At 34.0% G+C, this 72,089-nt stretch overlaps 4 protein-coding genes and 1 non-coding gene across 8 annotated transcripts; all 5 read left to right on the top strand.

Moving 5' to 3' along the window:
* Positions 1-31,589: 31,589 nt before the first annotated feature.
* On the top strand, positions 31,590-31,696 carry LOC131178992 (small nucleolar RNA R71). Its single transcript, XR_009147999.1, has one exon. It is a non-coding gene; the product is annotated as a small nucleolar RNA R71 (small nucleolar RNA).
* A 2,898-nt stretch (positions 31,697-34,594) lies between these two features.
* On the top strand, positions 34,595-36,179 carry LOC131178296 (uncharacterized). The gene is made up of 3 exons (XM_058143237.1): positions 34,595-34,616; positions 35,608-35,804; positions 35,892-36,179. The coding sequence occupies exons 1-3, from the start codon at positions 34,595-34,597 to the stop codon at positions 36,177-36,179; spliced, it is 507 nt and encodes a 168-aa protein (XP_057999220.1).
* Positions 36,180-41,447: 5,268 nt separating this feature from the next.
* LOC131178295 (putative disease resistance protein RGA4) lies at positions 41,448-43,358 on the top strand. The gene is made up of 2 exons (XM_058143236.1): positions 41,448-41,664; positions 42,298-43,358. The coding sequence occupies exons 1-2, from the start codon at positions 41,448-41,450 to the stop codon at positions 43,356-43,358; spliced, it is 1,278 nt and encodes a 425-aa protein (XP_057999219.1).
* A 17,448-nt stretch (positions 43,359-60,806) lies between these two features.
* LOC110654879 (putative disease resistance protein RGA3) lies at positions 60,807-65,090 on the top strand. Of its 3 annotated transcripts, none has more exons than XM_058143828.1 (3): positions 60,807-63,504; positions 64,125-64,202; positions 64,833-65,090. In XM_058143828.1, exons 1-2 carry the CDS (start codon positions 61,062-61,064, stop codon positions 64,154-64,156), a joined length of 2,475 nt encoding a protein of 824 aa, XP_057999811.1. In that variant the 5' UTR covers positions 60,807-61,061; the 3' UTR covers positions 64,157-64,202; positions 64,833-65,090. The 3 variants fall into 3 exon arrangements, with proteins under 3 accessions (XP_057999811.1, XP_057999809.1, XP_057999810.1); XM_058143826.1 differs by having other exon boundaries at positions 64,119-64,202; positions 64,833-65,088; XM_058143827.1 differs by lacking the exon at positions 64,833-65,090 and having other exon boundaries at positions 64,119-64,410.
* A 1,386-nt stretch (positions 65,091-66,476) lies between these two features.
* On the top strand, positions 66,477-70,739 carry LOC110651913 (putative disease resistance protein RGA3). Of its 2 annotated transcripts, none has more exons than XM_058143825.1 (2): positions 66,477-69,290; positions 70,085-70,739. In XM_058143825.1, exon 1 carries the CDS (start codon positions 66,729-66,731, stop codon positions 69,288-69,290), a length of 2,562 nt encoding a protein of 853 aa, XP_057999808.1. In that variant the 5' UTR covers positions 66,477-66,728; the 3' UTR covers positions 70,085-70,739. The 2 variants fall into 2 exon arrangements, with proteins under 2 accessions (XP_057999808.1, XP_057999807.1); XM_058143824.1 differs by having other exon boundaries at positions 69,631-70,739.
* Positions 70,740-72,089: the final 1,350 nt, after the last annotated feature.

The raw sequence follows: 72,089 nt of genomic DNA, 5'->3' as shown, positions 1-72,089 counted from the left end.
AATCCGGGTGACCTGCATTCTGCCTGGGCAAAATGACCAAATGACCTGAAATTGACCTAAAATTGACCTGAAATTTTACCAGTAAATAGCTGAGACATATATCTACAATTTTCATGAAGAAACCTAACCCAAATTTTAACCATAACATGTTCAAAAGGTGACCTGCAATCACTGCCCCAAACATTGTAGATTTGGTCAGTCCAGAAAAATCTGGAAAGTTGGCAATCCGGCCGTTATGGTGTTTAGGCCATAACTTGAGCTACAAAACTCCAAATGGAGTGATTCAAAAAAAGAAATGTAACTAGACATAATAAGGAACAACTTTCATTGACAACCTTGCCAAATTTCCACTGTAAAAATGACTAATTGAACAGTAAACACAAAGCTTGAAATCTGAAAATTTTGAACAATTAACATTAAGCTTAGAAATGGTATTGGCAACCAATACCAACAATTTTAGAATGCAAAATATGGTATGTTGGGAGTATTAGAACCAATGTACCTATTGCCTATGCAAAAGTCAACATTTTAGTTGACTAATGAAATGAATAGTAATACCTAAACTTAAATTTCTAGAATTGTACAATTTAAAAGTGTAACATGCCCTAGTACACCTAGCAAGATTGGTTTGGATAAGTTGGCATGCCAATAGGGTTCTGTTAGCAGTACTGCATATGGCTTCATGCCATTCTGTGTTTTATGGCCTCACGTGCCATTCTATGATAAAATAGCCTTTGGCTATGTTAATTGAGTCATTATACTTGAATTTTATCCTTGATGATTATTACAGCTTATTAGCTATTTTGTTGCACACCATGAGACACAATGTGACCGATGGTGTGATAGTCTAAGGTACTTAGTACCCAGTGCCAGTTTACCCATTTATCCAGTCCAGTCGACTGGTATGGGTTACTCGGGCAATGATAATGAATCTTACAAAAATTTTAATCGAATAATACTGCAATAAATGCCAAAAATTAAGTCTACCTAAAATGTAAATATACATTCTGCATATTTATGTTATTTTAGTTATTTTATTTTATATTGTCACCACTAAGCAGAATTGCTTAGCGCGTCGCTTTTGCCACGCGCAGGTACTGGAGACATAGTTGGGGAGTCCAGCAGACCTCATACTGGGTGAGCTTTCAGATCTGCACACAAAGTCCAGAGTCACCTCACGTTTGCAGTGCATTTGGTAGGACATTAGGCCACTTTTGGAATTTTGGTATTTTGGTATTTTGTATTTTGTAAACTTTTGTAATGTATATTATAAACTCATGTAATTATGTTTTTGATGTAATTATCTATGAACTATGTTCAGTAATAAATGTGAGTATTTCTCATTGAATTGAGTGTGATATAAAATGAATTGGATTTTGAGATACTGAAGTGATTTGAGAAATTGTTGAAAATATGTTAGTGGTTGACTGAGATTGAAACTATGATTATATTGGAAGTGTTTTTAACAGATTCAAAAGAACTGTTTTTCCAATTTACAGCCAGCACTCTGCCGGATTTTCTATTAAATTTGCAAAAAATTCAGATTAATCAAAAATTGTGAATAAATGAATTAAAAAGGGTAAATTGTAATGAAAATGTGAATTGGTGCTTCGGCACACTGTGTGGCATATCTTGCTCAGCTACACTATAGACGGGTAAGGGGTGTCACAGGATTAATTATGAGATATGGTATAAAACACTGTAAATTGTGTGTTTCAGTTGAAAAAGAGACTGGAAAGGGATCTTCGAAGGAAAAACAAGAATTGAAGCAAATAAGATGTTTGTGCACAACTAGTTTTTAATTGATTTTGTTCTGAATATTTCATATGATTAAATGACGTTATTTTCCTTTATTATGTTTATCAAGTATTGGATTTAATCCAATGATTATTGAAATTGTTATAGTATGTATGAATTTAGCTTTCTAAAATGGTATTTCAACAATTATTAAGCATTGTTGTTTTGGAAAAATTATGATAAAATATGTTTTGAATTGTGATGAGCATAAAAATTATTGGATATTGGAATTGACATTGAATTGAATTGTGTTGTGATATATGCTCACAAAAAGGACAAAGAGATTTATGATATTGTTTTATATCTCACTATAGATGCTTGACTAAGTTATTACCCGTCTCTCTCATTTGTTGAGGAGACAATGGAGTTAGCTTTGTTTTGATTACCATGGTACGTGCACAGGCTTAGATTCTCCTCTTATTAGAGGTTAGATCTAAGTTTTTTTTCATGGCCTTTCGGAAGTTTCATTATTGTGGTGTGTATTGTGCACGATGATTTGACCTCTCCGACCATAGGGAGTTAGAATCACTCCGGAGATGGCCCTTTCGGATTAGTCTTGCATAGTTAGTGAGATAAAGAATGGTTTTTGAATAGTAAAGAAATTCGATTTCAAATGGGATTTATGCATAATTGATTTTATTGGAATTAATCTTTATTTCCATAATTGCTGGAATTACTTTAAATGTCCAGTTGTGATTTGATAAATTAAATTTCTTGCTCAAAGTCATTTTATACAAATGATTTATATTATTGGCAATAAATATTTTGATTTTTGGAATTTGATGAGTATCCAGATTTCCAAATTATTTGTTGTAATTTTGCTAAGGTATATTGTACTATATTTTAAGTTATAGTTGTGTACCACTGAGTTCACCACTCAGCGATAGCTTTGTATGCTGTCGCAGGTGAAAGTAAGGATAGAGTAACTGAGTGAGAATTCCTGTAGCTGCGCCTTGAAGACACATTCAGATCAGCTCCAAGTATATCATAGGTATACCCATGTACATAGGTTTGATGTATGCATGTAATAATATGTATGTAAATTATTTGAGCAGTTATATAAAAACTCTTGTAAAATATTTTGGTATGTAATTAAATGCAAATCATTGTAATATAAATTTAAGATTTCATTTACCTGTATAGTTTTGTAATATTAATTTTTGAGTCTTGTAATCAATGAAATGTTTCTTTTATGATGAGGTTGGTTTGAAAATGAATTGATTTGATTATTGAGATTGAATTGTGAGATGAAATGAAGTTTATTGGAGTTGTATTTGAGAAAACATATAGGGAGTGTTTTCCTTTTCAGGTTTGAAGAACTATTTTCTCAAAATACAACCGGCACTCTGCAAAAATTTTGAAAAAATCTTTGTTAACACCAGATTTTAATCGATGATTTTATCCATGACCAAAATTTCACTTAAAGGCTTTTTAAGAAATATTCAATGTTCCCACCACTATTTAATTTCTTGAAAATTGTTTTAAAATCCCTTGTAGTATATTTAATGGGTTATCGGTAGGCGAAGTACGATAATTCATTAGGTGTACTATGGGATCATGTTACATCTTACGGAGGAGTAGGGTATGACAGTTGGAACATCTTGACTTTCACGTGGATTTCTAACTACAGACGGATTTGATCCTTCAGTCCCTACCAGAGTCATTTGGGAATTTTGTGACAAATTTCTATATGACTAAGCAAGAATGCACTCTGGCTGGGTTGTTTAACATGCTGGTTATTGCCCAAAAGAATATGCTGGGCAATAAAGGAAAAGAGGTGGCTTTGATTGCATCTTTTTCTGCTGGAAAGACCAAAAAGAAGAAGGGCAATAGGAATAAGAAACCTCAAATTCCTGGACCTTTCAAGAAGATAACCAAACAGAAGGGTAAGACCAAAGCTGAAAAAGGCAAGGGAAAGTGTTTCCACTGCCAGAAGGATGGGCACTGGAAAAGGAACTGCCAAGAATATCTTATTTCTCTGAAGGACAAGAAGGATAGACCTTCAGAAGGTATGTCTGTGTCTTGTTATTTAGATTATGATAATACTCACAGTTCATCTACAGCTTGGGTTTTAGATACTGGTGCTAGTTCTCACATTACTTATGATATGCAGGAACTAGCAAATAGTAGCAGCTTGCAGTTACGAGATATTAGACTCCGGGTTGGCAATGGCTTAACTGTTGACGCTTTAGCCATAGGATCTAAATCTTTATACATGTGTGGACATGTTTTGTATTTAAATAATGTTTTGCATGTACCTGATGCTTTTAAGAACATCATTTCTATATCTAGTTTGACTAGAAATGGTTATGAATTTTAATTCACAAATGATATTTGCAATATTTATTTTGGAAATAAATATGTTGGCTAGGGCTATATGCATGATGGACTTTATTATTTAGATAATAATGTTAAATACAAATATGATGCAAGCAATCTAAATGAATGTAATGCCATGATGAAAATTAACTCAAGTTCAAAATATATTTGGCACTTAAGATTAGGTCATGTTGCAGAAGATAGGATTGCAAAGCTAGAGAAAATGGGGATTTTATCCTCATTGGGTTCTGAACCTACTCCAACTTGTGAATCCTGCCTTCAAGGCAAAATGACTAGATCACCTTTTGTTGGACAAGGGCTAAGAGCTGAAAATATTTTAGAATTATATATAGTGATGTATGTGGTCCATTTAAAGAAATAGCTAGAGGTGGTTTTCATTATTTTATTACCTTTACTGATGATAAATCAAGGTTTGGGTATTTGTATTTGATAAAATACAAACATGAATCCTTTAAAAAGTTCAAAGAATTTAAATGTGAAGTAGAAAATCAAACAGGAAAAAGTATTAAAACTCTTCAATCAGATCGTGGAGGTGAATACTTAAGTACTGAGTTTGATGAATACTTGAAAGAGTATGGCATTGTCTCCCAACTGACTCCTCCAGGAACGCCACAATTGAATGGTGTATATGAAAGGAGAAATCGTACCCTATTAGATATGGTACGCAATATGATGAGCTATACTGATATGCCAATCTCCTTTTGGGGATTTGCATTAGAATCAGCTTTACATATTCTGAATAGGATCCCATCAAAGTTAGTTTCTTCCACACCTTATGAGATATGGCATGGAAGAAAACCAAGTCTTAAGCATGTTAAGATTTGGGGTTGTCTAGCTTACATTAAAAAGCTGATGTAACACCCCAATTTGCATAACCTGATATATTTTACTGTTCCGGTGATCGGTGTCGGTTTGGACAATTAAGGGGATTAGAACCACAGTTAAGACACCTAAATAAGCTCTGAATGCAAATAATTAGTGATTGTTAGATAGTTAAGTATAAATAAGAAAAACAGAACACAAAAGGTTAAATGAGCCGAGAGTCACAGCGATGGGTGACCTTCCCGGGAAGTGACTGCGAGGTCAGTCTTAACCCGAATTCTGAATCAAAAAATGTGACACCACAGTCCTTAGGACTATTGCGAACCTAGTGGAAAAGAGAAAATCACAGAAAAGAATTGTTAAGCATATCAAATAATTAGGTCAGAGATCTGGAAGAAATATTGAATAACTAACAAACCGGGTCAGATTGGTGAGGGGCAAATTGGTCAATTCACCCCTAGAGTTGACTCCTGACCTAACTGTCCAATAAAATCAGAGAAATGAAAATTTCAGAATATAGAATTAAATTAAAGAACTATGAAAAAATAAAGGAAAAAGGAAAAAGAAAAAGGAAAGGATTTATGACCTCATTGTGGTAACATCATACATGATGTCAAAAATCAATTTAATTTCTTTAATTTTTTACTAAGTCAAAAAGCTAGATAATTATGCAAAATCAAATGAAAAAAAAAAGAGAAAAAATGTGTCTTCCTCACCCATTTGCCGTCCCTCATCCATCTCTCTCATCTCTCTTATATTTTCACCATGGAAGCTTGATTTTCAAGCTCTCTAAACCCCCAAATTAGCCATAAATCCCCCAAGATCTCCATTAAAACCTTGTTATTACAAGTAGACAAAACGATTGAAGAAGAAAAAGAAAGGAGAAATTGAAAGAATTGGTGAATTATAAATCAAAGAATTGAGGTTAGTGTTCTTTCTTCACTCTCTCTTTGAATTTATGTTAAGTAGCTAAGTTACACTTGGAATTAACAAATAATTGAAACAAATCAAGTGTGTGGGATTCTTTTGAATTTTGGCCAGCATATAGGAGGAGTGAAATTTCTTGAATTTGATGAAATTGAAGGCTTAAGTGAGTTGAATTAAGTATATAGATTAAAAATATACACTTTGATTTCATTAAAGTGAATAAAAATTAGAATTAGGGTTCTTAAGTATTGAAATTGAGAGAAAAATTGTAAGAAATGGTTAATTGGTGCAATTGACCGTAATTGAAGGGAGAAATGGTCAATTGGGACCATTTGTGATATATTTGAATTGGTAGAAACCAAGTGCAATTCGGATTGGTTAGGATCACTATTTTGGCAGCTTGACCTAGGTCTCTTTCAGGGACTAAAACTGAAAATTTACTAACTCAATTGGTGCGAGGCCAATTGAGAATGAAAATAGACACATAATGGCACATTTTTCATTTAGGAACCATGCCCAGAAAATGACATTAACATAGTGAACAATTAGGTCAAACCCGGGTGTAGTGCACTGCCACTGTACCAAAATGACCAAATAAACAGTGTTTGTTCATTTGGCCATAACTTGAGCTATATAGGTCCAAATGACCTAATATTTGTGGCATTGGAAAGGTATGACATAGCACTACAACTTTCATGAAGAATACCAACCCAAATTCTACCCATAACCCAGTCATTTTGCCACCTAAAGTCAGTGATCCAAAACTGCCAAAACCAAATGGGGTGCCCAGAAATCTGGGTTAGACCAATCCGATCAGCCATGTTCAAATGGCTATAACTTGGGCTACAAAACTTCAAATGGAGTGATTCAAAAAGGGAATTAAATATAAGACAATAAGGAACAACTTTTATGAAGAACACTTTGCCAAATTCCCACAGCAACATGACCAATGGAACAGTGCAAAGTAGGACATCAAAACTGAAAATTTGAAATTGTGCTTAGGAGACTTAAAATTTGAAGAAACAATCAAAATCAACAAATTAAGCAACCAAAATGTGGTATGTGGGTGAAATTGAAATTCTCATACCTATTAAGCATAAGAAAGTCAATAATTTGACTTGAATAGTGTCATGAATAGTAAACCCGAAATGAAAAATTCAAATAACGTTAAATTAAGCATATTAGAGCTAGACATAAGTAATTGTCAATTTATTATTGAATTTGTTATACGTTATGATACTGAAACATTGTAAAATTGTGTGTTTCAGTTGAAAAGAATACCAGAAAAGAACCCGAGACATCGAGTCAAGGCCTAGAGGCGACTCGCACAAGGTTTGTGCACAACATAAAATTTTTCTGTAAATTCTCTTGACAATTTGTTTTGATGAATAAATTGTGATTTTTTTTTATTCCAAATTTGTGAATGAAATGAATATTATACTTTTGACTTAAATTGTTGGAAATTTAATTGTATGTGTTTGAATTTGTCAATAAATGTTTAGTAAAATATTAAGATAGTTTTGAAATCACAGTGTCATGACCATATATCTGAATGCCTCACTAGCATGACTAGTGGGAGGAATTAGTTTTGAATTTTGATTCCCTCTTTGGCTGAAGTGTTGAGGTGTGCCCTAGTAGAGAAAGAAATTGAATGGGTACCCATAGATTGAGCTAGCTAGCCTTGAGATTCCTCATAAGCCTCTGGCTATTGAGATGAACATTGTACTAATGGCATGATATAACTGTGTGTTTTTATGAAATTGTTTTGTGACTTCCGAAATGAGAAGGTTTGACTAAAAGTATAAATTGTGTTTTGTATCTGCTTTTCCTTTTCAGTACCATAATTGAATAAATGTGATTTGATTTGCACATAAAATTGTATTTTTGTTATATTGTGCACCACTGAGTCATTGTACTTAGCGATAGCTTTTCATTGCTGTCGCAGATAGAGGAACTAGTAGAGCAGCGGAGTGAGCTGCTGAGGATTTCAGAGCTACTTCTGGACCTTTTGTCGGGTATAAATTTTATACCCTGATTGTACATGTTTATTTTGATGTAATTAACTGAATGTACATTTATAAATTGGTCATGAGCAGTTGTACAGATTTTGTAATATTATTATTTTGGATTTTCAGATGTAATTTCTGGACTGATGAATGTAACTTAATTTTTCTTTAATGCAATGTGTATGAAACTAATTATCTATATTTTTGGAAATATTTGAATTGAAATTCTTGAGTTGTGAAATTTTGATTTGAATTTTGGGAGTTGAGCTAATTTGTGTTGATTTGGGTTGAAATGGTTGTTGTGATTTGATGAAGTGTTATATTGGAAGTGTTTTCTACAGGTAAAATTTTTTGGTTTTCTCAAATACAGCCGGCACTCTGCTGAAATTTTTTCAAAATTTACGAAAAAATAAAAATTGATAAAAATTTTAAATAGTTTTTAAACTTCAATTAAATGTTTTTAATACCTGCTAGAAAAGTTCACCACTATCAAAAAGTATGAAAATTGTTTTAAAATCCCTTGTAGTATATTTAATGGGTTATCGGTAGACGGAGTCGATAATTCATTAAGTATACTACGGGATCATGTTATGCCTTACAGAGGGGTAAGGTATGACAGCTGAACACTTATAAATTGGAAACCAGATCAGAAAAAGGTCGATTTCTTGGATATCTAAAGGAAAGTTTTGGATATTATTTTTATTTGCCTACATCACAAAAGGTTGTGGTAAGCAGAAATGCCTTATTTCTTGAATAACAGTTTATTTAAGAAGGTGGCAAAGGAAGGCAAATAGAGTTAGAATTGGAAAATTCTGACCAACCAACAGATCAAATGGATATAGATCCATCTAGTCAACCTATACCTATTGATGAAACATCTATAGTAATTTCTCGTAGATTAAACAGGATATCTCACCCACCTGTGAGATATGGTTTTCTTCATGAAGATAAACAAGAGTTGTTTACTCATGAAGAAGTAGATCATAGAGATGATCCTCTTACCTGTGAAGAAGCTATATCAAATATAGATTCTTCAAAATGGATTGAAGCTATGAAATCCGAAATTGATTCCATGCATAAGAACCAAGTTTGGGACCTTGTTGACCCACCTGAAGGTATTTTACCTATAGGAAATAAATGGGTTTTCAAGAAAAAAAATTGGTTCTGATGGAAAGGTAGAGACCTATAAAGTAAGGCTAGTAGCAAAAGGGTTTCGCCAAAGGCAAGGAATCGACTATGAGGAGACTTTCTCGCCTGTTGCCATGCTTAAATCAATTAGGATTGTATTAGTAATAGCTGCATACTATAATTATGAGATTTAGCAGATGGATATCAAAATAGCTTTTCTCAATGGATACATTGATGAAAACATTTTCATGGAATAACCTAGGGGTTTTGAATCCCAATATGGTTCCAAGGTATGCAAGCTAAAGTGATCCATTTATGGGTTAAAACAAGTTTCGAGGAGTTGGAACATCCATTTTGATGAAGCCATTAACTTATTTATTTTTATCAAAAATGTGGATGAGCCATGTGTATATAAGAAGGTTAGTGATGGTGCTATCACTTTCCTTGTCTTATATGTGGATGATATTCTGTTGATAGGTAATGACATAGGTATGTTGATAATTGTAAAAGTATGGTTGTCAAATTAATTCTCCATGAAAGACTTAGGGGAGGTAGCCTATATTCTTGGAATTCGCATCTATAGAGATAGAGTGAAAAGAATAATTAGTTTATCCCAAAGTCTACACTTGGAAAAGGTGTTAAAGAGGTTTAACATGCTTGATTCCAAGAGAGAATTGTTACCAGTGAGACATGGTATCCATCTTTCTAAAGAGATGTCTCCAAATATACTTGAAGAAAGAGATAAAATAGCCAGGATTCCATATGCTTCAGCTATTGAAAGTTTAATGTATGCAATGATGTGTACTAGGCCGGATATCGCATATGCTGTTAGTTTGACTAGCAGGTTTCAATCCAATTCAAGTTTGGAATACTGGATAGCTGTCAAGAATATCCTTAAGTACTTGAGAAGAACTAAGGATTTATTCTTGATTTATGGAGGTGGTGACTTGCAATTGGATGGTTATACTGATTCTGATTTCCAGTCAGATATCGATGATAGAAAGTCTACCTCTGGGATTGTGTTCATTTGTAATGGAGGTGCAGTTAGTTGGAAGAGTTTCAAACAGAGTACGACTACTGATTCCACTACAGAGGCTGAGTATATTGCTGCATCAGATGCTACAAAAGAGGCTGTTTGGATAAAGAAGTTCGTGATAGAATTTGCAGTAGTTCCTTCCATTGAGTCAATAGTTCCTCTCTACTGTGATAACAATGGACTAATCATACAGGCTAAGGAACCCCAGTCTCACCAGAAATCCAAACACATAGAAAGGTGCTACCACATTATCAGAGAGATAGTTGGGCAAGGCGATGTAGCCATGCAGAAAATAGCATCAGCTGAAAATCCAGTTGATCCATTCACTAAGCCTATGTCACAAGCTCAGTTAGACCGACATCTTGAGAAGATGGGTCTAAGATATTATAATGAATGGCTCTAGTGCTAGTGGGAGATTGTTAGTAGTATGCCCTAGAGCATATCATTTAGTATGTATCTTGTACATATTTTATTAATAAAAGGCAATTTCACTTTTCCATTTACATAATATATTTATGTGTAATAGAAAAGGTCCATTGATATTTTGTTAGAAATTCTATTCTTAAGTTGTTAAGAATATGAGTGACAGTATTTCTAGCACAAAGTATCATAAATTGGTTCACAATCGAGGATACTTCATAAAGGACATGACTTATCCAGAAAGATTGTAATCATGTTTGTTCCCAAGGTATTTATATGAGATATAAATAAGATGGAGTGGTGAGTCTCATGCCACATAACAAACATGATAGGCACTTATACATGATAAGTAGGCCGAACCAGTGACGCTTATGACAAGCACATAGAGTTTACTCTTGTCAATGCATTGTCATATATCATATCAGTGCATATAATCTTTAGACCTGAGATAACACAGTTATCTTGTATATAGGTGGTTTGAGTTTGATACTGCTTTCATACTTGTACTGTGTATGGGTATATGGGCATGTGTTGGCTCCTACTAGTTATATATGGAAATAGGTGTTGATCAAGATGGAATCTGTTACCCTAAGAAAATAGGGATAAAATCCTATGTTTATTTAATTGTTCTTGATGTTTCAAGTTCCAGGCTAGGACAGACAGATTTAGTCAGAAAAGAGTTTCTAACAAAAAAATCTAATTAATCAAGAACTGGAATTAAAAGAGAACATAATGTTCATAGCAAATGGGGTTTGACATTAACCATGACTCCAGCTCGAATTGGGATTTTGTAATGGAGAGATTCTAGTGCATGGTAACATATGATTAAATATTCATTTAAGGTATTCCTCGTTACTAATTGGGTGGCCATGGCACGCTATGTTAGGTGTCAATCATGGTCTATGAGATGCCTAAAATGATTTAGAGAAATCATTTATGGCAAGACAGAGTTCTGATGATATCAAGAGTTAATATCATATCTCATTGCCAGTTAGTGATGAGCCTAGTGAGTCACACACATACACAAGTTAATCACTAAGTAAAATGTAATTTAATTGATTAATTAAAGAGTTTAATTGATTAATTAAATAGGTTTGGTTTACAATAAGATTGCAAAGTCCCTAGCATGGCTTAAAACTAAATCTAGGTTATTGGATGTATAGTAAAAGCTAAATTTATATTTAAAGTGTTTAAGTATGAATTTAATTATGAGAAATTAATTAATGGAGATTAATTAATTAATTTATATTTGATATAAATTGATTAGAAGAGGAGAAATAATGATTTTGGGTTGAGAACTCAAAATCAAAACATAAGGGTAATTTGGTCATTTCACATGGTGACATGTGGCACCATGAGATGGTGACACATGGCACCATATAAGCTTGCCATTTGTCTTCCTATCATGTAAGATAATCAAAGTCAAGATTAAGTCTAGCTTTGACACTTGGCTTAATGAGATTAAGTCAATCAAAAGTAAGATGCAATATGATGGTGACATGTGGCAAAGGGTTAACGAGATTTTAACCTAAGTATAAAAGGAAAAGAAAGTTTCTTCTTCCTTCTCTAAAAGTGGCAGCAGCCCATTCTCTCCCTCTCTTCTTGCTTTCTCATCAATTCAAAGAGAATCACTCAATTCCCTTTGAATTAAAATTGCTAGGAATTGTTTCTAGTGTGCTATACACACATATAACCTCTCTAAAAGCAAAACCCCAAATTATAATTGGTTGGCAAAGGCTTGAGAAGCAAAATTAGGGGCTGCCATTGGTGATCTTGGTGTGGACAAGCTAGAGAAACAACACTTGGGGTCCTAGGAGCTTCCTAAAGGTGTCAATTGCATCCATAGTGCATCAAAGAGGTTAGTGCCCAAATTCCTCTTTCAAATTAGGATTTAATTGAATTAATTTGTTAATTCACAATCTTAAATGGCAAATGAAGATCCTAATACATATTAAAAGTGTTTTAATATGCAATTGAGCATTGAAATTAATTAGGCACATAAGAGATGTGGCATGATGCATAAAACCCTAGAAGAAAAATTTTGAAATTCAATGCTCTAATGCACCAATTACTATGCTTTCGTTCCTTCAGTCATGACCCAAATTATGGGCCGAACCGATACTAGGACTTTGGTCAGCATAAGGCCTCCAAAGCCTGTAGTAAGCCTAATTATCTTTCAACCCAAACATAAACCCATATTTGGCATAATTTCAAGGAAATAACCTGACAGAGTTCGACCATAATATGGACCATCCAATGGGGAGTTTTTGACTCACCCTACCTGTAAACACAAAATCCAATCCATTGGGGAGCTCAGCTCACCCTCACAATCTTCCATATATCAAAATAATATCAAATGGGAGCTCAGCTGCCTCAACCAAGCCATATACCCAGTCCATTCAACACTACATGCATTATAAGAAGTTTACAAATTTTCAAAAGAAAAGAGACATAATCTTTTACAGCCCAAACCAAATTAAATAACCCTTACACATGCTGAATTCTAAAACTTCCCTTGATTACATAAATTTTACAAAATGAACATTAGTGGACCTGTGAGGAAGGGAACAGGTCAATTACAACAAAGCTCTCTTGTATCTTGGAAAAATAGTGAACAGGAGTAAGCATTTGACTCAGAGAGTAAATATTCATTTTACTTATAATTTCTATAACTATCTAATTCTAATGCTTCCTTAGAAATGAAATGTGTCATCTTCATACAAGTCAAACAAATCATATTAAATCACATCAAAGATAATCTGGAGCATTCACGCACCCGTGTCAAATCCATACTCACACATACATATATGGGGAGCTGATCTCCCTACCTAGTTCTCTTAAACTAAGGCCTGCTAGCGAGATCAGCTTGAGCCAGACTTTCGCTTAATAATCTATATGCGGGGGCCAGCGAGATCAACTCAAAGCCGTGCCTACACCGACTTATCCATAATAAGGATCGGGTCCCAACGAGTCAAGCTCCAGCCGTGTTTATCCATCCTACCCATATCCATATACTCCACATACACACCAACTCACACACACAGCTCCAGATTATCAAAACACAGCAGCCAAAGTAATATCATCAAGTATAAATGCAAAATAGGGAATGTCTAACATTTAACAACATAAATATAAGTATAAGTGATGCATGAGCATGCCAGAAATATAATAATATTGAAATTGTAAATAAAATAAATATCTACTCACTGAGAGAATGACCTGACTATAGCTAGTCCAACTGGATAAAAGAAGATTGGTCGGCACCGTTCACCTATATATATACATTAATCTCTATCAATTAACTGACATAATTAACTAATTAATTTATTCTATAAAAGTAAGAATAAATCCTAAGGTATTGCCGAAATTTCGACAGAGTTTCCCTTGTAACTAGATCTAACCCCCTGCATAAAAATTCAACAAAACGTAACACACAGGGCCTCAGGCCCACAATAGTAACAACATTATACGGCCTTTCTTGGGTCCACAGGCCCACAATAGTAACAACATTATACGGCCTTTCTTGGGTCCACCAAACTAGACAATACTCAAGTGACTATATAAAATAATTATTTAAAAATTTTGGGTTTTACATTAACACTTCCTCTGCTTATCAAATTTCCATTTATAGGAACTAAACATCCAAACCGAAATGAAAAAACCCATAGAGATCTAACCCTAGAAAACCCCAAAAAAGGAATGAAATAACAAAATTAGTAGTTGTATAATTGATAGATTGAGGATCACCAAGAGGATTATAATAGCTTGAATCGAAAGCAGAGGTATAAGCACCAAGAGGAAGCCGTAAAGTAGAAAGTTTTAGATTGAGATCGATGGTGGAGCTTGCATTTTGTGGTGGTGGCACTGTATCGATGGATGGAATAGTTGGGGTGTTGTGGGTCAGACTGAAGAGAGACATTGTGAGGGATAAGGATAATGGGTTAGTTGAGAACATGTTAATGGAAATTTCTCCAAAAATTTATCAATAGTTATTGAGATTTCCCTTATTTCAAACTCTAACCTTGCTGGTTGAGAGGAAAAGGGGCGGCGCTGTAGCAGTGATTGTGGGTATGTGGGTTTATTGGGGAAGCAGAATATAAATGAAATGGGTTTGTTGCCAAATGATTGAGAAAGAGATAGTGTGGGTTAGTGTCTATAACAAGGGATTCGAGGGCAGATGGTAGCAGTGGAATGGCAGCTGTGAAATGGTAAGGGTATATGCAGCGTAGTGCTATGAGGTCTTTAGTCTTTGATTGCAAGGAATGACATTGAAGCTAAGTTTGCCATGGCTTGTATTTACGGTGTTCAAGTGATAATAAAAAAGAAAATGGAGATGGCAGAGGCATGAAGGAGCTGATTCTACTTATGGTGTGTTGGGTTGTGTCTTCATGAGCATAGAGTTGCATTTATGGTTGAAGATTAGTCATATGTGAATTTTTATTATTTGAAAAAGCCATGCTGGAAAAGCCGTGTATGTATTTAATCGGAGTTCACACCAAATTCTGGCGAGGATGATTTTCTCTGCAATAAAAGTTAAGTTCAATGATTTTATTTTAATAAATTAAAGTTTAAAGACGAAAATGAAAGTACCCCCTAAATTTAGGGACGGTTTGTGCAATTAAGCCACTATATTTATATACAAGTCAATAAAGAAGATTCTCTTATAACTACTTTGCCAACTAAGCTAACTAATTATGTTGAAATAGGCGAGAGTACCATTTTAAGTGCTGCACACCGTTTTGCTTGTTTTCTTCCCACCAATGCTCTGCATTTCATTAGCATTAGGGGTAAGCACTTTCAAACTGAATAAATCAAACCAAATCACCTTAAATCGGTAACTCGGTTTGGTTCGGTTTTGTATTTTAAGAATTTTAATTATTTCGAATAGGTTTGATTTTGGAGAGAAAAAAATCGATTGAACCGAACCGAACCGAACCAAACTGAATTACTTTATTAATTTTTAAATTGATTTATTTTTATAGAAAATTTATGAATTATATGTAATTATATATATATATATATATATATATATATATATATATATATATATTGTTTAATTTCATTGATTAATGGTTATTAGGTTCAAACCAAGGTCAAAATCAGATCAAATAACTTGAAAATCAAGTTTAAATTAAAAAATCCATCCAAACTCAAAAACTAATCGGTTCAAATCAAACCAAATAGAAATATAGCGGTTCAATTCGGTTTGATTTTTTATTTTTTTCGATTCGGTTTGGTTTCTAAAATATAATAATTCAGTTTTGATGATTCGGTTTGGTTTGAACTGAATACTCAGTCTAACTAGCATGCTCCACAACATTTCATTAACCAAGTTGCACACCGTTTTACATAATTTAATATAACATATACACACATTAAATTTTGAATACTACTAAAATTCATGTGGTTCGAACTCCAATATTAACTTTTTTTAAATAAGAAAAGGAAGATATTTCATTAGATGAGAAGGATCACAAGGCTTACAAGCCTATAAACAATAAGCGATGCTACATAACTCCAATTCAAGCTCATAAAACAAAGGGTCTAAAGCCCTATTATCATAAAGCCTTAGGGCTAATTGCGTACTGATCCAAAATCATCTATATAATATATATATATATATATATATAAACCTGCCCGCATTTCAACTTGTATTTTTTATTAATTAATTATATAATTTCATTAAATTATGATTAAGTTATTAATTTATTAATTATGTATATATAAGTTACAAATTATTTAATTATTACACTTTAATACTATAATAAGTACCTATTATTATTATTATTATTATAAATACCTGAAAACTTAATTTAATTAGAGACATAAAAACTAAGAGTTAATTAGACTGATTTATTAATTATACCTAACAAACATATACACTAATTTTATATATGTTTCATTTTTGCTTCCTGATTAAAAAAATGGTCTAAATTTTTGTAAAACAAATTTAAGAGGAGATAAAATTTTAAATCTATCATATTTATACCAAGTTTTAATCACTAAATATAATTATCATTTATTATTATGTTTCCTAATTTTTAATTTGAAAACGTCAATGGCAATAAAATCAAGACCCACGTTTACTCTAAAAGAAAATGAAATATTTTTAAACACATTTACTACATAAATTTAGTATTTAATTACTAATGATTTGTCAACCCAAGATGTTTAATTTCAAAATTCAAGAAATGTTATCACGATTATCCAATTATTGTCATAACTGAAAGTTTAATTTCCTTTAAAATGTCTGCTCTAAATTAAAACCAAGCATATTTGAATTTTTGTGAGAAATTAATAATTAAATATTCTTTTAAACATGTCTAAATATTAAAAGTAATATCTATTCATTCATTTTTAAATTTAAAAAAAAAAAGAGAAAAGTCAATATTAAGTTTTTCTGTATTTTTTAAATTGCTATAATATAAAATTACTAAAGATAATTATTACACATTATCATATTTTCTAATTTTTAATTTAAAAATATCAATAGCAGTAAAATGAAGAATTATGTTTATTTTAAAGGAAAAGCAATACTTGAAAGTTTTCTCTCTCCCTTTAATACATTTAATAAATTTTAATTTACATTAATATTATTTTATTTTTATTATTTTAAAATGATTTAATAATAATAATAATAATAATAATTATTATTATTATTATTATTATTATTATTATTATTATATACAAAGAATAACTTATGGCCATTAAAAAAAAACTTATAGTTATTAAGGTCATCAATTTGAGAGCAACCGCTAACTCATTTGGTCAAAGTTTATTACTGATGCTTTAGAGTTTTAATATTTTAAAATGCAAAGTTAAAATTCTTTTAATTAAAAAGTAATGTTTTTTAATTAATAATAGTTTAATGACCTTATTAAATCTGATAAGAATTTTCTTTGTTTCTTTTGCTATACCTAACCATCAAAAAATCATTAGTATACTTAACAAAGTTCCACGTCAACTGCCATATCATCATTGGAGGAGCCACATTAGAAATCCCAAATTTGGATTAATTGCCAAAAAAATATGAAGTTTGCTAATTTTTGCAATTAAGCCCTGAAGCTTGCATAATTGCCAATTAAACTCTTACATTTTATTGATGTCTCAATTGATTTGATTGTCAATAAACCATTAGTATACTTCAACAAACTAGAAATTGCAAGCCAAATTTTGTTTTGTACATACAATTACCCTATCCTATTCGAATCAACCTACACACTCAAGCCAACATTAATAAAGTTTATTCATTGTTACTATACATATATATTACAACATGATACAACCCTAGAAACAAATAAAAATAAAACAAAATTACATTCTTCCTCCTCTGCACAATCAACTCTTTTTTCAAATAAATTATTTCGTTCTTAAATTTTTTTTTGTCTTTGTTAACACTTCAACTCTACTCTGCAAATCATTAATTAGTATATCATTTTGATCACACTTTTCATTGAGTTGAATCCATTTCTTAGTGATTTTGTTGTTATTCTCCTCAAAATATGTAACTTTCTTCTAAAGAACATTTTTTTATCAAAACAAATGTGTAAGTAGCTCATTCTCCCGGCCATTGCAAAGTGGATCAAACCACTGAGAAAAAAGAACAGTCATTCTCCTAAATCAATTGCCTATTAATATTAGTTATCAACAAACTTACAAAGTATAGCTCCTAACTAAAATAGTCAAAATAAAAGCCATAACAATTACCTCCAAAGCACTATATACTAACCGGTTATTGACGATTGGGTCAATTTGAGACATCAATCAAACATGAGAGTTTAGTAGAAAATTATGCAAACTTTAGAGTTTAATTACAAAAATGGATAAACTTCATTTTTTTTTTGGCAATTAACACTAATTTAGGGTTTTTGATGTGGTTTCTCCAGTAATGATATGGTAGCTGACGTGAAATTCTCATTAAGTATACTAACTATTTATTGGCAATTGGATCAATTTGAAACATCAATTAAATGAAAGGGTTTAATTGACAATTATATAAACTCTAGGATTTAATTGCAAAATTTGGCAAATTTCAAGTTTTTTTGGTAATTAACCCAAAATAAAATTACATGAGACACCTAAAAAATTAATATATTTTGAGACTTAAGACCTCAATTTATTTATTTATTTATTTATTTATTTATTTATTATTATTATTATTATTATTATTATAGTAACGAAATAAGGGATCTAAATTTCATATAATTCATAAAAGTTAGACCACAATATTAAATTGTTATTTGAATATAAATATAGTTAAGCTAAAATTTAATTGAGTTATATAAATATTTTCTTATCAATACATTATTATTTTCTAATTATATTATTTACCTAATAAAGTCAGGTTTAGTCTCTACCCCTATTAAAAAATAAAACTGATTATGATTAATTACCTTATCTTGTTCTTAAATATGAAAAGGTTTTCATTTATTCATTCAAATGTGATTTGTACTTTAAATTTATTATGTACATAAAAGTTTTTATTATTAATTAACTTGTCTTGTTCTTTAAATATGCAGATTTTTTTTTTTAGTTTTTAGTTTTTAGTTCTTAACTATAGTAACAAGTGCAAATTAATAATATATATATATATATATATATATATATATATGTGTGTGTGTGTGTGTGTGTGTGTGTGTGTGTGTGTGTGTGTGTGTGTGTGGTTAAAAATGTTAATTAAGTTGAATTCAAAGTGAATACTTGTTGGCTCCATCCTCTTTGCTTTCAAAATCGAAAACACGAAAGCAATTCTTTTTCTCACCATATCTTGTCTTTTTTTTTTCAATTTTTTAAAATTTTTTAATTGAGGTTCTTACAGAGGTCTTCAACAAGTTAACAACTCACATGGACAATGTACCAATTCCTTGATCATTGCTTTCTGTCAACTGAAAATTAAGAGAACCCATTTTCCCCAATCACCATTTCATTTCTCCTCTTCTCTACCCAAACACAATGGCAGACTCTTTTCTCTTCAGCATCGCAGAAAGTGTTCTGGAGAAGTTGGGCTCTCTTGCTCTTCAAGAATTTTTCCTCGCTTGGGGACTCGAAAGTGAACTTGAAAAAATTATGAAGATCTTGGGTGCCATCCAAGCCGTGCTTTTCGATGCCGAACAGAAGGGTCACACAATAAACGGATAGAGGTTTGGCTGGGAATGCTCAAAGATGTCCTTTATGATGCAGAAGATGTGGTGGATGAGTTTGAATGTGAAGCCTTGTGAAGAAAAGTGGTCAAGTCTGGGAACACCACCAGAAAGGTACGACGATTCTTTTCTAGCTCTAATCCACTTGCATTCCGCTTTAGAATGGGACATAAACTAAAGCAGATTAGAGAGGGTTGATGAAATCGTAGCTCTTAGGTCTAAGTTTGGCCTTACTGAGAGGATTTTTGATAGGCATGTCATTAATAGGGAGAGGGAGATGACCCACTCCTTTATAGATGCTTCTAATGTCATTGGGAGGGAACAAGCTAGAGATAATGTCATTTTAACATTGTTGCAATCTGTTGATGGTGAAAATGTCTCCATTTTTCCAATCGTTGGAATAAGAGGTGTTGGGAAGACTACACTTGCTAAATTGGTTTATAATGATCAAAGGATAGCTACTTATTTTGAGTTGAAGTTATGGGTTTGTGTTTCAAATGTTTTTGAATTAGATAAGGTGATTATTAAAATTCTTGATTCTGCATCTCCTGGTCAAAGACATATGGATATGGGTATAGACCAATTACAAAGAACCTTGCGAGAGGCTTTGAATGGAAGGAAATTTTACTCATCCTAGATGATATGTGGAGCGAGAACCCTAGAAAATGGGGTGAACTGAAAACTTTGTTAATGGGAGGTGCTAACGAAAGTAAAATTGTAGTCACCACTCATAGCCAACGTGTTGCTGAAATTATGGGCATAGTCTCTGCTCACAATTTGAGTCTTCTTTCACACCAGGATTGTTTGTCTTTGTTTTTTAAATGTGCATTTAAAGGACAAGAAGAAAAACAAAATCCAAACTTGAAAAGAATTGGGGAAGAGATTGTGAGAAAATGCAAAGGAGTTCCTTTGGCAGTGATAACTTTAGGATCTCTGCAACTCTCAAAGTCATATAGCACTTGCCTATAACCAAAATGGCACTCTTCCCTCCCACTCACCATGGCAACAAATCAATCTTCAACCATAACCTTCCCACTACATATTTTGAAAATTTTCCTCCAGAGTTGAATGCTGAAACCTTGTGGAAATCCTTCTCTAAGTTTGGAGATATTATCAAGATTTTTGTGCCACAGAAGCTGAGTTGGATGGGCAAGCTATTTGGGTTCGCTCGTGTTCGTACAATGGCATCTCTTCAAACTCTTCTAGCTGACATTAACAAGATTTGGTTTAGTAGTTATAAGCTTCGAGCTTTCGAATCTCATTACAATAGAAGATACCTTCAAAAAATAAGCTAGCAGTTTGGGTATAGGAAAAATAGGGAACGTGAGCGAACCAGGGACTGCAGGCACAACAGAGCATCTTCCTATAGCATCCACTTTAGATCACCAATTTCCTCTGCCGGAGGGAAGGGTTTCTCACAAAATATTCAAATGTGTATTAGTGATCATACTGAGTAGAACAAGAATAGAGTTATCAAGGATTTTGATATCTGCTCAAGGAGGACTCACTCCGTGGAACAAAAGGATTTCATTTTAGGGGGTAGTGTTGAATTATTTATTTTTTATCTGGATGCGGATTAGCATTAATCAATTGTTAGGCTCATTGACAGATTAAATAATGATATCAAATAATAAGTTTAGTAATTGGCAATATCCAAATGGATTGGGTCATGTGCTTGGGCAAGTCTGTAATGGGTCAGGCTGTCCATAAGCCCACTAAGGAAGAGGCCCTCGTGTTCTTACAATGGCATCTCTTCAAACTCTTCTGGCTGACATTAACAAGATTTGGTTTGGTAGTTATAAGCTTCGAGCTTTCGAATCTTGTTTGCCTAGTTTTACAACCCCGCAAGTGCACTGATCGCTAACAAGTAATAAAGTGATAAGTAGAGTATCGTTCCCACGAGGACCTTTGTTTAGCAAGTACCAATCTACACAGTAATTTTGACTGTCTAGGCTATCGAATATTTAGGAAATGAAGTTTGTTAACTTTAAACACTAGAATAGTAAACTTAAAATAAAGTAATCTATTTTTGGAACAATCCTTGGGTTAAGATTTCACACTTGAATCTTATTAGGGATGTTATCTCGTTTATTTACTGAATTGAGGTTCATTTTCTTTGATGGAAATTAGCCCTAAGTTATCCTAAATCCTCTCTCAAGGCATCTAGGGTGTATTTTAATTAATTCAAACCCTACTTTCGTGGTGATCAAATTAATTAAAATCCTTTAAGACCTTTGACTAATTTTTAGGTTCCACAAAGGTATCAGCCTATGTCTAGGTCAGAATTCCTAGATTTAAGATCTTGATTTTCTAATGTTAATCTTCACCTTTCAGTCCTTCAATCAACATCTACAATCATGTCTAAGTGGGTACCATCACATAGCATGCATTAGGATCACAAGAAATTAAATCAAGAAACGAATCTCAAATCCAGTAAATAAAACTTAATGTTCATCCATAATAATAATTATAAGCATTACTCTCCTAAATCCAGAATAAGTAAACTACTCACTCATGGTGAGTTCAGTAAACATTATGATAAAAAGTAAAGACAGTAAAAAGAAAATCATGTAAAGAAATAAAGCAATAGGAATCTGTCTAGGGGGATGAAACGAAGAAACCGAAGATAGTTTGTAGCTTTGATTTTGTGAAACTTCAGCTGGAGAACTTCTTTTGGTACTGATGCAGAACCCGATAGCAAAGAAATTTCTTGATAGTCTCCCCTGATGCATTTTTTTCTAACCCCTCTTTTGACGTTTTCTTTTCTATTTATATTGGTTGCTCTAGGGTTAGGTTGCTCTGAGTCCAAAGGGCCTTAGGAGTCTAGTTTTTATCCGAAAACAGGAAGGAAATTTGAGTTATAAAACTGGCTGCAGCATAGTACATGGCCCGTGTGTCACTACACGGGTCCCGCAAAGTAGGGCCGTGTAACTTGCTGGAGGAGAATCGCGTGGTCATGTTTTGGCATAAAAAGTTACACAGGTCTGTCCCAACTACACTGGCCTGATTACACGGGCCGTGTACTGTTGTTCCCATAAGTTTTTTCAAACTTGCGCTCGGTAGAGACTTACACGGGTTCTTGCAGATTACATGGGTCTGATTACACGACCCGTGTACTTGTGTTTCTCATCGATTCTCTTGGCTTTCTTCTGGCAGAGATTTACACGGGTCTGGGGCTTGGTTTACACGACCTGTGTACTTTGTATCAGCAGCAATTCTCTGTCTCTTGACTCCTCCAAGCTTTTCTTGCACTCCTATACTTCTGTAGCTTCACCCAAACACCTGAAATGATGCAGAAAACATGGAATTAAGGACTTTACAATAGAAATTACAAAAACTAATGAAATCAACTATTATGCATGAAAATACTTGCCTAAATGCTATGAAATAGAATGTAAATGTGCTTAAAAACATCTATACAATTTAAGTGTATCAAATATCCCCAAATGTGCTTAAAAACATCTATACAATTCAAGTGTATCAAATACCCCCAAACTCAAACTTTTGCTTGTCCTCAAGCAAAGCAAAACTTTGTTTTAAAACACATTTCCATGGATACGTAGAAATACAACAATCAATTTAATAAGCATAGAATTGAACTCCTCCAACCTTCATACCAATTTCCCTCTTTCAAGGCATAAGGGTTCTAATAGCTGTCTGTTTGGAACTTCACCTCATTTCATAGTGTTTCGACTAATTATTCCTCTATATAAGACCATTAATAAGCTACAAACAACCTGTTTTATTGGGATAGAATTAAGAAACACTAACTCCCCCAAATCTACCTCTTTCGTGAGTAATTGAGATGAAGTATTTCAATTCCAACTCTATAGGCATATCTCAATTTTCTATCTCCACTAATGTAGCATGTGCTTTTTCAAAAGATCAAAAGGTCTTTAAAAGCGTTGTAATGGGGCTAGAGGGATAAACTTGGTTGCCAATGAAAAGGTTTTTAGGGAATGCAATTATGAGGATAGCATGTATGCATAAAATCCAAGTATACTGAGTTCGTTTCTACATATTTTGTGTGGAGAAAAAAGACTTTTGGCTTTTTATATTGCCAAGCATGCTTCCATGATACTTATCTTGGGACTTCTTTTCTTTTTCCTTTTTGTCCTCTCCCGCAAACTCATTACTTTTGCTGGGTTGGAAAATCAAATTTTTCTTTGATTTCAATTACACTCACATTCTTCTTTGAGTTCCACATCCTCTCTTCATTTTCTTTATGCATTTTGCTTCCTCAAAAGGGTATGGTAGGTGTTTAGGTTAGGGGCTAGATAAATAACATGGGTAAGCAATAAATTTTAAGGGATGAACATAGGCTTCAAGTTGGCTACAAGGGATATACATTTTAATCAGGGGTGGCTAAGGCTTAGTGAGGTTGTATCAAAGAATGCCTTAATTATTTCTTCATCAAGCATATGCTAGGATTTCGCCTTAATAGGTCTAAGAGATATGTTCTAGAGCTAGTGAGGCAATTTTTAAGTTTGCTTGTGTTTCAAAAATTATTCTCCTAATTTTATAAGTTCAATGTGATAAATTAATAGTTATGAAGAAGTTTAACTAGTCTAGTTTCATAAAATAGATTAGTTTCTTCACAAACAACATGTTAGAATCCCTTTTTACCTATCTAGATACGTTCATTCCTCTATCCCGTGGAGTCCAATTATTAGCTTACTAAAAATTTTGTTATAGTGCTAAGTTTCACAATTTACAATCCAAAAATTTTCAAAAATTCTCGAAAATTTTGATACACAAGAATAATGTAGCTGAATTTAAATAATGCAATGATGTGCATGTAATGATATGCAAGTGCAAATGCATCCCCCCCCCCCCCCCCCAAACTCAAACCAGACATTATCCTCAATGTCAATATAATGTGCAAAATTAGAGCAAACATACAAAAATTTTAAGGAAGCATATTATTTATTAAGCATGGAAAATTTTGAACATAAAGCAAATAAAAGAGACCTATGGTTGCAAGTTAGGACTAGGGCATTTAAGATATTATAATAAAGATCCTATCCTATAGTCCTATCTCTAAAAGGCCTCTGATGATGATGATGGTGATGCTGGTGATCCTTGCTTCTCTTCCTCCTCATCTAACTTGTCCATTAGCATGTCCAGCTTGTTGTGTGCTTCTTGGAGGCTGTCTTCGATAGCTCGCATCCTGCCGTATATTGTGGTCTCCATGCATTGTAGGTATGCGAGGATCGAATCTATAGGTGGTGGTTTGTATGGGAGGCACTCGAACGGGGGACTCTTCGAACATCCGCCCTTGCCCTTCTTCTTGAGGCTGTGAAGTTTCGCCAGGTCCCTCCCTTGCCTCGTCTCTCCGAGGGATGGTGTTTCCTTCGGCATCCACCAAGTAGCATATTTTGCCCACCTTCTTACATATTCCCATGGATATGCAGATAGTTTGATCAATTCTCAACGTTCCAGTAACAAAGCGCAATCTGTGATGTCTTGGAACGAAGCTGAAGTGGAGGGCAATGGTGGTAACAAGGCCACTAAGTACAATTTGCCTGGTAGACTGTTGGCAGAGCCGTCAGAGATGGTTGCACAGAAAAAGCCAGTGCTGTAGCGCTGTCCAGTTACCATGCACCATAGGAAAAATAGCTCGCTGGCATTGACAACACTGAGGTTATCGCCACGGCCCATGATGGTGTGGGAGGCGAACCGGTGCATATATCGCAGTGCTGGACTAGTAATGCCCATTGATTTGGATTTGCTAGAGTTGTAGGGCTCTGTGTTCAGTGCAATGGAATCCCAAAAGTTGATGTTGTTGTACAGCATGCGTTTCCTTGAAATCTCTTGGTGGCCGGCACTGTCAAAGCCGAAGATGGCATTGAACTCGTCCATGTTCATTACTCGGTCGACACCAAGGAGGCGAAACTCAATCCTGCCCCTGTCCTCCCTGTTGGTGGGCCATAAGTTGGCCTTGAAGCTACCCAAAAATTCCAGCGTTGTGTCTTTGTAGGCCAAAAATTGGAGTTGGGTGAACCTTGTCTACCTAATGCTGTCAAGTAGCCCATTGATTTCCTCTTGCAACTCAATTTGCTCCAAAAGCAGAAAATCCATGTATTTGTTGGAGGATATTTTTCGGGCATGAAGTTGGGTGCACATTGCTTTGTGGGCATCATCTTGAAATCCCTAAGGAATAGAGATTTCGGATTATGGAGCGGGTTGTGGCTGTGGTTACAGTAGAGGGGGGGCTTGTTGAGATGGTTGGGGAGTGGCTACCCTTGTTCTTGGGCATTGGGTTGGAGGCTAGGGTGGAGAAAGTGAGGATTCTCCTCTTTGCCTTGAAGAAGAGCCTGTCCTTCTTACAGATCTCTTCGCAGGAGCCATGGATGTGTTTTTGGGAAGGAGAAAAGTAGGATTTTGGTGAAGGGAGATGAGATTTGAGAGGTTTTTATAGGCTAGGAAGGGAGTAGATGAAGGGTTTTGTGTTTATGAAGGGTTTTAATGCTAGGGGTGCATTTAAAGAGCCGTTAGGACTCTTCATTTTGTGCTTTTCACGCCCTAGGAGTCGCAGCTATGACGAAATACACGGGTCGTGTATCACTACACGGGTCACGACATGTAAGGCCGTGTAAATTTCTGCCCTCAATTTTCAAAATCTGTCGTAATACACGGCCTGTGTAAATGAGCTCTGGGACCCATGTAACTTTCTGTCTCTCATGTTGCTTTACTGGATATGTTACATGGCCCGTGTAAAATTCAAGGAGGGTTATGTACTTCCTGTCTCTAAGTTATTCTGCTAGAGACATTACATGGTCCGTGTAAATTAGGATGTGGACCCGTGTAACTTTCTATCTCCCGAAGAGTTGAAATTGCATGAAATTTATGGACTTCTAGAAAGTTACACGAGGCGTGTAAAACCAGTACATGACCCGTGTAATTTGCTGATTTTTCAAATCTTTGGAAAATGAAAAATTTTATCATCATAACACATGAAATGGATGCAAAGATTAAAAATAGAGTTACTTCCCCGGTTTTGTTCAATTTTCCCTTTTGTGGTTTTGACTTGGTGATTCCCTTCCTCTCTTGATCTCTATTCCCCTTTTCAAAAATCCTACAAAATGAAATGCTAATGAGAACGAAACAAAAATTCAATATTAAAGAAAAAAGAAAAGAAGAAAAGTTCAGAAAAATTTTGGGTTGCCTCCCAAAAAGCGCTCGTTTATCGTCTTTAGCTAGACTTTGCTTGTTTATGGTCTGTCAGTAGGAGGATTGAGAGTGTAATTAACTCCTGTTTCTATGGGTTCTCCTTGAAAGTAAGGCTTCAGCCTCTGCCCATTGACCTTGAATGCGCTTGAGGTTTCGCTCCATACCTCTACTATTCCATGTGGGAAGACTTGGGTGACGTTGAAAGGTCCGGACCATCTTGATTTCAGCTTCCCTGAAAAGAGTTTCAATCGAGAGTTGAATAAGAGGACAAGATCTCCTTCTTTTATCTCTTTCCTTGCTATGCGCTTGTCATCCCATCTTTTAGTTTTATCCTTGAAGATTTTGGCATTTTCGTATGCATCCTGTCGGATTTCTTCCAACTCATTCAGTTGTAAGATCCTTTTCTCACCAGCAGCTTTGAGGTCGAAGCTAAGATCTGAATTGCCCAGTAAGCTTTATGCTCAAGTTCAACAGGGAGATGATATGATTTTCTATAAACCAGACAGAAGGGTGTTGTGCCAATTGGGGTTTTATATGCAGTGCGATATGCCCAAAGTGCATCGTTTAACTTCAAGCACCTGTCCTTTCTGGATCTGTTTACAGTTTTCTCTAGAATATGCTTCAGTTCCCTATTTGAGATTTCTACTTGACCGCTGGTTTGAGGATGATAAGGTGTGGCCATTTGTGAGTCACTCCATACTTTTTCAGTAGTGTTTCGAATTGTTGGTTACAGAAGTGACTTCCTCCATCACTGATTATTGCTCGTACTGTGCCAAATCTTGCGAAAATATTTTTCTTAAGGAACCTTGTGACTACTCTAGCATCGTTGGTTGGTGTCGCAATTGCTTCTACCCATTTTGATACATAATCAACTCCAACCAGAATATACTTGTTTCCACGGGAAGAGGGAAATGGGCCCATGAAGTCTATTCCCCATACATCGAACAATTCTATCTCAAGTATACCATGCAGTGGCATTTCATTCCTTCTTGAACTGTTACCTGTTCTTTGGCATTGATCACAACCTAGCACAAAGGATCTTACATCCTTAAACAGATGTGGCCAGTAAAACCCTGTTTGCAAAATTTTTACTGCGATTTTTGTGGTGCCGAAATGTCCTCCATATAGTGATCAATGGCAGTGATAAATGACACTTTCCATATCTTCCTCTGGTATGCATCTTCTTATCAGCCCATCATTACATCTCTTGTCCCATAAGTAATATCTTACATCATGTAGGAATTTCTTCCTTTGTTGATAAATCATGTTTGGAGGCAGTATCCTGCATACAAGAAAATTAAGAAAATTAGAGTACCATGGAGCTTTGGAGAATGCAAGTAATTGCTCATCAGGAAATGAATCATCAATTGAAAAATCTTCAAAGTCCTCCATGTACTCCAACTTTAGTCTGGAAAGATGGTCAGCTACTACATTTTCGGATCCCTTTTTGTCCTTTATTTCAAGGTCAAATTCTTGTAAGAGTAGGATCCATCGAATCAGCCTTGGTTTTCCTTCCTTCTTGTTCAAAAGGTATCGGATTGCAGCATAATCTGTAAATACAATGACTTTTGACCCAATGAGGTAAGATATGAACTTGTCCATTGCAAATACCACTGCTAGGAATTCCTTTTTTGTGGTGGCATAATTGATTTGCACATCATCTAATGTCTTGCTAGCATAATAAATAGCATGGAGTTTTTTATCCTTTCTTTGCCCGAGCACTGCTCTAACTGCAAAGTCGCTCGCGTCGCACATAACCTCGAATGGTAGCTCCCAATTCGGTGGCTACATTATTGGTGCTGATATCAGGGCTTCTTTGATCCTGTTAAAGGAAACAAGGCAATTTTCATCAAAATCAAAGGGAACATCTTGACTTAACAAGTTAGTAAGTGGCTTAGCTATTCTAGAAAAGTCCTTGATAAATCTTTTGTAGAATCCTGCATGTCCCAAAAAGCTTCACACTCCCTTGACTGATGTTGGTGGTGGTATGTTTTCAATGATCTCGATTTTTGCCTTATCTACTTCAATTGCTCTCTCTGATATCAAATGTCCCAGAACTATGCCTTCCCTTACCATGAAGTGGCATTTTTCCCAATTTAGGACCAGGTTTGATTCTTCACATCTTTACAACACCTTAGATAAATTAGCTAGGCAATCATCAAAAGTAGTTTCATAGACGGAAAAATCATCCATAAAAACTTCCATGATATCTTCAATATAATCAGAAAAGATAGCCATTATGCATCTTTGAAAGGTAGCAGGGGCATTACAAAGACCAAAAGGCATTCTCCTATATGCAAATGTTCCATAGGGGCAAGTGAATGTTGTCTTTTCTTGGTCTTCTGGGTGAATAGGAATTTGAAAGAATCCCGAATACCCATCTAGGTAACAGAAATAAGAGTGTTTCACTAATCTTTCTAACATTTGGTCAATGAAGAGGAGAGGGAAATGATCTTTTCTAGTAGCACCGTTTAATTTCTTATGGTCTATGCACATTCGCCAACCAATAACTACTCTAGTAGGGATTAGTTCATTGCTTGCATTTTGGATAACAGTTGTCCCACCTTTCTTAGAAACTACATGTACTGGACTAACCCATTTACTATCAAAGATTGGGTATATGATACCTGCATCTAATAGTTTTAAAATTTCTTTCTTGACTACTTCTTTCATGTTTGGGTTAAGTCTTCTTTGGTGTTCGATTGTGGGTTTACTATTTTCTTCCATGGGTATCCTATGCATGCAAATCGAAGGGTTGATTCCCTTCAGGTCTTCTATCTTATACCCTATGGCTTTGCTATGGATCCTATGTTCTCTTAGCAATTTTTCCTCTTCTAATTTAGACAGGCTAGCATTGATTATAACAGGATATTTAGAATTTGAGTCCAGAAATGCATACCTTAGCGAGGAGGGGAGAGGTTTAAGCTCTACCTGTTTAGCGTTTTCCTGGAGCTTACCTTCGGTTTGTTCCTCCTTCAAATCCTCCATCACGGAAGCGTTAGCTAATGGTAGGGGTGGATGAGCCGCTAACTGTTGTGCACAGGCTGCTATTTCTATATTTTCATCATCTACTGTGTGGCTGTGCATAATACATGCTTCAAGAGGATCTTTAGGATGTGTCTCATGAAATTCCTTTTCAACATGTTCGTCAATTGTGTCAACTTTAAAGCATTCATTAGGTTCAAATTTGCGTTTTATTATGTCAAACAAGTTGAACTCCACTTCTTCTTCTCCTACTTTGAGAGTTAGTCACCCATTTTTGACATCTATGATGGCTCTGGTAGTTACCAAGAATGGTCTTCCCAAGATGATAGGAATTTTAACATCTTCTTCCATCTCGAGGACAACAAAATCCACTGGAATGAAGAATTTGCCCACTTTGATCGGAATGTTCTCTAGTATTCCTACAGAATATTTAACAGATCGATCAGCCAATTGCAATGAGATTGTTGTTGGTTTCAGTTCCCCAATCTCCACCTTTTTGCATATTGATAGAGGCATTAGACTGACGCTTGCTCCAAGATCACAGATCTATTTTCTTGTTACCAATGAGGCAAGGTATGGAGAAGCTTCCTGGATCTTTCAACTTTGGAGGCAGTTTGTTTTGCAGTATGGCACTGCATTCCTCTGTTAGAGCTACTGTTCCATAGTCTTTTAGCTTTCTCTTCTTTGACAGAATTTCCTTAAGAAATTTGGCATAGGATGGCATCTGAGAAAGTGCTTCAGTGAAGGGGATGTTGATGTAAAGCTTTTGTAAGACTTCCAAAAACTTTCTAAACTGCTTGTCCAATTTGGCTTTTTAAAATCTCTGAGGAAAAGGTAGGGGAGGCTGGTATGGTTCTGGTAATTTCTTTATCTTCCTTGCTTCCTCTTCCTGATTTTTCTTAGCTTCTTCCTCCTTTTTCTCTGCTTGGTCTTTAGATTTTTCTATAGTTTCCTCTGTTGGTTTTATCTCTGGTTGTACTAGAGTTCTCCCACTCCTCAGTGTAACTGCCTTACAGTGCTCCCTTATTCATTTCTGGTTGGCTAGGTAGTTTGCCAGCAGCCTTACTTGAAGAGCTTGCTTGCTGAGCAATCTGATTCTCTAGCATCTTGTTGTGAGTAGCAAATTGGTCCACTCTGGAAGTCAGGTGTTTAATCAATTCAGTTTGTTGTTGATGAGCTGCTAGGAACCCTTCCATCATGGTTTCCATAGCCATTTTTGGTTCAGGTTATTGAGGTTGGGGAGGTAGTGATGACTGTGCAAAGTTTTATCCTCTGTTCTGAAATCCAGGGGGTGCTGGTGGTTTGTAACCTTGTTGCTTGTTTATTGGCTAGTTCTGCTGATTGGACCAAGAGAAATTTGGATGGTTCCTCCATCTAGGGTTGTAAGTATTTGAATATGGATTGTTTGACTGCCTCTGGTTGAAGTTTCCTCCGTTATTCATATAGTTCATCTGTTCTGAGGAGGGTTCATTGAAATTCTTATATTCTGAACTCACGTATCCTCCTTTATAGCTGTCTTCAGGTTGACTATTTGTACCTACTGTGTTAGCTTGCATCTTTTTGAGTTTCCTTGTGAGCTGATCAAATTGAGCATTTATCATGCTTAGGGTGTCTACTTCTAGTACCCCTGCAGTTTTCCTTGCATTTCCTCTTTCATTTGACCACTCATAGTTATGGTATGCCACCCTTTTTAGAAGTTCAAGTGCTTGTGGCACTATTTTCTCCATTAGATCACCTTTTGCAGCTGAATCAACTGTGCTCCTTGTAGAGGGTAGTAACCCATTATAGAAGTTTTGCACTAATAGCCAATCTTCTATACCATGGTGTGGACATTCTTTTTGTAGGTCTTTATATCTTTCCCATGCGTCATAGAGTGATTCTCCCTCCTTTTGTCTGAAGGTGTTGAGCTCAAGCCTTACTTTTGCAGTCTTTGCAGGTGGAAAATACCTTGCTAGAAAAGCTTGAGAGAGATTCTCCCAAGTAGTGAATGTTCCAGCTGGTTGAGAAAGTAACCACTTCCTTGCTCTATCCCGAAGGGAGAATGGGAATGCTCTGAGTCTTATTACTTGATCAGACACTCCATTCATCTTGAATGTATCACGTAGGGCAAGAAAGCATTGGAGGTGATAGTGTGGGTCTTCTGTAGGTGAACCTGCAAACTAGGTTTATTGAATCATTTGGAGCCTTGTTGGTTTTAATTCAAAGTTGTTGGCTTCCACTGTGGGTCTAGTGACACTAGGCTAAAATCCTTGGACAGATGGAGCTCTGTAATCTCTCAAGAGTCTCGGTCTGTCATTATTATCGCCCATGGTTGGAATTTCAGGATCTCCTTGACCGTGCTCTTGATGTTTCCTTTCACTCCTGATGGCTTTCAGAGTTCTGTCTATATCCTGATCACAGTCCAATATTTCTTCTTCTGGCCTTGTTCTGGTCATATACCAGATTAAGCACCTGAGAGAAAAGAAGAGAAATATAACCAGTAAAATAAAATTATATAATAAATATAATTGCCTAAATCAGCTAAATTGCCTATCGCTTGATATTACTAATGCCAAAGAGTCCCCAGCAACGGCGCTAAAAACTTGTTTGCCAAGTTTTACAACCCCGCAAGTGCACGGATCGCTAACAAGTAATAAAGTGAAAAGTAGACTATCGTTCTCACTAGCACCTTTGTTTAGCAAGTACCAATCTACATAGTAATTTTAACTGTCTAGGCTATCGAATATTTAGGGAATGAAGTTCGTTAACTTTAAACACTAGAATAGTAAACTTAAAATGAAGTAATCTATTTTTGGAATAATCCTAGAGTTAAGATTTCACACTTGAATCTTATTAGGGATGTTATCTCGTTTATTTACTGAATTGAGGTTCGTTTTCTTTGATGGAAATTAGCCCTAAGTTATCCTAAATCCTCTCTCAATGCATCTAGGGTGTATTTTAATTAATTCAAACCCTACTTTCATGGTGATCAAATTAATTAAAATCCTTTAAGACCTTTGACCAATTTTTAGGTTCCATAAAGGTATCAGCTTATGTCTAGGTCAGAATTCCTAGGTTCAAGATCTTGATTTTCTAATGTTAATCTTCACCTTTCAGTCCTTCAATCAACATCTACAATCATGTCTAAGTGGGTACCATCACATAGCATGCATTAGGATCACAAGAAATTAAATCAAGAAACGAATCTCAAATCCAGTAAATAAAACTTAATGTTCATCCATAATAATAATTACAAGCATTACTCTCCTAAATCCAGAATAAGGAAACTACTCACTCATAGTGAGTCCAGCAAACATCATGATAAAAAGTAAATATAGTAAAAAGAAAACCATGTAAAGAAATAAAGCAATAGGAATCTGTCTAGGGGGATGAAACGAAGAACCGGAAGATAGTTTGCAGCATTGATCTTGTGGAACTTCAGCTGGAGAACTTCTTTTGGTACTGATGCGGAACCCAACAGCAGCAGCCTTCAGTAGTCTCCCAGCGACAGTCGTCTTTTTTTTCCAACCCCTCTTTTGACGTTTTCTTTTCTATTTATATTGGTTGCTCTGAGTCTAAAGGGTCTTAGGAGTCTCGTTTTTATCCCAAAACAGGAGGGAAATTTGAGTTATAAAACTAGCTGCAACATAGTACACGGCCCGTGTGTCACTACACGGGTCCCGCAAAGTAGGGCCGTGTAACTTGCTGGAGGAGAATCGCGTGGTCTTGTTTTGGCACAGAAAGTTACACGGGTCTGTGCCAACTACACGGGCCTAATTACACGGGCCGTGTACTGTTGTTCCCATAAGTTTCTTCAAACTTGTGCTCGGCAGAAACTTACACGGGTCCCTGCAGATTACACGGGTCTGATTACACCACCCGTGTACTTGTGTTTCTCATCAATTCTCTTGGCTTTCTTCTGGCAGAGATTTACATGGGTTTGGGGCTTGGTTTACACGACCCGTGTACTTTGTATCAGCAGCAATTCTCTATCTCTTGACTCCTCCAAGCTTTTCTTGCACTCCTATACTTCTGTAGCTTCACCCAAACACCTGAAATGATGCAGAAAATATGGAATTAAGGGCTTTACAATAGAAATTATAAAAACTAATGAAATCAACTATTATGCATGAAAATACTTGCCTAAATGCTATGAAATAGAATGTAAATGTGCTTAAAAACATCTATACAATTCAAGTGTATCAAATCTCATTATAATAGAAGATACCTTCAAAAAATAAGCTACTAGTTTGGGCATAGGAAAAATAGGGAACATGAGTGAACCAGGGACTGCAGGCACAAAAGAGCATCTTCCTATAGCATCCACTTTAGATCACCAATTTCCTCTGCCGGAGAGAAGGGTTTCTCACAAAATATTCAAATGTGTATTAGTGATCATACTGAGCAGAACAAGAATAGAGTTATCAAGGATTTTGATATCTGCCCAGGGAGGTCTCACTCCATGGAACAAAAGGATTTCATTTTAGGGGGTAGTGTTGAATTATTTATTTTTTATCTGGATGTGGATTAGCATTAATCAATTGTTAGGCTCATTGACAGATTAAATAATGATATCAAATAATAAGTTTAGTAATTGGCAATATCTAAATGGATTGGGTCATGTGCTTGGGCAAGCCTGTAATGGGTCAGGCTGTCCATAAGCCCACTAAGGAAGAGGCCCCAACTCTTATATATATATATATATATATATATATATATATATATATATATATATATATATATATATATCAGATATAATTCATATAGAATTTGAAGGCTGTGGATATTGAGAGTTGTGAACCTACCCTTTCGCTTCCGTTCTTCATTGTTCATAGAAAATCATGGATACAAGCGTATTTCCAGGTACACAGATTCTCTAATCATATAATCTATAACGATTTAATTTATATATATATATATGTATTTCTAACAATTGGTATCAGAGCCATGGTTAGGGATTTTTTTTATTAATTTCGTTGCCGTATGTTTGTATATTAATCTCGGTAAATAAATATTAAATTTAATTTCATGATATATATATATATATATATATATATATATATATATATATATATTTAAAAAAAAAAAAAACATATGACTATATGTTGGCTTTCGAAATAATACATAATATACTCGTATAGTGATTATAATTGAATTTCGTAGCCTATATGAAACCTGCGTACTGTCACATGCAATTAATTTAACAAAAGCAAGAGCATAAAATATTTATAATTTTGTTTGGTTATGTATTTATTAATTATGGTAATATTATGTGCTTATTAATAGTTGTTATTTTTGTTGAACTAATTACGTTCAGGCATATTGAAAACATATTCGTGAGTAGTAACATTATTACTATGCTCATAATATAGTGTTCATGAAAATTCTGTTTATGTTAAACACTTTTATGATTATGAACTCACCTATCGTGGGACTAGTCATAAAATTATTTTGTTAGTTTGTTTAAAAATTTATCCCATGGACTTCAAGAGCTATTTGGATTATATTAATAGTGGATATACCCATCGGTATAACATTATTAATATAATATATTATTATTGATTGTAATATTATTTGTTAATTATCTTTAATATTTTTTAATACCCTATCGGTATAAAAGTGTTAAAGATGTTGGTTTATATATATATATATATATATATATATATATATATATATATATTTGATGAGTTCAATGAGTTTTCTTGATTTTATTGTAATCCGGGACCCTTAGGCGGGATTATAATAAATAACAATTTTGTTCATAATTACATTCTTAGCTGGATCTAAAAGGAAACTTTAGTTTTGTGATTATGTTATATACATAATTCAAGTTTCCTCTATTGTTTGATTCTAGCTGCTGTTTCTATGCAATTATCTGCTGTGAAAACTCTGAATGGCTCCAATTTTGATGACTGGAAAGAGTCTCTGAGCATGTACCTAGCAATAGCCAAACTGGATTTAGTCTTAAGGGTTGATGCACCTGCTGAACTTACTGATGAATCCACTATTGCTGAGAAGACTTATCATGAAAAGTGGCAAAATTCTAATAGGGTCTGCTTAATGGTGATGAATTATATTATAGATAAGTCCATAAGATAAGGTATTCCTGATAAGGAGACTGCTAAGAAATTTCTGCAGGCTGTTGCTGAAAAGTTTAAAAAGTTTAACAAGGCTCAAAGGAGTCATCATCTTTCTTTGCTGGAGCACACCCAATATGATGGTGTTAATGGAGTACGAGAACACATCATGACACTTATAAGTTATTTCAACAAGCTCAAGTCTTTTGATCTTGATTTGGGAGAAAGTTTTCGGGTCTGGAGCATTCTTGAATCTCTTCCACCCCAATTTAAAATTCTCAAGAATTCTTACAACTCCCAACAAGGGGAGTGGATAGTTGATCAGTTGATAGCCATCGTGTGCCAATAAGAGGAATCTATGAGGAAAGGGAATACTCCTTCTGTTAATTATGTTTTTAAAGAGTCTAGTAGCGAGACTAATGAGAAATTTCAGAAGGATAAGAAACCTAAAGCTAAATTTGAAAACAAGAATGGTGGTAAGCATTATCATAATTTAATAGTTAAGAAGAAGCCCTTCAAAGGCAATTGCAACTATTGCAAGAAGCTTGGCCATAAGTTAGAGGACTGTTTTAAGCTTAAGAAGAAGCATGAAAAGGAAGGGGTTAAAAAACATGAGGAAGCCAAGTGAAAAGGAGAATACTATTTTAGGAGTAAATTGAGTTGCAGTAGTAAAACTCATAGAGACTGTTTCTTTGAATTTATCTTCTAGATATGTGTTGGAATTAAATGATACTATTTATATTCCTTCATCAAGGAGAAATTTAATTTCCAGTTCTATTTTAGATAAGTGTGGTTATGTGTTTCTTCAGGGCAATGGAAAAACTGTTATCTATTTTAAATCTGATATTGTTGGTTCCACTGTTTTATGCAATGGTTTATACATGTTGGATTTAAATTCAGTTCCTTTTCAATCTGTTGATGTTCCTACCAATGTTGTTATTAGGCACAAATGTCAAAGAGTTAATGAGAACTCTTCAATGTTATGGCACAAACGTTTGGGTCACATTTCTAGGGAAAGATTAGAAAGGATGGTTAAACAGAGTGTTTTGCATAGTCTGGATTTCTCTAACTTTAATACATGTGTTGATTGCATTAAGAGAAAATTTCTTTCTAGAACTAGAAACAAAGGGGCAATTAAGAGTGAAGATGTGTTGAATTTGATTCATATAGATATCTGTGGACCCATTTCTCCTATTGCTATGGGAGGTTTTAAATACTAAATCACTTTTATTAATGACTATTCTAGATATGGTTGGATTGATCTTCTTTATGAAAAGTCTAGTTCCTTGGATGCCTTTAAAGTATTTAAGGCTGTTGTTGAACTGAAAACTAGGAAGAAGATTAAATGTGTAAGGTCAGTTAGGGGTGGTGAGTATTATGGTAGGTATACTGAGACTGCTAGAAATCCTGGTCCTTTTGCTTTATATTTACAATAATGTGGGATTGAGGCACAGTACACCATGCTTGGGACTCCACAACAAAATGGAGTTGCAGAGAGGCAAAATCGTACTTTGATGGACATATTGAGATATATGTTTAGTCATTCTTCTTTACCAGAATTTTTATGGGGTGATGTTTTGAAAACTGCTGTGTACATTCTTAATCAAGTTCCTAGTAAATCAGTGCCTAAGACCCCCTATGAGTTAATGTTTAGTAAGAAGCCCAGTTTGAAACATTTTCATGTATGGGGTTGTAAGGCACAGGTGAGGCCATATAACCCTCAGATCAGAAAGCTAGATGCTAAATCTGTTAGTGGTTTCTTTATTGGCTAATGTACAAGTTCTAAAGGTAGTAGATTTTACTATCCAACTCATTCCACTAGAGTGACTTAATCAGATCGTGCTATTTATTTTGAGGATGAGATGGATAGTGGGAGTCAAATACCTCGTGTTGTCAATCTTAGAGATGAGACTGTTGTCTTTCCTGTGCCTTTGCTACCTTCCTCAGTAGATTTTAATCCTCCTGAGGGCAATGATGAAGTTCAGAATCCTGTTGATGTCAATTTAGAACCACTGATTGTAGATGCTGAGGGGCCTGATACAGTTGATGAAGTTGCACCTTTGAGGAGATCTCAAAGGATTCGTAGACCTGCAATATCAAATGATTATATGGTCTATTTACATGAACACGAGTTTGATGGTGCTGATATTTCTGGTCCTATTTCTTATCAAGAGGCTATATGTGGCCCTAATTCTTTAGAGTGGATGAGAGCCATGCAGGATGAACTATCTTCTATGTATCATAATCAAGTCTAGGATCTTATTGAATTACCATATGGTTGTAAATCTGTAGGTTGTAAATGGGTCTTTAAGACCAAACGTGGAGTCAAAGATGAAGTAGAAAGGTACAAGGCTAGAGTAGTAGCAAAAGGTTATAATTAGAGAGAAAGTATAGATTATACAGAAACTTTTTCCCCAGTGTCCACTAAAGATGCATTTCATGTGGTTATGGCTTTAGTTGCTCATTATGACTTAGAACTCCACCAGATAGATGTTAAAACAGCTTTCTTAAATAGAGACTTGTATGAAGATGTGTATATGGTTCAACCTAACTGTAATAGCCTGGCCCACTAGTGATATTGTCCGCTCTGGGCCGAAGCCCTCACGGTTTTAAAACGCGTCAATAGGGGTTAGGAACTATCAACTTATGAACCCAGCATCTCTCCCGTGTTTTGTCGATGTGGGATTTGCCTAGGGTGTTACACTAACAGTTTCATAGAAGCCGGTAAAGAATACTTAGTGTGTAAGTTGAAAAGATCCATTTATGGGTTGAAACAGGCTTCTAGACAATGGTATCTGAAGTTTGATCAAGTTTAACTTCTCTTGGTTTTGAGGAGAATGCTTCAGATCAATGCATCTTTCAGAAGGTGAGTGGGAGCCATTTCATTATTCTAGTGTTGTATGTTGATGACATTCTTCTTGCTAGTAATAGCATCAATCTCTTGAACGAGACAAAACACATGCTTTCTAGTCACTTTGACATGAAAGATCTTAGTGAGGCCACATATATTCTGGGTATTCAGATTCACCGTGATAGGTCTCGAGGCATATTGGGTTTGTCTCAAGGAACTTATATTGATCGAGTTCTTAAGAGATTTAACATGCACACTTGCTCATCTTCTATTGCACTTGTTCTTTTAGGTGAGAAACTCTCTAAAGCTCAGTGTCCCCAAGATGACAAAGAAAGGACTGAAATGGAAAAGATTCCATATAGTTCTGTAGTTGGGAGCTTGATGTATGTTCAAGTATGCACTCATCCTGATATAGCATTTGCTATTAGTGTCCTTGGTAGATACTTGAGTAATCCTGGATGGAGTCACTGGAAAGCTGCAAAAAAAGTTATGAGATATTTGCAGGGTACTAAGAATTATATGTTGACTTACAAAAGATCTGGCAATCTGGAAGTCATTGGGTACTTTGATTCTGACTTTGCAGGCTGTGTAGATGATAGAAAATCTACTTCTGGTTACATCTTCATGATGTCTGGAGGAGTCATGATGTCTGGAGGAGCTGTTTCTTGGAAAAATGCCAAACAGACACTTACCGCTTCCTCCACTATAGAAGCAGAGTATGTTGCTTGTTATGAGGCTACTTGTCAAGCTATTTGGTTAAAGAAATTGATTTCTGGTATGCTTGTTGTTGAGAGCATCTCAAGGCTCTTAACCATTTTATTGCAACAATGCTCCTGCTGTTTGCTTCTCTCAAAATCACAGGAATTCTAGTCAAACTAAACATTTTGATGTCAAATTCCTATTTGTTCAAGAGAAGATTCGTGAATCACAGACTCGGATTGAACATATAACTACGGATCGAATGATTGCAGATCTATTAACCAAAGCTTTGCCCATTAGTGTTTTTCAGAAGCATGTTACGCACATGGGTGTAGTAAAAACTTTTGATGATGCTTTATTTTAGTGGGAGTCTATTTTATATTACATTTGGGTTAGCATTTATATGGAATGCTTAAACCATTATTTTGGACATATCTTATCACATATTCCATTTAAATTCAGTTTTTGTTCTTGAGGTTTTGTTGGCACATATATATAATATTTTTTCCCTATCAGATTCAATATTACTTTGTTTGCCATTACATTAACTGGATTTTATATGTTAAATTGTTTACTTATTATTGGATATTATTTTGTATTTTATTAATCTATACTTTTAGTTTAATAAATTGACTACTACTATCCAAGTGGGAGATTATTGAATTATTTATTTTTTATCTGGATGTGGATTAGCATTAATCAATTGTTAGGCTCATTGACAGATTAAATAATGATATCAAATAATAAGTTTAGTAATTGGCAATATCTAAATGGATTGGGTCATATGCTTTGGCAAGCCTGTAATGGGTCAGGCTGTCCATAAGCCCACTAAGGAAGAGACCACAACTCTCAGTCCTATATATATATATTCTAATAATCCCATTTAATATCAGATAGAATTCATATAGAATTTGAAGGCTGTGGATATTGAGCGTTGTGAACCAACTTTTTCGTTTCCGTTCTTCATTGTTCATAGAAAATCATGGATACAAGCATATTTCCAGGTATACAAAATCTCTAATCATGTAATCTATAACAATTTAATATATATATATATATATATATATATATATATATATATATATATATATATATATATATATATATTTATTTATTTATTTATTTATTTATTTATTTATTTATTTATTTATTTCTAACAGGTAGTTTCGCATCCAGCAACAATAACATGAAGTGGTTGTCTCGATCAGCTTTTGGGACAGTCATCAACATGAATACAATTTCTAATCTCCAGGAATACTTCTTTTGCAGAGAGAGTGTTCTCCATTAAAGTCCTCTATATGGGGGAAGTTCTGTCTTGCTAACTTTCAACTCAAAGGAGCTTATGGAACATTTTCTGGAAGAATGAACATGGTTAAACAAATGGTTTACTGAGATATAACCATGCCATGTTAATGCTACACCCTCCTAGCGCCTTGTTTGCCTAATGGTTTATGGCATTCCCCTTAATGTTTGGACATCGTAATTCTTCAGTTGGGTTGGTAATCAATTTGGTGAACTCATCTCTATTGATAGCAGCACTCAAACCAAAACAAAAATCGATTCAGCTAGATTACTCATTCTTACCGATTCTTTAATTCACATTAACAAAACCTTGGCTGTCGATATCGATAATGTTAGATTTAATATCATTATAGTTGAAGAATGACCACTTTTTGGCTTCCCCAACTGTGTAACAAAACAAAAGCAACCTCATTAGCAACAGGGTGAGTTCAAACGAGTTTTGCTTCGAGTCAAATGCTTCATTGGAAAAAGAAAATAATTCTCACTATGGCTCTTCTGTAGCAAACAAATCAGCTCTGCATGTGAGTACACCTGTCAATTTAGGAGGCTACATCTCACCTTTGAAGGATAGTATACTTGAATGTATTATCCCTAAATCACCTTTGCTGACCCAATAGCTACCCTAGATTGCTCTTTTCTAGAAATCGGCCGCAAGTTTAATCATGGAATGGAGAGCTTCAAAGATCCTCTGGCATCTCTCCCTAACACTCGTTGGTTGGGTATTAAGGCCACTGTTTCCATAATTAATTTAGAGGCGTTTGAAATATGGATTCAATTGCAATGACACGTGAACAGGAGCCTCTCACAGAACAATTGGTTGATTCAAATCCACTGGCCATGGTTCCATGGCAAGCTCATGGGCCAGCCCTGCACTCAACTGGACCTTCTAAATGTCTCAAAGTGCCTAGGCTTCTCAAGCAGCGGCCTAAGTGCAAATTGCTTGGTGATTTAGTTGACTCTTCCCCAAAGTTTCTTAGGGAAGGCAAACACCAAAAGAAATTGAAAAAGTAGTCGAGTAATAGCTCTTCTCGATGAGGAAAGAAATTGTTCAACCTTCAGACAGTGATATCAATCGGGTCAATTCTCGCCTTCACAATTTTTCTGCTAGATATGTCTCGGCTATCCCTTTTGATGCCGAAGAAGAAGCAAGGCAAACTGTTATCTTGGAAAAATAACTTGGTTTAAGTTTTTCAGAACCGAATGATACTATGGTGCATTTTCTCACTGACCAAATTAAGTCAGATAGGGCAATGTGGGAGGCTTCAAGTGATCTTGGGTGTTAGTGAGCTGCATTTTATCTCTTTTGCTTGCTAAGCTTGCGTGTTTTGTTATCTCTGCCTCTGCTTAGCTTTGTTATCACTGGTGTAGTAGGGTTTCAATAGACAATTTGAATTCATTTTTTCGCCTGGTGTAGTAGGGTTTCAATAGACAATTAGTATCTAAATTCCTAGCTTTTTGGTTACTATGGTTTTGGGCTTTTGCTTCATGCTAGTCAGGGCTCATCATCTTTCGGTTTGTTCGCGTTATGTTTGGTTTATGTATCTTGTACCCTTCAAAGTTTCTTTATTCTAATAAATTTGCTTCTGCTTATCAAAAAAAAAAAAAAAAGTTTTAGGATCTCTGCTTTACTCCATAACTAATGAACACGATTGGGAATTTGAAAGAGATAATGAGATATGGATGTTAGAGCAAAAGGAAGATGACATTTTGGCAGCTTTAAGATTGAGCTATGAACGCTTGCCATCTTACTTGAAAAGATGCTTTGCATATTGTTCAATTTTTCCCAAGGATTATGAAATGGATGATATTGAATTGGTTTATTTATGGATGGCAAATGGACTTGTTCAATCTTCCAATGAGAATCAAGAGTTAGAAGATATTGGCTTACGCTATTTTAAAGAGCTGTGTTCTAGATGTTTCTTCCAAGATTTTTCTGAATATGGTGGTAATGTTAAATGTAAAATGCATGATCTAATACATGATCTAGCATTATCACTCACACAAAATGAATGCTCAATGGTAAGGACCAGCACTCAACAGATTCTCAAAAGTGTTCTACATATATCTTTTCCTTATCCTGAATCACTTCCAAATGATCTTCCTGAATCCTTACAAAACCGGGATTGTGTGCGAACCATTTGCTCTATAAATGAAAGAAGTGAGGGGATTAGTAGTGAAGTGTTCATTAAAAAGTGTGTCTCAAGATTTAAGTACATTAGAGCCTTGGATTTAACTTCTTCAGGGTTTGAAGTGCTGTCAACAAGTATAGGTGATTTGAAGCATTTGAAATATCTTAGTTTAGTTGGTAATTATTTAATTAGAAGACTCCCTAATTCCATATGTAAGCTGCAAAGCTTGCAAGTTCTACTACTAGCTAGACGTTGGAGTCTTGAAGAGTTGCCCAAAGATATAAAGTACATGATTAACCTTAGATTTCTTTGGATAGCTACGAATCAAAAGTATTTACCAATGGGTGGAATAGGCTGCTTGAAGTCTCTTCGATTTTTGTTCATTGACGGGTGTGATAATCTAGAATATTTGTTTGAAGACATGCAAGGCCTCAAAATGCTTCAAAGATTGATCGTCCGTTGTTGTAGAAGCCTGAAATCTTTGCCACAAAGTATTGAATTCCTAACGGCGTTAGAAACTCTTTATATTGATGAATGTGAACCTTGATTTGACCATGGAGGAAGGAGAAGAGAATCAATACCCAACTCAATTCAAACTCCAAAAACTAGAGTTAGGATTCTTGCCAAAATTAGTGGAGTTTATAGAATGGCTTATTCGAGGATCTACCAACAGTTTAAAAGTCGTGAAAGTTGAAGGCTATAGAAACCTCAGAGAATTACTAGAATGCCTACAAAACATGGCATTACTTCAAGAGCTTCAAATCGAACGTTGTCCTCAGCTAAAAAACGATCCCATACGAAAAGCAGGTGAGAATTAATATATAAGAGTATGGTCCTAATTTAAAATAATTCTAATAGTTTTGGTTTAACTAATTAGTCCATTTCGTTTTAATTTTCTTTAATTCTTCAAACATCTTGCATTCTATATATAATAAATAAGCTTCTTCTTAAACCAAGTAGATGTATTCTGTTTAACAAATTGAAATTGTCTTAAATTGAGTATTATTTTCATTAAGTTTAATAAAAAAAATGTATTTAAAAATATTTTCTATAACATAACACTATGATGATTTTTTTAGAGCAAAAACCAATTAATTGTATTGTTGAATAATATATATTCAAATTTAATAATAATAATGAAATATAGATTAAATTGAAATGATTATTATGAAATATAGGTTAAATTTTAAATGATTATTTAGTAACAAATTAAAATTGATCTTTGTAATGGTAGTAATATTTCATTACCTAAGGCTATATGCTTGTATTTTTTATATAATAATATAATGAACCTTGTGCCCTGTTTTAATATTCATATGATTCTATGTACACTTATGGTAATTTAACATTTCTCTTCTCTCTAGTCTCAAGTGGCAGACGTGGCAAGTCCAAGCACATCCATGAGTTGAGCACTCGAATTTGCATGTGGACATTTTAAAATAAGAAGAGCAACTGGTGAGGTTTTCTTCTAAACTTGTACTATTTGGGACTAACCCTTTGTCTTGATTGAGGGGTTATGATGGTAAAGAAAAGTAAAGGATGGTTTTAAGGAATTTTTCACTTGTTTGGGATGGAGAGTTGAGGGATAGGGATGGTTTTAACCCGACCCGAAAGTTTTACGCTGTGACCCGATTAGGATAAAAAGTGAGATCAGTGGTAAGCTTCGGGCCTGGGCCGAGTGCAGGGGCAACGCCCCCGCGGTATGGACTAGTATAAATATTATAATATTCTACCATTTGCGGTAGAGTTGTGAGATATTTGGAAAACACACTGGAGTTAGAGTTTGAGATTTTTATTAATTGTATCTTGCTCTTTTTCATCATAGTGGAACTTTTTCTCTTGTCTTGCCCGTAGACGTAGACCTTACGATTGAACCACGTTAAATCCTGTGTTATTCTTCTTCTCTTTTCAATACTGTGTGATTGTCCGATTTGTGTATATGCCTTAGATTTGCGTGCTTGTTATAATAGGGAGGGTTGAAAAAGTTTTTATTTTTTGATTTCCTATATTACTCATATCAATTTTAGAAAATCTCCAAAATACCCCTTCTTACTATAAAATTACAAGTTTCATAAAGATGATAGTTTTGTAATTTTTATATTTAACCTTACCTTCTGATACTATCCAACCAAATAAAACAAGATTATATAATCTTCATTTATGTTATATTCCTCCCAAATATAAATAAAACTATTATCTTACATTACTATACCAGATCTTCCTTTACCTTACTTTATTTTATTTTACTAAATCTCCTTTCATCCCATCTAAACAAACCCTAAGAGCAACTGGTGGTTTTGTAGGGAGAGATTGTAGTTTGTTGAGAGAAAGAAGGTGAAATTCACAAAGAGAAAGAGAGAAAACATTTGGGAGAGAGAGAGAGAGAGAGAGAGAGAGAGAGAGAGGGCGGAAGAGATAAAAAAAAAGTTTAATTTCCCTAAGGTTCAATTTAATACTTTTTTATTAAATTAGTTAGAAAATTTATATATTGTAAAAATAGTAAAGGTTCAGAAGCTTAATATAAGAAATAATAAAAGTTCAAGGGACAATAAAAAAAAAATACTTAATTTAGAAAAAAATTTAAGGCTTAAAAGATGAATTTCATCATTGTAAAATAGATATATTTAGATATATGCATATGGATGTGTCATTATGAAATAAAGATGTAATATCCCAATTTTTATTTAGTTTTTTTATTTTAATTTTATTTCATTTTAAAATTTACAAATAATTTCAAGGAAATTATTTTATATTTATTCGATTTGTTTTATGATAATATAACCCAGGTGCTTCACTATAGTAGAAGCTTTGGCAACCATGTCTTTTTTAAAGCAAGTAATGGTTTGTATGTTTTTTTTTTTTTTCAGGTGACTAAACAACAGTTTTATGGGGAGTTATTTCTATTTATTTTTTTCGCAGTATGTCTTTTATTTATTAATATTGTCACATCTTAGAACTCTGTATTAACTATGTGTATTTTTTTTATTTCGAAACTGTAAAATATTTTATGGATAACTATATGAGGGTCAAGTTATGCTCTCCAAATATTATGGATTTATTGTTGTGATTATGTGTGAATTCAAAGGTTGAGCTTGACTCCCTCGATTATATAATATTATTGCATATTGGACTTGATTGTATATTATTATTATAACACTGTGGAAGCATGGTGGTCTAGATTAAGTTTCTGTTCATGTTTTTTTAAGGAGAATTTTTTTGGAAGTATTAGTTTTATATATCAAATTATATTCAGAAAATAACTGCATAGATGTATTTTAAATCCACAAATTATATATATATATATATATATATATATATATATATATATATATATATATATATATATATTGATTAGAAAATATTTCAAGTGGAATGGTAGCAAGCTATGTATTACAAGCCTTGTCTTTGAATCATGCATTAAATAAGTAGTGATTTGTAAGTTTAATTACTTTCCCCAAGTTGACAGGAATTGTCGTTTCATTTTGAATTACATGCGGTCGAAAGATCTAATTTAGTTGATGGAATTAATGTTTTTTTCACTGATTTTTTTTTAAATTTTAATGTTGTTGAGTTTGGACTTCTGGAATGTGATGGATGAAATTTGGATTTTTAATGTTTTAATTTTTCATAGATTTTATTGATAAAATATGAAACTTATGGATTTTACAGTATGTTTAAAGATTAAGAATATAAACATTATGAAGGCTTATCAAAGCATGTCTAAAACAAAGTGTAAATTGATAAATCAAATTAAATTAAAAAAATCAATTTATTTTAATTTAATTCTTTAATTTTTCTAATTCGATTCGATCTAAAACTAAATTAATTGAATAGACAGCCATACCAAGAACTCTCCCCATCTTTTTTTTAACTTTTAGTCTGCCCATCTTTGTCATCTAACCCAATGGATGAGAGAGAGAGAACCTAAATTTGTTGAAGAACAGGATGGGAGGGGAGCTGCGTTTTGATCCTGCCATCGTGCATTTACATTTTCTATACAAATTTCAAAGAAAAATTTGTGTATTTAAATAAAATTAAAAACTAATGAAAAAAAATGTCCCTCTTTTACATATGCATACTCAATAAATAATTTTTTAAATACTAAACATCTTTTCTTCTAAAAATTTCTCCAAAAAAATTATTCTTCATAGAAATTACTCAAAATAATTTTTTTAAAACATCTTTCATAGAAATAATTTTTCTCTAGAAATATTTTTCTTCAAATTTTTTTTTTAAAAAATACTTTTTAAAAACTTATTATTTTGTCAAACTTTAATATCAATAGATAATAATATCTTTTGATGTGTATTTAATAGAAAAAAGATGTAACTTTTTGAACAGGAAATTTGTCACGACCCAACCTATGGGCCGGACCGGCACTAGGATTTGAGCCAGCCTAAAGTCCAGAGGCCCGTAGTAAGCCTAACTATTCCTTAACCCAACTCTAAGGCCCATTTTGGCCCAATTTCAAGAATTCAACCGGACAAAGTCCGACCATAAAATGGACCTTTCAACGGAGAGTTTTTGACTCACCCAACCTGTAAACACAATATATGATCAATTAGGGAGCTTAGCTCACCCTCCACATACTCGAATGTCATAAAATAAATGGGAGCTCAGCTCCCTCATTCAATCCATCAACATGCATAAAATAATAAGTTTACAGGTCCAAAATAACAATTTATATTACAGACCCAAATCAAATAATTATTTCTAACACATGCGAAAATTCTAGAGTTAACAGGTTTATACAAATATTAATAAATGACCTGCGAGAGAGAAAAGTAGGTTAACCTCAAAAATATCCTCCTGTGGCCTGGAAAAATATTGAACAAGAGTGAGCGTTCGACTCAGAGAGTAAAATATCAATTTTAACCATAATCTCTATAACTATCTAAAACTAATGCACCCTGTAGAGTGAAATGCAACATCAGTAATATTTTTACATCATAACAGCAAAAAGGTAATTTGGAGTACTCACACACCCAGTAATATCAATCATAATATATGGGAGCTGATCCCCTATACAGCTCTCTTAAATCCAACCTGTGCCAGCGAAGAACTCAAGCCGAACTTTCGCTTAATAAACCAAATCGGGGTCCCAGCGAAGAACTCAAGCCGTAACTACCCTCGAAGGACCGGGTCCCAGCGAAGATCTCAAGCCGTGTCTACCCGTCCTATCCATAGCCAACACCACATCACACACACGCCAACGCACGCACACTGCTTCAAATTACTACAACAACATACATGGCACTTTAACAGTTGTGAATGCAACATAAAACGTGCCTAGAGTTTAACTACATAGATATATGCATATAAGTGATGCATGGGCATGCTTGAACATATAATAATAGTGAAATTACAATTAAAATTAATATTTTACTCACAGACTTGACAGCGGTTACTGTGGCAGATGGGCAGAGGAAGAAGGCTGTCCCGGCTCACTTGACAATTTTATTACAATCATTTAATAAATTTGACTCAATACAAACTAAGAAAAGACCAAATACGTCCTAAGTCGTACCAAAAATCCGGCAGAGTCTCCCCTATACCTACGACCTACCCAACCTGCAAAAGGTCTCAAAATGCACTTCTATATTCACCAACCATACACGCACAACTCAATCATATCACACAGCCCCTCCTGGGCCCATCCAAACAGTCATCAATCACAATATGTAAATTTACAGTTTAGTCCTTATAATTGATTATTTTTGCAAAAACTACCCAAATAAGCTCTAAAAATTCTAAAACTTTGCTCCGCGGTCCTTAGCAATATTATTAAGCTATTGCAAATAGAATCATAATTTTTTGAGCTACCACGAATATTTTATGGATTTTTAATCCCATTTAAGTGCTAGAAAATTATGAAAAAGCAAGGTTCGGGCTTACTTATGCAGATTTCGACTTTGGGGACGTGCTCAAGACATCTGAAAATGGTGGGGTAGCCAAAATCTCGATCCAATTCGGAGACTTTTTCGGTAGCTGGTCTGTCTGGCCGGAAATTCACAGACCTGGACGACTGTCGAATTTCCATGAATTGAAGATACCTACACGAAGCCCACAACACTAGGGTTAGTACATAAATTTTACGAAATTTTCTAAGCTCATTTAATGCTCGGAAAAACACTACGAAGTTCCGTGGGACCCACCGAAAAACGGTGTCAGAAAAATTTGAAATTTATATCGCCGCGAAGCTCTCGACGAGTGGAGCGCTTTGGTACTCTCGGTTTTCTTGTGAGGTTCACGGTTTGCGAGAAATCTAGCCCAAAAGTCAAAATGGGCTAAATTTTCCCGGATAAAAATTGGACAAACTGCTCAATGGATTTTAGTGTTCTTGGTGTTTATGGAAAGCTCTTGAGGTGTGGATGGTGTTTGACACAAGACCCTGCCCAATTGGTGGCCGGATCGACCGAATTTCAGCCGGGAAGACGAAGCGGCGCACTGCGCGTCGCGCTGCTTCGCGCACGATTTCCCGGCGTTCCAGGCTGCGGCCGGCGATGGGAAGAGGCTGGGGTGGCGCGCCGGCGAGGTGGGGAGGGCTGGGTGGTGGCTGGCCAGCGAGGGGAGGAGGGAGGAGAGAGAAAATGGGAGAGAGAGAGAAGGAGAGGTCGGGACGCGCGCGGGGAGAAAGAAAAAGGAAGAAGCCGGTCCGATTCGACCGGTCCGATCCGGTCTGGTTCGATTTTTCGGTCCGATTCAAGATACAAAATTTTGAATTTTTACTCTGCTTTGGGACTGAAAACGAGGCCCAAAAATTTTGAAAAAATTCTAGAAAACTCAGAAAAATTCGTAGACTCCAAATATATTTTTAGTTTTGCCACGTGGTCTTTAAATTAATTTTTAAAAATCATCAAAGTTTGTATTTTTGAAAAATCGAACCCGATTTCTAAAACCTGAAAAATTTCAAATAATTTCCTAAAATTTAAATAAAGTAAAATATTAATATTTATCCATAAAATAATAAATTTAAAAATTAGGGATGTTAAAAAATTAACTCATTAATAGATTTAAAAATGCAAGAATTGATTTAATTGTTTAACGATAAAGATGAAATTGCAATATAAACTTTTTAAATATTATATATATATATATATATATAAAGAAAAACCCTTAAAAATTATGAGATTAGGGATGAGAATGTATCAAATTTTTGCAGCTACTCAATCTGATTAAAACCTAGTAAGATGAGTTTAAATTTGGGATGAGTTCGGGTTTGAAAAATAATACCGGTTACAGGTTAGGGTCGAGTTTGGGTCTTTTGTGTTGGGAAATCTGTTTATATAAATACTTAATTAAATATAAAATATATATTTTTTATAATAATATTTATAAATTTTATATATTTTATTTTATATAAACTAGAATTTAAATATTTTATGAAATTATTAAATTTTTAAAATATAAATTAGTAATCAAAATAATTTTTATGCAGATTATAAATTAAAATATATAAAATTAAATGGGATCGAGTTTTTTTTGTAATAATAATCGAGTTTTAAACAGATTCAGATAGTTAAGAATAAATTTTAATTGAATTTATGATGTGTTTGAATTTTAAGAATACTAATCCAATTCAGATTCGGATAGGGTGATTTTCGTAAATACTTTTAGATGGGTTCAGATAGTTAAAAATAAATTTTACTTGAATTTGGGATGGATTTGAATTTTAAGAATATTAATTCAGTTCAGATTCGGGTAGGGTGATTTTCGTAAATACCTTCCCCATTATCATTCTTATACGAGATCCTCTAAAATTTTGGTGAAAATCATATATCATATTTATATAATTTTAATAATCTAATTATTTAAAATTGAGACATTTTATTTTTTAATAAGTAATTATCCCTTTTTAATTTTGATTTATAAGAAAATTTGATTCACTCATTTTAAATTGAAGGATAAAAATTATTAAAATATGATAGGTGGTGTTTCTATTAACATTTGGGTGTTATCGTACCTACGTGATAAACAACTCTTAACTGATTTTCAATTAAATTAATTATGATTGTATTTCCTTAAAGATATTAAGGATGTTTATAGTTATTTGATCTCAATAAGCTTTTAGCCTTAAAAGACTTTGTGTGTGTACAATGGCTTTTAGGGGCTTGTAAGTTGCAAGATTTTGCTTAAAGATTTTGGGTGTTGGGTTTCAGTTTAGTAGTTCACGTTAGAAGTTCATCTCAATGCCTTGCAATCATGAAATAATTAAAATAAACCAATAGTTCATGAATGTATCTAATATAAGTTTGATTTAATATAAAAACAAATTTAACGATCATTAAATAAAATATTTATATAAAAATTTATATAAAATTAATTAAAAATATATATAATATAAATATTTAATTTAATAATTATTAAACTCACTTTTCATAATCGCACTCTATAAACTAATATGTTGAAATTAAAATTGAAGGAAGAGCCCTTCAATCAGAATTTCAGGTGAAGCCTAGCCCATCTTTCTAACTCGACCAGCTAATTTCAACTCCTCCACCCATTAACTCTTCATTAAATAGGCTCATTTATGAGTTGTGAGTCAGTTTATTTACAAAATCATTTATATCAGTAATTATAATTTTTGATGTTATAAATATATTTATTTTATTTATAATTATTTTAAAAATAATATATAAAAATATATTATTTAAAATTATAATATAGTTATTTGTAATTTATTTTTTTAAATAAAATTAATTTGTATATAAATAAAATCAGAATATTAAACATATGATCTTAATATAATAAAATAATATATTATTAAATATTATATTATTATATAAAATTATATATAATCAAACCTAATAGACTTCTGAGTCTTCTACAGTGACAAAATAACTCAAAAGTAATTAAGAATGAAATTCTCTGATTTTTATTAAACCCTAACCTACCCTGCTATTGAATTCAAAATGAATAATACTTCTTGGCTCCATCCTCTCTGCTTTCAAAGCATCATTGCTTTATAACTTTCTTGTTTTAATTGTGGCCTACAACATCTCCTAATTAGAAAATTTTGTGTACCTTGTTTCAGAATAATTCAAGAATTGAAGATACTCGATCTAAGGCTGGTAAGGACCAGCTAACAAGAAATCATAAATCTTATTTCCACAATTTTAATAAAAAAAATTTTACAAATTAGAATGTAATTAAAAGAAATTAATAACTGGTTCACTTAATTAAAAAATATATAATTATTTAATTTACTTAAATAATCATGTGATTTTAAGTATTATTAAGTTCTTTACAATTATTTACTATTCTGAATATATTATAATGTTTCAATAATTAATTTAAATTTCATTTTTTATACTATTCATTTTTATCAACGGTATGGTAATTAATTCTCATTTTTGTATGAAATAGGATATAAAAATATTCTATAGTTGATATTTTACCTTTGTTAGAAGAAAGAATACAAGTAATGAAGGAAAGGATTGTGTATTTGTCTATGTCTTATTTACAGAGATATTACATCTATTTATACATGAGAATATGAACTAATTTGGACAAGAATAATAATTGCTATAATTATGCTACACAAATCTCCTATAATCATGCTAATTGCTGTAATTATGCTACACAAATCTCCTATAATCATGCTAATTGCTGTAATTATGCTAACACCCCCCCTCAAACTCAAGGTGGTAGCACAGATGCCAACTTGAGTTTGCTTAAGAGATCCTGAAAGCGAGCGGGAGGATGCGTTTTGGTGAATATATCAGCGGTTTGGCTGACAGAGAAGACAGGAATCAAACATATGGTGCCATGAGCAACATGATGACGTACAAAATGACAATCAATTTCGATGTGTTTGGTACGCTCATGAAATACATCATTATGAGAAATCTGTATGGCACTTCTATTATCGCAATGAAGCATTGTAGCTGAAGAATGAGTGACACCCAAATTAGTTAATAACCACCGTAACCAAAGTAATTCAGATGTAGCATCAGCAAGAGCACGATATTCAGATTCTGTGCTAGAACGTGCAACAACAGTGTGCTTTTTGCTACGCCAAGAGATAAAAGAATTACCTAAGAAGAAACAATAACCAGTTGTAGAACGACGATCTGTCAGATCACCAGCCCAATCAGCATTAGAGTAGCCAGATAATACTAGGGAGGAGGTAGCGGAAAAGTGCAAACCATGAAAAAGAGTGCCTTTGATATAACGAAGGATTCGAAGTACTGCGGAGAAATGAGTTGAGCGAGGAGCAGACATAAAATGGCTGACCAGATGAACAGCATATGAAATATCAGGTCGAGTAACTGTGAGATAAATAAGACTCCCGACAAGCTGTCGATATAAAGTAGGATCATCAAGAGGAGTGCCATCAAGAAGTGTAAGTTTGCAATTGAGCTCCAATGGGGTTGATACTGTTTTGCTATCAGTGATGCCTGCTCGAGAAAGTAAGTCAGATGCATACTTGGCTTGAGATAGATAATAGCCATCAGAATTTTGAGAAACTTCAAGACCCAAAAAATAGCTGAGAGAATCCAGGTCTTTCATTTCAAAATGTTGATTGAGATAATGTTGTAACTCTAAAATACCAGATGAATCATCTCCTGTTATTATCATATCATCAACATAAAGTAACAGAAGAACAATACCACTGTCAGTTCGGCGAGTGAATAATGCAGAATCATGTGGACTAGAGAGAAAACCAAGTTGAGCAAGACTGGAACTAAATTTGGCAAACCAGGCCCTGGGAGCTTGTTTTAATCCATATAAGGCTCGCCGAAGTTTGCAAACTTTATGAGGAGAATGATAACCAGGAGGAGGATGCATATAAACCTCTTCTGTTAAATCACCATGAAGAAAAGCATTTTTGACATCCATCTGGAAAAGTTTCCATTTACGAACTGCAGCAATAGCTAAAAGACTGTGAATAGATGTTAATCGGGCCACTGGAGCAAAAGTTTCTTCATAGTCGATACCATACTCTTAAGTGTACCCTTTGGCTACTAAGCGAGCTTTGTAGCGTTCAATAGTTCCATCAGAATGGGTCTTGATTTTGTAAATCCATTTGCAACCAATAGGGGTCTTGTTTGGTGGAAGATCAACTAAATCCCAAGTATGAGTTTTCTCTAAAGCCTGAAGTTCGTCAGTCATAGCTTGCTGCCAAAGAGGGTCAGTACTTGCCTCACGATAAGAACAAGGCTCATGAAGGGTTGTAAAAGTAGAGTAACAGTGAAAATTAGAAAGATAATGAGGAGTTTCTCTTACACGGGTAGAACGACGAAGAGTAGTGCTAGGAGGAGATGCAGCGCAGTCTTTGGATCAACAATCGTGCCGATTCAACGAGGCGGTGTAGTTGGGCTAATATTGAGCACATCACAATCACTTGGATCAGGATTTGGAAACAACTCTTTGGAGGAGTCAGTGAAAAATAGAGAGTCAGTATTGACAGAGTGATGAAATTTCAAAAGAGAAGAGAATATAGTATTGTCCCAAAAGGTAACATGACGAGAGATGCGTAACTTATTAGAAACAGGATCCCAACAACGATACCCTTAGTGTTCAATGCCATAACCAAGAAAACAACATAGACGAGCACGGGGTTCTAATTTGGTATGTTCATGAGGTTGTAAAAGAACAAAAGAAACACATCCAAAAGGTTTAAGGATGGAATAGTCAGAAGGTTGTCCAAACAACTTTTCAAAAGGAGATAAATTATGAAGAACCAAGGTAGAAAGACGATTAATAATATAAACAGCATGAAGAGCTGCTTCTCCCCAAAATTTTTCTAGACATGAGGCAGAAAGAAGAAGAGTACGTACAGAATCTAGAATATGGCGATGCTTGCGTTCGGCTCGCCCATTCTGTTGAGAGGTGTGAGGACAAGAACGTTGAACAATGGTGCCTTGTTGACTAAAAAACTGAAGTAAAGAAGAATCTCGATATTCCATGGCATTGTTTGTTCGGAGAATTTTAATGTCACAAGAGAACTGAGTTTTAATCATTTTTGCAAATGTGATGTAAATTTGTGATAACTCAGATCGATGTTTCAAAAAATATATCCAAGTAAACCGAGAATAATCATCAATAAATATCACAAAATAACGAAAACCATTTATTGAAGAAATAGGAGAAGAACCCCAAATGACAGAATGAATTAAACCAAAAGGAGTGTCTGAAGTAGTATTATTATGAGAAAAAGATAATGCAGGTTGTTTTGCAAGCTGACAATTTAAACAATTAAATGACTCAAACTTAGTAGATCCTAATAATCCACGAGAAATTAAAGGTTGAATTTTCTTGTAAGCATGACCAAGACGAAGATGCCATTGGTGAATGGAGGAATTAGGGATTGTAGCTGCAGACACAAATCTCTGAGGAAGATGTAAAGATGTAAGCTCAAATAATCAACCCACTCTGCGACCCTCCCCAAGAATCTGTCCCGTTTGTGGATCCTGTACCTGGACACCATGGTGAGAAAAAATAACATTTAGTCCTTTTTCACACAACTGACCAACAGAAATAAGATTGAGTGCCAAATTAGGGATATAATAGGTGTCAGGGAGATGAAGATTTGAGGTAGACACATGACTAGTATGTGTGATATTCATTTTAGTACCATTTGCAGTATGGATTGGTTGTAACACCCTAGGCAAATCCCACATCGACAAAACACGGGAGAGATGCTGGGTTCATAAGTTGATAGTTCGTAACCCCTATTGACGCGTTTTAAAACCGTGAGGCCTAGTATGGGCTAGGCCAGAGCGGACAATATCACTAGTGGGCCGGGCCATTACATTTGTGGTATCAGAGCCGCTCCGCGTGCAACCTTGAACGATGGTGGGGCAAACCTCAGCGAGGACGCTGAGTCCCATAAGGGGGGTGGATTGTAACACCCTAGGCAAATCCCACATCGACAAAACACGGGAGAGATGCTGGGTTTATAAGTTGGCGGTTCGTAACCCCTAGTGACGCGTTTTAAAACCGTGAGGGTTTCGGCTCAGAGCGGACAATATCACTAGTGGCCCGGGCCATTACATTTGTGGTATCAGAGCCGCTCCGCGTGCAACCTTGAACGATGGTGGGGCAAACCTCAGCGTCAAATGTAATGGCCCGGCCCACTAGTGATATTGTCCGCTCTGGGCCGAAGCCCTCACGGTTTTAAAACGCGTCACTAGGTTACGAATCGCCAACTTATAAACCCGAGATCTCTCCGTGTTTTTCGATGTGGATTTGCCTAGGTGTTACAATTGTAACACCTAGGCAAATTCTACATCGACAAAACACAGGAGAGATGCTGGGTTTATAAGTTGGCGGTTCGTAACCCCTAGTGACGCGTTTTAAAACCGTGAGGGCTTCGGCCCAGAGCGGACAATATCACTAGTGGGCCGGGCCGTTACATTTGTGGTAACACCCTAGGCAAATCCCACATCGACAAAACACGGGAGAGATGCTGGGTTTATAAGTTGGCGGTTCGTAACCCCTAGTGACGCGTTTTAAAACCGTGAGGGCTTCGGCCCAGAGCGGACAATATCACTAGTGGGCCGGGCCGTTACATTTGTGGTATCAGAGCCGCTCCGCGTGCAACCTTGAACGATGGTGGGGCAAACCTCAGCGAGGACGCTGAGTCCCATAAGGGGGGTGGATTGTAACACCTTAGGCAAATCCCACATCGACAAAACACGGGAGAGATGCTGGGTTTATAAGTTGATGGTTCGTAACTCCTAGTGACGCGTTTTAAAACCGTGAGGGCTTCAGCCCAGAGCGGACAATATCACTAGTGGGCCGAGCCATTACATTTGTGGTATCAGAGCCGCTCCGTGTGCAACCTTGAACGATGGTGGGGCAAACCTCAGCGAGGACGCTGAGTCCCATAAGGGGGGTGGATTGTAACACCTTAGGCAAATCCCACATCGACAAAACACGGCAGAGATGCTGGGTTTATAAGTTGATGGTTCGTAACTCCTAGTGACGCATTGTAAAACCGTGAGGGCTTCGGTCCAGAGCGGACAATATCACTAGTGGGCCGGGCCATTACATTTGTGGTATCAGAGCCGCTCCGCGTGCAACCTTGAACGATGGTGGGGCAAACCTCAGCGAGGACGCTGAGTCCCATAAGGGGGGTGGATTGTAACACCCTAGGCAAATCCCACATCGACAAAACACGGGAGAGATGCTAGGTTCATAAGTTGATAGTTCGTAACCCCTATTGACGCGTTTTAAAACCGTGAGGCCTAGTATGGGCTAGGCCAGAGCGGACAATATCACTAGTGGGCCGGGCCGTTACATTTGTGGTATCAGAGCCGCTCCGCGTGCAACCTTGAACGATGGTGGGGCAAACCTCAGCGAGGACGCTGAGTCCCATAAGGGGGGTGGATTGTAACACCCTAGGCAAATCCCACATCGACAAAACACGGGAGAGATGCTGGGTTCATAAGTTGAGAGTTCGTAACCCCTATTGACGCGTTGTAAAACCGTGAGGGCTTCGGTCCAGAGCGGACAATATCACTAGTGGGCCGGGCCATTACATTGGTGGTAAGGAAGATACAGGTTTTGCAGAAGACAAAAATTTAAGATTAGTGGTCATATGATTACAACATGCAGAGTCAAAAAGCCAATAAGAATTACTCGGAGTGGCAGACATGGCAGCAGGAGAATTAGAAGAGATAACCTGTTTGAATAGTGCCTCAAGATCACTCATGGTGATGGCAGTAGAGCCCTTAGTAGCAGCAACAGCAGTGACAGAGGAAGATCCAGGCTTTGAGACATTCTTGAATTTAGAATGCCCTCCTTTTGGTCTTGGAGGGCGTGTGAGACAATGTTCAAGAATATGACCGTAACCATGACAATATCTGCATTCTATAGAAGGACAATATGCAAAAGCATGACCAATTTGATTACAATTCTTACAGAGTTGATTGCCAGATTTCTGATGTGAAGATCGAGTAGTTGCAAAAGCAGCTTCAAATTGAGGAGTTTTATCCAAACTGAGACGAGTCTCTTCAAAAATAATTTCTTGAATAGCAGTATCCAATGATGGGAGTGGATTTCGATGTAGCAGGGACGCTCGAGCGGCCTCATATTCTGATCGAAGAGCCATTAGAACTTGAATGAGATGAAGATTATCTTCACTGATTTTGCCCTGAGATATTTGATTCCAAATGGGTTAGACCTGGGCAAGAAAATCATTCACAGATTGACCTGCTTCTTGTTTCAGATTATGAAGAGTAGTACACAACTGATAATAGTGGGCAAGTCCAGTGGTCTGATATCAATTAGCCAAAAAATCTCAGATTTCTTTTGCAGAGTCATAATTAACAAATTGAATGTGGAGAAAAAAAGGTATAATTCAAGGGATAATAAAATTATCTTCAAAATGTTAATGCAACAACAAATTCAAGGATGCAATATCTTCTTATGTACTTAAAATTTTCTTTTATTTTTATGTATTATTTAATTTATAGTATGAAAAAGAATCAATACATGGTCAAACTCTTTAAAAATAAATAAAATTTAATTTAAAACTTTAAAATAAATAAAATTTAGTCTAAAATTTAAATATAAATAAAATAAAAATAACTTTATCAAAAAGTAAATTATTAAAGCCTATTAAAATTTTTTAAAATATGAAAATATATGAATATTTATAGCAGGAATTAATTTAAAGTCTTAATTTAAGTAAAGAAATAATTTAGTTAAAATATCTAATAGTAATAATATTTTAAAATTTTTAAAAAAATTAGAAAATAAAATAAAATTTATATAAAAAATTTAATTAAAATTAAGTGTCTTGTGAAAATAAAAAGAAAAATAAAAAATAAACACCTTCAATCCATGCGAATAAAGTTGATAACTTTGAATCATTGCTTTATAGCTTTACTTTTCTGCTTCGAAAGTAGAAAACGTGCAAGCATCATTGCTTTATAGCTTTACTTTTCTGACAGTGGCGGACAACATCATATAATTTCTTGGAGTTAAAAGAGACCATGATTTAGAATATATATATATATATATATATATATATATATATATATATATATATATATATATATATATATATATATATATATTTTTAGAATAAATAAATATATTTCATTGTGATTTTTATTTTTTTTTATCCCTTTTTGGTGTATAATTAATAAACACATGATATTATTAAAAATAATAATTTTATTTAAAAAATATAAAATATTGAGAACATATTTATTTTTAAGCATTTTAAAATATTTTAATTTATCTACTTTATAAATTTAATTATGAGGGTTATATAATGTTTAACTTATTAATTTTATTTAAAAATATAAAATATTTAAAATTTATTTTTAACTTAATTTTTTAATTGTTAGTGTATATAAAATATTTTAAATTTTATTTTAAAAGTGTAATTAATTTTATTAAATAAAGCATATAAGTATTTTAAAATATTTTAATTTATCTACTTTATAAGTTTAATTATTAGAATTAGATAATGTTTAACTTATTAATTTTATTTAAAAATATAAAATATTTAAAATTTATTTTTAACTTAATAATTTTTTAATTATTAGTGTATATAAAATATTTTAAATTTTATTTTAAAAGTCTAATTAATTTTATTAAATAAAGCATATAATTATTAATTTTATTTAAAAATATAAAATATTTAAAATTTATTTTTAACTTAATAATTTTTTAATTATTAGTGTATATAAAATATTTTAAATTTTATTTTAAAAGTGTAATTAATTTTATTAAATAAAGCATATACGGATTTAAAATTTTATTTTAACCTTTTTTAATTTAAATATAATTATTAATATTAAATAAATAAATAAGCAATATAAGACTGCCTGTTGGCACAATCACTACTGAAGAAAAACTGAGTTTCGCCCTTTTGGAGCATAATACTAAGACATCGTTTCTCTGTAATTCACCAGGATTTCGCTTCCTTTCATTTTTCTCTATACATCGCTGATATTTCCTTCAGAACTATTACTTCTCACTTTCTGACTGTCTTTTTTTTTTCTCTTTCTCTTAACTTCTACCATTTAATTATAATGGTCAAATAATTATAACTTCTACCATTTATTACATTTGCTTTACACGTGGATAGTCATTAATTGATAAACATGCATATTTAAAGACAAACATATATATATATATATATATATATATATATATATATATATATATATATATATATATATATATATATTCTTAAAAAAGGTTTTTTATTTAAATTATTGGCCTCTCAAATAATTTTTATTGCTTTATTATGATGCAAATGATGTAAATAATGTAAAATATCTGATTTTTTTTAATTTTATCATATATTCAATAATTTTTTATAATATAGTCACTCTTAATTTTATTTTCTTAAATTTAATTATACTCTATTATGATATTTTTTTAAAATATATAATATTAATTTCTCCAAAATATATAAACAATGATTATAATTAATTTCTTAAAATTAATTTTCTATTTTACATTAACCCAATGATAGAGCTAAAAAATTTATTTAATAGAGTCATTTATCTAATTAGTCAATTTTAAGTGTATGTAAATAATTATATATAAATCAATATACATATCATAATATATTAAATTTTTAATGATTAAAATTTGAAAGAATTGTAAATAAAAAATTTAATTTCAAAAAATAAATTTGAATAATCAAGATATTTTACAATTATTTTAATATATTAAAAATATTAAAATAATAATTACAAATTAAAAGCATTTTTATTAATTTTAATGAAAATTTATTGTAAATTAATAAGAAAATTTCATATATATATATAGAGAGAGAGAGAGAGAAATTTTTTTTATGAAATTAAGTAGTTAAATTGAACTAGCTCTATTATTACTTAGCCTTAAAGAAATTTCCTGGCTTTGACTCCGGTAATTATTGACCGCGTTCTACGTTAGTACTTATGCTGTTCACATTAATATTATCAACGAAATACAATTCTCACTAACTCTCGACGGACAGTTATTGTTGGTAACATTTTTTCATTTTTAATTTTATAATTTTCAATATGTACCGATGGACCTCAACTCATATGGACAATGCATATATGGCTTTAATAGAAAATTAACATTGAATATTTTATAATGTTTGGTTTGATCATTGTTTTTGTTTTGCTTTGTTTTTATTTGAAGGATCTTCAATGAAGTTTCTTCAACAAGTCAACAACTCACAAGGATAATGCACCAACTCCTTGATCATTGCTTTCTGTCAACTGAAAATTAAAAGAACCCATTTTCCCTGATCACTAATTCATCTCCTCTTCTCTACCCAAACACAATGGCCGACTCATTTCTCTTCAACGTCGCAGAGAGTGTTCTTGGGAAGTTGGGCTCTCTTGCTCTTCAAGAATTTTCCCTGGCATGGGGACTCGAAAGCGATCTTGAAAAGATTAAGGACAACTTGAAAGTCATCAAAGCTGTGCTTTTGGATGCCGAGCAGCAGCGGTCACAGAATCCACGGATAGAAGTTTGGCTGGATAATCTCAAAGAAGTCCTATACGATGCAGAAGATGTGGTGGATGAGTTCGAATGTGAAGCCTTGCGAAGGCAAGTGGTCAAGTCTGGTAACACCACTCGAAAGGTACAGCGATTCTTTTCTCGCTCTAATCCGCTTATTTTCCGCTTTAGAATGGGACATAAACTAAAGCAGATTAGAGAGAGGGTAGATGAAGTCGCAGCTCTTAAGTCTAAGTTTGGTCTTACTGAGCGGATTTTTGATAGGCATATCATTCATGGGGAGAGGGAGATGACCCACTCCTTTATAGATGCTTCTGATGTCATTGGGAGGGAACAAGCTAGAGATGACATCATTGAAACGTTGTTGCAATCTGTTGATGGTGAAAATGTCTCCATTATTCCAATTGTTGGAATAGGAGGTATTGGGAAGACTACACTTGCTAAATTGGTTTATAATGATCAAAGGATAGCTACTCATTTTGAGTTGAAGTTATGGGTTTGTGTTTCCGATGTTTTTGAATTAGATAAGGTGATTATTAAAATTCTTGACTCTGCATCTCCTGGTCAACGATATGCGGATATGGGTATAGACCAATTACAAAGAACCTTGCAAGAGGCTTTGAATGGAAATAAATATTTACTCATCCTAGATGATGTGTGGAGCGAAGACCCTAGACAATGGGGTGAACTGAAAACATTGTTAATGGGAGGTGCTTATGGAAGTAAAATGTTAGTTACCACTCGTAGCCAACGTGTTGCTGAAATTATGGGCACAGTCTCTGCTCTCAATTTGAGTCTTCTTTCACACCAGGATTGTTTGTCTTTGTTTTTTAAATGGGCATTTAAAGGACAACAAGAAAAACAAAATCCAAACTTGAAAAGAATTGGGGAAGAAATTGTGAGAAAATGCAAAGGAGTTCCTTTGGCAGTGATAACATTAGGATCTCTGCTTTACTCTGTAACTGATGAGCGCGAATGGGAATTTATAAGAGATAATGAGATATGGAAATTAGAGCAAAAGAAAGATGACATTTTGCCTGCTTTAAGATTGAGCTATGAACACTTGCCATCTCACTTGAAAAGATGCTTTGCATATTGTTCAATTTTTCCCAAGGATTATGTAATGGATGATATTGAATTGGTTTATTTATGGATGGCAAATGGACTTGTTCAATCTTCCAATGAGAATCAAGAGTTAGAAGATATTGGCTTGCGCTATTTTAAAGAGCTGTGTTCTAGATGTTTCTTCCAAGATTTTTCTGAATATGGTGGTAAAGTTAAATGTAAAATGCATGATCTAATACATGATCTAGCATTATCAGTCACACAAAATGAATGCTCAATGGTAAGGACCAGCACTCAACAGATTCCCAAAAGTGTTCGACATATATCTTTTCCTCATCCTGAATTACTTCCAAATGTTCTTCCTGAATCCTTACAAAACCTGGATCGGGTGCGAACCATTTGCTGTGAAAGTGAAAGAGGAGAGGGGATTAGTAGTGAAGCGTTTATTAAGACATGTTTCTCAAGATTTCAGTACTTGAGATTCTTGAATTTGAGTTATTCAATGTTTGAGGTGCTACCAACAAGTATAGGCAATTTGAAGCATTTGAAATATCTTGATTTATGGCGGAGCCCTAACATCCAAAGACTCCCTAATTCCATATGTAAGCTACAAAGCTTGCAAGTTCTACTACTATTTGGATGTTGGAGTCTTGAAGAGTTGCCCAAAGATATGAAGTATATGATTAACCTTAGATGGCTCTGGATAACAACGAAGCAAAAGAATTTACCAACGGGTGGAATAGGTTGCTTGAAGTCTCTTCGATTTTTGTTCATTACCTCGTGTGATAATCTAGAATATTTGTTTGAAGACATGCAAGGCCTAAAAAAGCTTCGAAGATTGAAGATCGATTATTGTAGAAGCTTGACATCTTTGCCACAAAGTATTAAATGCCTAACGGCATTAGAAACTCTTTGTATTAAAGGATGTGAAAACCTTGATTTGATAATGGAGGAAGGAGAAGAGAATCAATACCCAACTCAATTCAGCCTCCAAAAACTAGAGTTAGAATTCTTGCCAAAATTAGTGGAGTTTCCACAATGGCTTATTCGAGGATCTACCAACAGTTTAAAAGTTATAAAAGTTGAACGCTGTAACAACCTCAGAGAATTACCAGAATGCCTGCAGAACATGGCATCACTTCAAGAGGTTCAAATCAAAGGTTGTCCTCAGCTAAACAACGATCCCATACGAAAAGCAGGTGAGAATTAATATATAAAAGCATGGTCCTAATTTAAAATAATTCTAATAGTTTTGATTTAAAGAATTAGTCAATTTTGTTTCATTTTCTATTATTCTTCAAACATCTTGCATTCTATAAATAATATATAAGCTTCTTCTTAAACCAAGTAGATGTACTCTGTTTAACAAATTGAAATTGTCGTAAATTGAATATTATTTCATTAAGTTTAATAAAAAAATGTATTTAAAAATATTTTCTATAACATAACGCTATGATAATTTTTTTAGAGCAAAAACTAATTAATGATATTGTTGAATAATATATATTCAAATTCAATAATAATAATAATAATATTTTTTTTCCTATTTGTATTATAGATTAAATATAAATGACTATTATGAAATATAGATTAAATTGAAATGATTATTATGAAATATAGGTTAAATTTTAAATGATTATTTAGTAACAAATTAAAATTGATCTTTGTAATGGTAGTAATATTTCATTACCTAAGGCTATCTACTTGTATTTTTTATATTATAATATAATGAACCTTTTGCCCTGTTTAAATATTCATATGATTCTATGTACACTTATGATAATTTGACATTTCTATTCTCTCTGGTCTCAAGTGGCAGACGTGGCAGGTCCAAGCACATCCATGAGTTGAGTACTTGAGTTTGCATGTGAACATTTCAAAATCAGAAGAGCAACTGGTAAGGTTTTCTTATAAATTTGTATTATTTGTGACTAAGAGCAACAGGTGATTATGTAGGAAGGATTGCGGTTTATTAAGAGAAAGAAGGTGAAATTCACAAAGAGAAAGAGAGAAAACATTTGGGACTAAGAGAGAGAGGAAGGAAGAGAGAAAAAAAAAAAGTTTAATTTCCGTAAGTTCAATTTAAATACTTTTTTATTAAATTAGTTAGAAAATGTGTATATTGTAAAAATAGTAAAGCTTCATATGCTTAATATAAGAAATAATAAAAGTTTAAGGGGCAATAAAAAAAATACTTAATTTAGAAAAAAAAAATCATGGCTTAAAAGATGAATTTCGTCATTATAAAATAGATATAATTAGATATGTACATATGGAAGTGTCATTATGAAATAAAGATGTAACACCCCAATTTTTATTTAGTTTTTTATTTTAATTTTATTTCATTTTAAAATTTACAAATAATTTGAAGGAAATTATTTTATATTTATTCTATTTGTTTTATGACAATATAACCCTGATGCTACACTATAGTAGAAGCTTTGGCAGCGGACATCTTAATTGTTTTTTTTTTTTTTTTAAGTAATGGTTTGTATGTTTTTAGTAATGGTTTGTATTTTTTTTTTAGGTAACTGAACAATAATTCTATGGGGAGCTATTTCTATTTATCTTTTTCACAGTGTGTCTTTTATTTATTAATATTGTCATATGATAAAACTCTGTGTTGACTGTGTGTATTTTTGTATTTTGAAACTGTAAAATATTTTATGAATAACTGTATGAGAGTTGAGCTAGGCTCCCGAATATTATGAATTTACTGGTGTGATTATGTGCGGATTCAAAGGTTGAGCTAGACTCTCTCATTATATATTATTATTGCATGTTGGGCTTAATTGTATATTATTATCGTAACACTATGGAAGCATAGTTGTCTAGATTACGTTTTTGTTCATGTTTTTTTTAGGAGAATTTTTTTGGAAGTATTAGTTTTATATATCAAATTATTTTCAGAAAATAACTTTATAGATGTATTTTAAATTCATAAATTATATATATATATAAATAAAAGGAAAAAACGCTTAAAAATTATGAGATTGGGGATTACAATAGATCAGATTTTTGTGACTACTTGATCTGATCAAAACCTATAAAATGAGTTTGGATAATATATAATTGGGTTTGGGTTTGAAGCATAATATCCATGATAGGTTGAGGTAGTGTTTGGGTCTTACATGTTGGATATCCGTTATCCGAACTCTTTTACATAAATATTTAATTAAATATAAAATATATAATATTTATATATTTTTATATTTTTTATTTTATATAAAATAAAATTTAAATATTTTATAGAATTATTAAATTTTTAAAATATAAATTATTAATCAAAATAATTTTTATGTAGATTATAAATTAAAATATATAAAATTAAAAGGGATTAAGTTTTTTTTTTCTGGTAATAATAATCGGGTTTTAAATGAATTCGGGTAATTAAGAATAAATTTTAATCGGGTTTGGAACGAGTTCAGATTTTAAGAATATTAATCGAGTTCAGATTCAGGTATGGTAATTTTCGCAAGTATCCTTTCCGTTGTCATCCTCATACGAGATCTTCTAAAATTTTGGTGAAAATCATATATCATATTTATACAATTTTAATCATTTAATTATTCAAAATTAAGACATTTTATTTTTTAATAAGTAATTATCCCTTTTTAATTTTAATTTATAAGAAAATTTGATTCACTCATTTTAAATTGAAGAATAAAAATTATTAAAATATGATAGGTGATGTTTCTATTAACATGTGGGTCTTATCATACCTACATGACAAACAACTCTCATATGATTTTTAGTTAAATTAATTATAATTATATTTCCTTAAAGATATTAAGGATGTTTATAGTTATTTGATCTCAATAAGCTTGTAGCCTTAAAAGACTTTGTGTGTACAATGGCTTTTAGGGACTTGTAAGTTGCAAGATTTTGCTTAAAGATTTTGGGTCTTGGGTTTCAGTTTAGTAGTTCCCGTTAGAAGTTCATCTCAATGCCTTGCCAACATGAAATAATTAAAATAAAATTAACATGTTATGAATATATCTAATATAAGCTTGATTTTATATAATAATAAATTTAATGATTATTAAATAAAATATTTATATAAAAAATTATGTAAATAATTTAATAATTATTAAATTCACTTTTCATAACCGCACTCTATAAATTTATCTGTTGAAATTAAAATTGAAGGGAGAGCCCTTCAATCAGAATTTCAGGTGAAGCCCAGCCCACCTTTCTAACGCCGCCAGCTAATTTCAACTCCTCCACCCATTGACTCTTCATTGAAAAGTCGATCATTTCAGCATTTCAGCAATTAACAAGAAGAATAATAGTCGGTTATCTATAATTTGTTAGTCAATCCTTAGGGACTTTTTCAAATCATCAGCGAACCTTAGACCTCAGTGATCGACCACCATCTCTGCGTCTTCTTTTCATTGAGTTCCTTCTCTCCAAGAAAAGAAAAATGTTGGAATCTTTTCTCTTTAACATAGCCGAAAGTGTTCTTGGAAAGTTAGCTTCCCCAATTCTTGAAGAGATTAGCTTAGCTTGGAATGTCAACGACGACCTTGAAAAGCTTAAGAGCACCTTGTCCACAATCAAAGCCGTCCTCTTGGATGCCGAGGAGCAACAGGAGAAGAACCATGAGCTTACCATCTGGTTATCGAAGCTCAAAGACGCCTGTTATGATGCTGAGGATATTGTTGATGAATTTGAGTGCGAAGCCTTGCTGAGACGATCTACTGATAGTAAGGTGCGTCGTTTCTTTTCGAGGTCTAATAACCCACTTGTGTTCCGCTTCAAGATTGGAAATAGAATGAAAGAAATTAGAGAGAGGTTAGATGAGATTTCTGCTCAAAAGGGTAAGTTTCATCTCACCGAAAGATTGGTGGATGAGCGAGTTGTGTACAGGAGGAGAGAGATGACTCACTCCTTTGTCCAGGCTTCTGATGTTATTGGGAGAGAGTCTGATAGAGATAAAATTATTGAATATTTGTTACATCATGGTGAGTTAGAAAATCTCTCAGTTGTTCCCATAGTTGGAATTGGAGGCTTAGGGAAGACCACACTAGCTAAAATGGTGTACAATGATGAAAGGGTTGATAGGAATTTTCAATTAAAGATGTGGGTTTGTGTTTCTGAGGATTTTGATGTTACTAGGTTGGCCAAGGAAATCACTAGTTCTGCTACTGGGAGAAGCTATGGTGACTTGACAATGGATCAATTGCAGGCACGTTTGAGAAGGAGTTTGGCTGGTAGAAAGTTTTTGCTTGTCTTGGATGATGTGTGGAATGAAAATCTTGTGAGATGGGTTGAATTAAGAGGTTTGTTGGAGGGTTGTGCTATGGGGAGTAAAATTATTGTCACTACAAGGAGTTCAAAAGTCGCTTCTATTATGGGCATTGAGCTTGCATACAATTTGCCTGGTCTTCCACACAAGGATTGCTTGTCTTTGTTTCTGAAATGGGCGTTTAATGCTGGACAAGAGAAGCAATATCCAAATCTGGTGGACATCGGGAATGAGATTGTGAGGAAATGTGGAGGGGTTCCTCTGGCAGTGAGGACATTAGGAAGTTTGCTTTATGCATCTACTGATGAAAGACATTGGCTATCCATAAGAGATAATGAGATATGGAAATTAAAACAGGAGGAAAATGACATCCTACCAGTGCTGAAGTTGAGCTATGATCAAATACCTTCTTACTTGAAACGATGTTTTGCATATTGTTCCCTATTCCCAAAAAATTATGTGTTGTATAGTTTTGAATTGGTACAATTTTGGATGGCTCATGGGCTTCTTGACTCGCCTGGTGAAGACCAGGAGTCGGAAGACCATGGGATGCAGTATGTGAAAGAATTATGGTCAAGATCTTTTTTCCAAGATGTTGAGGATCATGGTTTCTTTTTCACCTGCAAAATGCATGATCTTGTACACGATCTAGCTATATCAGTAGCACAAAGTGAGTGCTCAACTGTAACCTTTCTCACCCCAACTGTTAATGAAAAAATTCGTCATTTTTCTTTTTTGGGCACTAATTTGCCGGGCCAAGAAGTTCCGAAGTTCTTACACAAGCTAGATCGGGTGAGAACCATATTTTTCCCAGTCAGAGGGATGGGACCTAGCAGCGAAACATTTATTGACGCCTGTATATCAAGATTCAAACACTTACGGGTGCTAAATCTTAGTGATTCATGTTTTGAGGCATTGCCTAATTCAATTGGTACCTTGAAGCATTTGAGATATCTTGACCTTTATAGGAATCGTAAGATCAGGAAACTCCCCAATTCCATTTGTAAGCTGCAGAATCTGCAAACCTTAAGACTTGAAGAATGTGAGAAGCTTGAAGAAATTCCTAGAGATATCAAGAACATGAGCAACCTCAGGTTTTTGGAGATAACTACAAAACAGACTTCTTTGTTGGAGAATGGGATAGAATGTCTCAGTTCTCTTCGATATCTGTCCTTATTTGAATGTGGAAATTTGGAACATTTGTTTGAAGGTATGCAGTTCCTCACATCACTTAGAACATTGGTGATAACTTCCTGTGGAAGCTTGACTTGTTTGCCTCACAGTTTAAAGCACCTGTCCGCTTTAGAGACCTTGGTAATTGGTGACTGTGCAAAGCTTAACTTGATGGAAATGGAATACAATGAAGATTTCGATCTGAGCCTTACTTCATTGGTCATTGGAGAATTACCACAGTTGGTGACTTTGCCCCACTCACTTCAAGGATGTGCGTCCACCTTACAATACATATACATTGATGATTGTCCTAACTTCACAGCATTACCAGACTGGACGCGAAATCTAACATCACTTAAAAGGCTGGAGATCATTAGATGTCCTGAATTGTTTTCTCTGCCGGAGGAGATGCACTGCCTCACTGCCTTGAGAGAACTGAAGATTGGACTTTGTCCTGAACTACGTGAAAGGTGTGATCCAGAAACTGGCGAGGATTGGCCTAAGATAGGTCATATTCCTGAGATTTTTCTTAATGGCATCAAGGTTAAATCAACAACTAACTAGGTAGGCAGTCTGCTAATTAGTTATCTGTTCATCCTATTCATTTTTAGAACGCCACTGTCCTTTTTTTTTTTTTTTTTTTTTTGAGGATAGAGGTCACTGTTCTTATTACTGCTTAGTTTTGTTATGCCATGATTCTATCTTCTTGCTCACTATATTCAGTGGATTTTATTTGTTATGATAATTGAAATGAACTCTTACTGATTTTACCAATTGTAGCATACTGTAGAGATGACATCCATCAGATAAATGCATCTTGCACTTTTCTTAGATTACTGTCATTTTGCATTAGGGTTATTTGGGCATTTAAAATTTGTTGATTCCTTGTTCTTCAAAATTACAGCCCTGATGTCTTTGGATTGACTGGTCTACTGGGATTTGTGGATAACTTGGCTCTTATTGGGAGAGCCATTCGAGTTAAAATGGGCTACTGGTCAGATAGCTTCTTGATGAATTCCAGTTCAAATAACAACTATCATCGATCCTCAACTTTGTTCTTATCCAAACTAATTCTAAGTTCTAAATATTCCAAACCGGCATTATCCCAATGAGTGAATATATGACGCATTGTTCTTAAAGGGTTGGGTTGTGCATATGCTTGAAGTACCTCATCAAATACCAACCAGTGGTCCTGCAAGTAAAAAGAATGCTTTTTTTTTTTCTCTTTCTTTTTTGATTGCTGATAGTGTGGAGCATTTGAGAATACTGTTCTCCATATGAATAAGATTATAAGTAACTATGCTTCTGGTGGTTGATTTCATCTTAAGTTCATTTTCTTTTTTTAACTGTTGCAGCAGGTTATGGAGATTCAACTGGAATTGACAGCCAGCAAAATTTTCCACCACCACCAGAATTCAGAGTCTTGCATATGATGCCACCTTCTTGTTTGGTGTGTATTTGCATAATCCATCATATTGTGGTTTTACCAAGAAATATTGATCCCTATACAAAACAGAAAAGAAGAAATCGGTTCTTTATAACTGCACCCCAACAAATTTGAGAGTAAGGTTTAGTTGAGCTGAGCTGAAATGGATCGAGTACAAAAGAAATGTCGATACTCGATGGTGTGCATACATTGATAGTCATACGCAAAAGTTTCTCATTATTTCTAATTTGACGATTTAGGCTTTTGTCACTGCTAGAAGCCCAGAACTCATCGTTGATATTGCTGTAATGTAATGTCTTATCGTTGATATTGTTGTAATGTAATGTTTTAGTACCTTCCTAGCATGAAAAACATTTATAGCCTTCTTTTGAAGTTGCCTTGCAAGTTGAGATCTAGATGCTGGACCTCCTGCAATTACAGACGCACGGTCCCTATTAATCCTGTTGCATCTAAAGGCATAGATTGATGTTGCATGTTACCATCAACAATATGACAACATGAAATTATTTGAAAGTGAAATATCAATTCAAAAGAAACATGATAATAGTATCTACAACTTTTCTTTATGTTGTTATTTATTTGGGTCTCCAATTGCACAGTCCATGATCTTTCCATTTGAAATTTACTTGAAATATAATGCAGAATGACTTTGCTGGTGCTCTTAGATGAATCCTGTGAAGCATGAACTTGAGGACGGCAAAGTAGCTGGTTTTTTTAGCATATGTCAGTCTTCTGAATGCTGCTTTAATAACCAAATTTTCAGATCCCTGATAAAAGCAACCTTACAAAAAAAGCTTGTGCTGGCATGTTTAGGGTTGATGACTAGTGAGTGGCTTCCTCTTTTTTTTTTGGAATAGAGGAATTGAGGAGGTGAGGACTCAGACATTAATCTATTAGGTGAATGGTTAGCTTTTAGCTACTGAATCAAGTCAGTTTAAGCTGAGTGATATAATATATTCAAACATAGATATGCATTCATTTAAAAAGGTCAATAGTGAATTTCACAAGTTATCTTATTAAATTAAAAAAAAAAAAAGGAATATGAAAATGCCATTGGGGAAGGACAAGATTCTTTTTAGTAAATTGTCATGAATTTCTAGACCTAACAATTTTGAAATCAAGGAGAAAGCTTCTTCCTCCTCTTTTCATTTAATTAATACCCAATAAAAACCAAGTGCCAGTTGGTTTTATACAAGTGTCAATAAAGCTGCATATGAAAACCCAGCCTCATTCTTTGACTTCAATTTTTCCTGATAAGTTAGTATCCATCAAAAACCTAATTTTTTTTCCTTTTCTAGGGAGGCTCTCAGTTTAGGGGTAAGAAATATCATTAATTTTATTTTAAAAAAAATTACAGTAAAATTTACAGTTTGTTCACCGATAAAGGCGATTGTAATGTGACCTTTGAGGGGCGTCAGAAATGACCTTGCAATGCTTCCAAAATTGTTTCTAGACATGTGAATTTCAGACTTTAGATGCCATTTTTGTTCATGATTGAGCTTAAGGTCCTTCCTGATATTGACAAATTGGCGGCAATAGTCCAAGCTCATTGCCACTAACCATGACTTTATTTTCCAAGGGAATTGGTCAAATGGGGAATCAACTTGAAGGCAATTTCACTGTGTCATTAGGATTTTTTTTTTTAAAAATTCAAATTTCATTTTTTTTCGTAAATCACAAATATTTTTTAGTCTACTGAGTTCGATCTAATCTGCTCGCATCAAAGATGCTCATTATGAAGGTAAAACGCTACCAACAGGAATCGAACACTCAATCTATTTTTTACTTAAATTGAAAAATATAATTATTTACTTTTTATTTAAAAAAATAAAAAATGAACTTATCCATAAATTGACTAGTGTATTTATTTATTACCTATAAATTTGAATGCATTTTTTTAAAATTATATTTTACCC

This window comes from Hevea brasiliensis, chromosome 3, assembly GCF_030052815.1.
Source record: "Hevea brasiliensis isolate MT/VB/25A 57/8 chromosome 3, ASM3005281v1, whole genome shotgun sequence".
NCBI classification, from domain to species: domain Eukaryota; kingdom Viridiplantae; phylum Streptophyta; class Magnoliopsida; order Malpighiales; family Euphorbiaceae; genus Hevea; species Hevea brasiliensis.
Note: the sequence above shows the minus strand (reverse complement) of the source record. Positions and strands in the feature narration are given on the sequence as shown.

Coding starts and splice junctions, on each gene's coding strand:
- LOC131178295 (XM_058143236.1), top strand. CDS start 41,448: ATGGATTCAATTGCAATGACACGTGAACAGGAGCCTCTCACAGAACAA. Junction 41,665..42,297: donor CCCAAAGTTTCTTAGGGAAG/GCAAACACCAAA, acceptor AAAAAGTTTTAG/GATCTCTGCTTTACTCCATA.
- LOC110654879 (XM_058143826.1), top strand. CDS start 61,062: ATGGCCGACTCATTTCTCTTCAACGTCGCAGAGAGTGTTCTTGGGAAG. Junction 63,505..64,118: donor CGATCCCATACGAAAAGCAG/GTGAGAATTAAT, acceptor TCTGGTCTCAAG/TGGCAGACGTGGCAGGTCCA.
- LOC110651913 (XM_058143825.1), top strand. CDS start 66,729: ATGTTGGAATCTTTTCTCTTTAACATAGCCGAAAGTGTTCTTGGAAAG.
- LOC131178296 (XM_058143237.1), top strand. CDS start 34,595: ATGGATACAAGCGTATTTCCAG. Junction 34,617..35,607: donor GGATACAAGCGTATTTCCAG/GTACACAGATTC, acceptor GTTTGATTCTAG/CTGCTGTTTCTATGCAATTA. Junction 35,805..35,891: donor AGTGGCAAAATTCTAATAGG/GTCTGCTTAATG, acceptor AAATTTCTGCAG/GCTGTTGCTGAAAAGTTTAA.